General features: G+C 33.9%; 3 protein-coding genes across 3 annotated transcripts; all 3 read left to right on the top strand.

The window, feature by feature from the left end:
• Nucleotides 1–982: 982 nt before the first annotated feature.
• LOC132545479 (alpha-(1,3)-fucosyltransferase C-like) lies at nt 983–2,038 on the top strand. Its single transcript, XM_060209162.1, has one exon. The coding sequence runs from the start codon at nt 983–985 to the stop codon at nt 2,036–2,038; it is 1,056 nt and encodes a 351-aa protein (XP_060065145.1).
• A 31,549-nt stretch (nt 2,039–33,587) lies between these two features.
• LOC132545478 (mucin-2-like) lies at nt 33,588–49,724 on the top strand. Its single transcript, XM_060209160.1, has 9 exons — nt 33,588–37,589; nt 40,896–42,246; nt 42,501–42,698; nt 42,905–43,111; nt 43,509–43,673; nt 44,556–44,917; nt 45,237–45,327; nt 48,586–48,665; nt 49,695–49,724. Exons 1-9 carry the CDS (start codon nt 33,588–33,590, stop codon nt 49,722–49,724), a joined length of 6,486 nt encoding a protein of 2,161 aa, XP_060065143.1.
• Nucleotides 49,725–56,300: 6,576 nt separating this feature from the next.
• Nucleotides 56,301–68,430, top strand: LOC132545535 (electron transfer flavoprotein-ubiquinone oxidoreductase, mitochondrial-like). The gene is made up of 14 exons (XM_060209220.1): nt 56,301–56,343; nt 58,412–58,531; nt 59,170–59,322; nt 59,907–59,983; nt 60,432–60,513; nt 60,692–60,810; nt 61,294–61,371; nt 61,593–61,805; nt 62,558–62,629; nt 62,984–63,127; nt 63,583–63,757; nt 63,991–64,173; nt 65,168–65,389; nt 66,064–68,430. The coding sequence occupies exons 1-14, from the start codon at nt 56,301–56,303 to the stop codon at nt 66,225–66,227; spliced, it is 1,845 nt and encodes a 614-aa protein (XP_060065203.1). The 3' UTR covers nt 66,228–68,430.
• Nucleotides 68,431–72,089: the final 3,659 nt, after the last annotated feature.

Raw genomic sequence — 72,089 nt, 5'->3', positions numbered from 1 at the left:
ATATCTAAGTAATTAATACGGTGATGAGATATACATGTACGTATGATTTACACGAGTCGGAATCTGGATGGTATAAACAGTTAAGTAAAATTTGCCACTGGCGTGTTGCTTAATCAAATTCGAAGACAAGCAGATATTAGAAATAAATTAATAGCTGTAGAAACACTTCAACTGTGACACAAGATCATGGCTTATGTAAATAAATATGATTAAGCTAGCATGAGGTATAGATAACTCAAACAATACCAAAACCAAAAGTCTGTTAACATCCTTCAAGGCTTTGATTTCCCTCATTTTTTACAGGTTTTTTTTTAAAAAATATTTTTGTGTTTATTCCAAATCGCTTTCAGCCTTAGGAATATATTTTTGTGACTTTTGAAGTGTGTATTTGTTTTTCTATTTGAATTTTTTTTTAATGAAGTCAGGAAAGTATCAGTGATGCTACTCTAATGTTCTTTTTCGAGATATACCAAATCCTAAAACATTAACAACGAATCCTTAGCAGCATTACGTTTTCAACTAAACGGTTAAAATATCATATATGTAAAACTATTATAATGATAATTTTATTATGCAAGATAGAAATAAATAATTTTTTAAAAAGTTTAAAAAAATCGCTTTACATAATTTCAAAAGGGATTTCTTGCAAATGCAGATTTCGTTAATCTCGACCATAAACATTTTGTATACAAAACATATCTAAAAATTGATTTATATTCACATCAAGATTCGTAGACCTACAAACGAAGATAAGAATGAATATATTAATAACATTTTCAATAAGATTTAACACTTTTTTCATTGTAGAATGAAGCAGACGTTTCAAAGGCTCGTATTGTTTAGTGTCACTCTCTCGGTTGTCGTTATCATCGTATTGTGGTCTGAGAATAAAGCTTCAAGTACAGTTGTATATAAATTAAAACCAGGTTTCATTCTGCAAACAACAAACAATACAACTGTTGTACATCGGAAGAAACCAGCAATGAAAACAACAAAAAACATCTATTTCTACAATCCACAGTTTTTTCATGTTTTCAATGACTGGATATTGGATACTTGGGGCACATCAAAGAAATTTGAAGCGTGTAAGGTACCCAATTGTATTGTTTCAAAAGGAAATGTTCCAATGGAGGAAATTGACGCAATAATTTTTAAACCAAGAGATATGGGTTACTGTCCACCAATCAAACCTCCAAGTCAGGTGTGGATATTTGCTGAATTTGAGACACCAAACTATTATTTTCAAACTAAGTGTTTTCATGTTCTTAAAAATAAAGTGAATTGGACAATGACATATCGGCGAGATGCAGATTTTCCTATTGCACATGGTTATTTCAGGAAAAACCGCCGTCCGAAACATACTCAGAAGGATTTAAACGATATTTTTGCAAAGAAAAGTAAAACAGCGGTAGTTTTTATAAGTCATTGTCCAACTGTTAGCAAACGATTACAGTTTATAAAAATATTACAATCACACGGTATACAAGTAGATGTTTTCGGTTCCTGTGGAACTAAGCTTATAAAGTGTGACAATGAAGGGAGGTATCAAGCTAGTTTTAACGTATCTGGTAAACTGAAGCCTGATTGCTTCGGTACCTTTCTTTTACAATATAAGTTTTTTCTTTCGTTAGAAAATTCCCTTTGTAAAGATTACACGACAGAAAAATCTCTCCACCGTGTGATGCAACATCCAATTATACCAGTGATTCGGGACGGAGGAAACGCCTCTATGTTCCATCCTCCTCATTCCTATCTAAACACGAACGACTATGAATCAGTAAAGGAGCTAGCCGAGCACATGAAGATGTTGGCTGGTAATAGGGAAGCGTATTTACAATATTTTAGATGGAAACAACACTATCATACAGAGGACATGTACCAAGATTGGAATTCGGCATTCTGTAGCATATGTGAAAGACTCCACAATCCTGAAAGCTACAAGAGAGTTTATCGTGATATCGCAGCTTGGCACATATCACCAGCTGGAAAACATGTGTGTCATGCCCCTACTGATCTCAACTCATTTAAAGGTGTCTGACAGTTTTCTGGTGGTATGGTCAACAGGAAAGGATGTTGGAGATTACAATGCACGATGTGAACATTCTGAGACAATACAAATCGCTGTTTCATGGTTAGTAAAGTTCAGCAATACTTTCTTTCTTGTGATTTATTTCTAAATATTTAATATTTAATTGTTTTGTTTGATGGCAGACGTGTTGCTCTTCGAGTCTTAAACCAGTTAAATAAAGAATACATAGTCAGTGTCTTAAAATATCAGCTGTATCTTGGCGAGCAAAAACAAAAGTGGCAAGTGTTAGGCGAGCCACTTTTGTCTTTTGTGTCCCGAGCCAAAATACAGCTTATATTTTAAGAAACTGACCGTGTCTTCTATTAATCCTACAACATTAATTAAAATTTGACTATTGAAACTTAAACAGTGTTGTTGTGTCTTGTGTATTTACGTTACGCTGAATTTTGCCTGATGACGGGACACACATTACCAGCTCCAGGGTCCATATATATGCATACTTATTACAACCTATAGTAAATAGGAATATTTTCATCATCATTTTACACTCATGCAGTGTGATACAAGCATAATCAGCATATTGTATATATTATTAAGACCACTTCCGTTTAAATTGGCTCTTATATATCTTATTATCATCAAAAGTACTGTTGTAGAGTTAAGCGAAGATGAATTTGTTATTCGACTGTATTTACCATGTGGGTACATATTACAGGAGTGAAACAGAGAGGCTTCAATCGTGGACATCCATATGATACATACATGTACCACAAAAACGCCATAATAATGCCCCAGTAAGACACTCACGTGCACAAGGTGTATATTTCATATCACTGCAAACGCTATTTCAATGTTATAGTACTCTATAGTTCTGGTAACGCACAACTCACTTAAACTTTCGTGCACACATAGTGCATACATTGCACATCATGTACACACACGCACGATAAGTATCGTACTAACAACCTTGCGATAGGATTGCATATTTTGTGTGGTTTGGTAAATGGCTGGCTAATACTGCAGATTGAAAATTCGTAAAGTTATAACTAAATAGCAATCATATAGACATTAATATTGATCGGTGATCATAACATTATCATTTTTTATTCGACAGTTTTCAAAATAACACTGGACCTGCATTAATTATTCTTATCTTATATAGTTTAACAATTCAAAAAGTGACAAGTTGTGGTGCCTCCGGCAAAAAAAAAATAAGTTTACCTGTATACGGGTATGTGTGGGTCCGTACCGGCTGGGTTCCCCGTGTTACAAAAACAGCACTTATCCGAGCATATATTTTTTGTTTACAAACTGAATGAAAATGAGAGTAATACAAAAAAGTAATGAAAATAGAATTTCCTTTCTGGCGGTATGAGATTTGAAATGCTTCGTTGCTGTGACATAAAGAGACGTCTATTTAATTTTTACATATACAATCTATATATGATGTGTGTCTGTACGCAAAGGCTGGTCACATGTGTCTCTTTGTAAGCAAAACATTTAAAACTAGAAATTGTTGCTAACAATTTTGCGGACTTTTCACTTCTTTGGCGACAATCTTGGATATCGGACAGACTCCCCGAAAAACAGCACTAGTTTAAGTTTATCTCAGCTTCATTTACGGCAAACCTAAACAGAAATCCACAAGCTGACCTGAGCAGTTCAAAAACATCCATTTTTCAAAATGGCGGTCATGCCAGCCATCTTGGATATCGGACCAACTTAGAAAATAACAACTCTTACTCAGGACAAAAATGGTAGTCCTTCATCCCAGTTACAAGCCTAATATCAGTTCCCCATGCTTTTTGTTTGATGATTTCATATACATTTGACACCTGTGACCTTGAATGGTAGTCAGGGTTATTCATAATTGCAAGCCTTATAAAACAACACCTATAGATCAGTATATACTAAATACTAGTGCTCTACACCTTGTGGAAGTTGAGAAGAATATTGTTTAAAACTAGTACCCTATATTGTACATTTCAACAATGATTTGAACTTTGACCCCTTTCGGAAACCCGAAGTTCACATTTTTCCTGATAACAATATCTGAGAAAGTTTCCTTGTTTGTTAAAGTCTACAACATATCCAAAGATGAACTTTGTATCTTGAAACTTTAAGGAGATATAATTACATAATAACGAAGAAATACACTTTAAAAAGTTTTAAACATATTTGACCCATGTGACCTTGAATGTCGGTCAAGGTTATTCATATTTGCAAGCCTTATAATGTAACATCTGATGATCAATATATCCCCAATATTAGTTCTCTAGACCTTGTGAAACTTGACAAGAAGATTGTTGAACAATGGTACCCTATTTTATATATTTGAACTTTGACCCCTTTCGGAAACCCGAAGTTGATATTTTTCCTGATAACGATATATGAGAAAGTTTCTTCGTTTGTTAATATCTATAACATATCTATTTTAAAACGTTAAGGAAGTATAACTACATCAAAATAAATTAAACATTTTTTAAGGTTCTAATATATTTGACCCCTGTGACCTTGAACATGAATCAAGGTCGTTCATATTCACAAATTTTATTTTCCACTACTTGAGTATGATATTGACCAAATATAATGACCTTAGGCCTTTTGGTTTTTGAGAAGAAGATTTTAAAATTTTATGTCACAAAATTGAACCCTTGAACTTTGTTCCCCACCGAAAACCGGAAGTTGAATTTTGATGGAAGTTTTTCTTATATCAGTTGATAGAGAATATCCACAGAATATTTATGTCCAAACTTGAAGACTTTGCACAACTTAACAATTGAGAAATTACCATTTAACGATATTTTACATCATTGACCTTTGTGACCTTGAAAGTGAATCAAGGTCATTTGTATAATCAATCTTTGTTACCAGTTACATATCCTTCTTGTATATGAAATATCAAGCCTCTAGGCCATCCAGAACTTGAGAAGTTTTTCAAATATTGGTACCCTAAATAGCGCTTTCCAAATTTGTGCCTTACCGAAAACCGGAGGGTGAAGTTTTAGGGAAGTTTTTCTCATGACAATCAATAGGAAGCGTCCACAAAAGGTTTATAATCAATTTTCATCATTGTGTGCCTTCTAGAAAGTGAGAAACTGTCATTTAACGATTCTTAGTTAATTGACCTCTGTGACCTTGAAAGTGGGTCAAGGTCATTTATATTATCAAACTTTGTTGCCAGTTACATATGCTTCATATATGTGAAATAGAGAGCCTTTAGGCCTTTCAGAACTTGAGAAGAAGTTTTTTCAAAGATTAGTACCCTTAATAGCACTTTTCAACTTTGACCCCCTACCGCAAACCGGAAGTTGAATTTTGAGGTACGTTTCTCTTATATCAGTCGACAGGAAATGTCCACAGAATATTTATGTCCAAAGTTGAAGACTTTGGGCAGCTTAACAATGGAGAAATTACCATTTAACTATTTTTACATAATTGACCCCTGTGACCTTGAAAGTGGGTCAAGGTCATTTCTATTAACAAACTTGATAGATAATTAAACAGACATCTTACACATGAAATATCAAGACTCAAGGCTTTGCAGAACTTGAGAAGAAGTTTGTTAAATTTTGTAACTCAAAATAGCACTTTTGAACTTTGACCCCTACCGAAAACCGGAAATTGACCTTTGATCCCAGTTTTTTTAGTGTGAAAAGTGTTTACTTGTTAATTTACATTATATGATTAAAACTGAGGTCACTAGCTTAAACAGTTCTTGAGTTACGTTATTTTAGGTAAAATCAGAAATGACGTCATGGCGGCCATTTTGTATTTCCGAAGAATTTGTAAATGTCACTAAATGGTAGAAGACATCTGGGGAAATCTTCTCAGTGACAATTTGATAAAATATAGCCCATTAATATTGATCTAGAACGAGATTTTCCTATTTGTAGGCATTTAAAAAAAATTTGAAAAATTTCAAAATGGCGTACAGCGGAAACGGTAAACGTTTTAGAAGAACTGAAAACACTAAATTTATCGGAAGAACGTTCTACATCGATCTGAAGAAGAAAATATCAAGGAAATTCAAAATTGCAAAAGAAAAAAAAATTGTCATATTTTGAAAACTTTACCCCACAGCGAGCTTTTTTATTTGATATATTTTGTATTAATATGGCATGAAAAAAAGTAAGATATGGAAATTCTCTACAAATAATATAATTGCACAAACTCTCCACAATGAATGGTTTTTAAGTTACAGCAATTTTAATGTTTTTAGTTTATGACGTCATGGCGGCCATATTGGATGTTTGACCTATTTGAAAATGTTCCTGTAACACCTTCAAACCTTCATTAAAAACATACTAACAAAACCATCAACCTTTCTTTCACTCATCTAAAGATAGAGACTCCACAAAATACGGAAGAAGAATAAGAAGAACAAGAATAAGAAACTTAACAAAAACAATAGGTCTTTTCACCTTTGGGTGAAAAGCCCTAATTACGAGTGTATCTAAGTATTCAGTGTGTAATTGATATGTCTGCAAATTTTCAACCTAAATATTAATGGCTTAATAAGGAAATATAATTAGTTGTACACATTTAGGATATAAATGAACCTTACCCACAATTCTATGTAAGTTATTTCTGAATATTGTAAATCACGAGAGATACTTTTCTACCGTTATAATAATAATGATAATAATAATTAAATAATAATGATAATAAGTAAATAATGGACACAGGCAAAACAAATGCCTCTATATCCATATCTACAATTATATGATGATCAGGAGATGTTTCCTAAGATTCTCAGTTATTACATATATATAGCCAATAAAAAGCTAAAAAGCATAAACAATTTACTATTTTGAAGTTGAAATGACATTAAAAGTTTCCTCTATATATATTGTTTCTGGGAAGGCGAACAATTTTACTACTCCAAGGTGGTCCACGCCGACGTGTGCCAGGCTGGCAGTTCTAGCCGTAACCAGCGGGAGATGACACGGAGGTCATTTTTTTCCAACAGTGGGAAGAGTGTGACAGGGTGTGGATTACTTGAATTATTGCTTTTATTGAATGGTTGTTAAAGTTATGTTTTATACCATTGTATTTGCTGACATGGGTCAGATTATGTATATTTTTTATTGTTAAATGTATTGTAATATCTGATATGATTCAGATATAAGTATAATTTAATTAATTCATATATTGAGCAATGTAGATAGTAAATATATTATTTTAGAAAATCAGGAGACATGTTTCCTTAATGGTTTGGTTAGGTATATAGTGAAAAGTGTTCAGGTAAGAAATTTCCATATATATGGTAATGGTACAGACTGACCTGTGACTGACCTGTCCACTGACCCGGGGTAGGTAATTTTTGATTGGGTAGAACACAAGAAAGGTTAGGCAGGATTTTTACCGGGAAGTTTGGATTTGTCGGGCAGTACAGGTTTGGTTTTTGGAGGTAACGGCTGGTTTTAATATCTCAGAAAGATTTGAATAACTCTACACCAGTATTATTGAACAGATTAATAGGAATGGAAGTAATTCAAAACTGTACTCCGTGTACCTCTGCATCATATGTAAGGGTACTTTTTGTCATTTTTTGACACTATTACATTGGATCCCAGTTTAGAAGCCGATTTCTTGCTACTTCTTGCACTTCCGGTTTTGCCTTTAGTCATTTTATCTGTTATTTCGCGTATATTTTCGTATCCACGAATTCACACTTAATCTTGGATGGTCTTCTGATCACTTCCATACTATATGTATCGATAATTACCTCCTTAACGGCAAATTATGGACGAAATTTACCCCTTTGGCTATAGAGCATCCTCAAGTGCGACTGTATCCATGACGTGACGTCACATGATTCTATTTATGGACGAATCGACGACCCCGAGAGATCAATACGCTTAATTACATATAAACCAAGTCCTTATTGCTTAAACATATCAAGTTCCTAATCAATGTTAGACAGATGTTGTATCTAATGATAATTGTATGATATTCCGATATTCGCGATAACTGCGCTAGTAAGAGATTACAAATTAACATAATATTTTTTCCGTTTACCCTGATATCACTAAAGAGTTATAGGAAGATGAAAAAATATTCTGTTTTGTTTAAGTTTTTTTTTACAATCTTATTACATTTATTGATCATCTAAACAAATGTTTATGTGAAGAGTTAACTAGTGAATAAGGTTTTAGAGCAGACAATATAATGGGACTACGTATATGAATTTTTCTATGCATGAATTGTTCCTTTGAATGACCGTTGAACGTTTCGCTATATACGCATTCATGCTCAAACGTTAGGGTTGACTGTGCTTCTATCTTGATGGATCCCGATATACAGTGAACTTAACATATAAATGACCTTGCTACCGTTAAGATGTGGAAAGTCCTTTAAAAAATAGGACCTTTCGTACCGTGAAGTTAATTGCGGACTTCTTTGTATTGGTATATCGGACATTTCTCTGTCGTTGTGTACAGGTGACAATGTGATAACAAAATACACCATGATTGTCACGGGTACTTTGAACGAGTTCCAGAGCCACAAAACATATTTATGTATTATATATGGAATGTTGTTCAGTCACTGTGATGGCAACCGTTCATTTGCCAGTCTGTGTCACAGGTGATAAATATTTTATGATAAATTGATATCTATCTCTTCTTTAAAAGTGTTCGGTAAGGGATTGGTCGTTACCTATGATAAGGTATTGTTCGATACTTTCCATGGAAATGACAGTTTTACTATAAAAGCAGCTGGAATGTGACATTCTAAAAGCTATCGAACATCAGTAAATAGTGTATCGTGGTTGTTATTATGTGGATTAAAAGATTCATTCAGAACGGTTTTTGTGTGGTTTGTTTATTAAAAGTAAAATAAAAATATCAAAAGACTATTATATTACCTTTTTTACCACATGACTTATCAGGACTATCGGGCTAATGAAAAGTGTCATACTAAAATGGTCATATTATAAAATATTTCATTGTCATCAAATGTAATAAACAAGAATTCCACCTAAAATTTTCACCAGATTGTTGTTGCTGACCGCATGTAAACATGAATGTTTTTTATTATACGTCACCGTTTCAAGATAACCAAGACATAAGGCAGATTAAGCTCGCTCACTTAATTTGCATATATGCATATATATACATACCTTGGTTTTTAGGCTTAACGTACTCAGTACGTATATAGCCTATTGCGACGGCCTTTTAGACAAAATTTACCGATCCTGGCCTTCTCATTGACTGAAATATCAAAAAGAGTTAGAGCCCTCTCGCGGCAATTTTCTGCGTAAATAATGCCGCGATCTTTCAAATCGCTATTTTAAAAGCATCCACAATTAGTTTATTTTTTCATAACAATACGATTACTGTATATTTCAAAGAAGCACAGTGTGGTTGAACTATTGATAAAGTTTGAACAATATATTTTACTGAATTTTTCTAACGGACCTCCCCGACCTCTGCTGCTGAAGAAGATCGAGCTGACGTGATTCATATCGCCTGCTGTGAATATTCCTAGAAAACAACCATATTTACCTTAAGTAAGCAAAAAAATGGTTTCTTGTATCTTCAAAGTTTATTGTAACTGCATGACTTGATTTACAGTGTATTTATTGTATGGCGGGGCTTATGAATCCTTCTCGACGTGACGTAAACGTACAGAACACTGTACGTGCGAGTTGGCGCCATGGTAAGAAGCTAGTCTGGGGGCTTAGTTTGAATTATCAACTAACAGCACTTGTAAACAAACAAAACGTACAAACAGAACATCAATTTTGCTTTAATCCTTGTCCTTGCAAGCTCGTCTTAATATATAACATCAATTTACCTCATTAGACGTCACCCAATTGGATTGTCCGTCCCACGCGCACACCCGCCGATATGACACTTTTTCAGGGATTTCACACCCACTGCCATGCCACTTTTTCAAGTTTTTGAAGATAAAAGGTTTGCGCTTCGTAGGCAAGGTACATTTGGTGCTCATGATTTATGAATAATATATTTTTAATACTGTACTGATCATGATATTGACTTTGTTATAACTTATATTTTTTGTCTTTTAGTTTTATTTGATGAAGGTTGATTGTGCTGATTTCTCCAGGTTTGTTAATGTGTATCAAATTCATTGAAATGAAATTTTCCTTCAAACAAAGCGCGTATGGAAAAAATAGAACGAAATATTTCCATAATATATTTATACATTTTGCGTGTCATAGTGACATTATCTAATGGATTGGAGATCAGCAATAGTAGTAGCTACAGTGAAAATATTGTAAATTTTGTATATATATGAAAATCTGGTTTAATCTCATAGAACTCTGAAGAAAGATAGGCATGTGAATAAATTTAATGTAATTACTTACACTTTTATCTATCTGAAATGCTGTGTACACCTTATCTCCTTTCCTCAACTACAAATATAATTATAATAAGTAAGGACTATTACTTTGCAATACATTTAAAATAAAGAAGTAGGTATAAAGTCCTTTCGATTTGTCTAAATCCTCATATTGATAGGATAGTAATCGCAACATCTTGGGTATTTCTCAAAGGTTTTATTTAGTCAACTTCATCATTGAGCTATTTATCATTTGGCTTGTTGGCGATAAATATATGGTTGTGTGTATTTTATTTGTTCACATTATTGTCGTCAAATTTGAAATAAGAATTAAAGAAGATATAAAATCGCATAAAATTAAGAAAACAAACCTCTGGTTCTCTTATTTTGATAATTTTTGCATTCCAAAGTGTAGGAGTACGGGGAAAGTAATATAGTTTAGCGGTTATTTGTGAACATTTTTCAATACGTTTAGCCTCTCAGTACTTTCTGTACTTTGATTTAATATACTATGAACGTACAGCAGGAAGAGAACGGGTGCATTCTTAAAATTAACGGGGCCTGGCACATTTTCACCGGTCAATTATTACAGCTGACACCGTTCCGTATGCATAGATATAATAAAAATAATCATTATGTTATTGTTTCGAGATTCTCACGAGAATCACAAAACTAATCACCTGTTTAACCCAAGATGGCGGATATGCAAATTAAGTAAGTGAGTTTAATCTGCCGTATGGCACAGTTTATACATCGTTATAGGCGTCTTTACAGTGTATGTCAGGACCAGGAAAGGTATCGGTTATCTCTATGTAATTATACTTATACAGTGTGGTGATAAAGTCTATGAAATAGAAGTTAATTTCACATTTAAAGTTTTGTTCCAAAATAACAGTAGATGTAAGATACTAGTAAGAAACAGTCCGGTCAGTTCTGGCAAGACAGTCCTGGTAAGGTCAAGGTCAGTGTTAGAGTAGGGGAAGGTAACAAAACAAAACATGCACTGGTTTTATTAGACCGGCCTAATGATATCAATCTAACACTAGTTTCGATGATCATAACGAGTTTTTGCCTACAAGTAGTACTTATCTGAGTTATGCCAAATTGCAAAGGTAGAACACAGTTTTAGTCAAACCACCAATTCCTTCAAGTTATGCCTGGTGCTATAGATCCTTAATCGTTTAACATTCCCTGAAAAACCGTTTCGTTGGCATTTGTGTTTCATGCGTTTTGGATAGTTTAAGTCCTGATTCGTCGATTGTTTTTCGTTTGTGATTGCGTTTGAAATAGTTTTCTGTTTGCGTTTAAGTCCGTTTACGTTTAGTATCGTTTTCCGTTTGCCTCCTTTTGCGTTTGTGTACAGTTTCCGGAATATCGGAATGAATACGCATGCGTAAGATCAACTAAATATTGCACTGTTAGGTATATAACAGGGTTTGGTATGAAATGTATATTTCGTGTCACACGACACAAATTAAAGGTCAAATTGGTCAATTTATATAAAACGGAATGTAATTAAATTGATGTAATGTATTTTGAATGTCGTGATGTGGCTCAAATCATCGTCAGATCAGGCATGTGCGTAATTGGTTTCAATGTTACTGACAATACCCTCCAAAACTGACGAACAAACATGTAAGAAATGTGGTTAATCCGAACAGGTCAAATTCATCATGACATGACACAGTGCAACATCATCTACTCTACTAGAGATACATTTATGACAGATGTATTGGACTAATATGTAACGTTATTTTTACTGGCCCTGACAATGTATCCAATGAAGGGGTTATCCAAATTTTATTTAAACGAAAGATGAAAACATTTAGGACATTGGTGGCATTGAAATAATGTCTAGGTGTTCTCTCGGCTGAGGACAGGACTTGCATTCAAAGGAAACTCCGTGACATGAACACGCACATGGTATTGATTCACGTCACACCATAAACAAGGTAATGAAATAACTTTAAAAACGTTTCATTAGTTGAGACAGATGATAAAAGTTTATTACTTGTCATGAAATACCACGATATGCTCCATCTATCAAAGTCACTGTACACATGTTCTTTAAATTGTTATTAGAGGTTCCTGATCTAGAATTCTGGAATAATTAAATATTCTTTTTTAATAGAATATGAAAGTAATATATTTTGATGTAAAAGTAATGCAGGTTACATTGGTTAATTATATTGTAATAACAAAACGTGTCTCATAGGTCATTATTTGGGGGAAGTTAGATCTATTGACATTGTATGTCATTGTATGTTTTTACAGTGAATTGATATGGCAAACTCTCGTGAAATAATTCATAATCATTACTCATTGCAAATTTTCAAATTATGAAGAAGTGAGTTCAGTTATTATTTGGGTTTTTACAGTGAATTGATATGGGAAACTTTCATGAAATAATTCATAATCATTACTCATTGCAAATTTTCAAATTGTGAAGAAGTGAGTTCAGTTATTATTTGGGTACAAGGCTACATTTTCGTAAAATGTAAAAGATACGTAATTGAACAAACACATATCAGGTTCTTTAAGAAAACAATGTTTGGCAATTCCAACTTCGAGATTACAAAGGGAAACAAGAATTATTTGATATATGTAACATTATCTTGAAGAGCAGAGTTGAAGACTAAAACCGTTAGAGAATGCGGATCAGATATAGCGTTATGTTTTAATTAATAAACTTAGCTCATCATTATACATGTATATCTGTTGTAAATATTCATTGCTATACAACCTTTGTACTAACGAGGAAGAAACAATTCGTTTATCTAGTGTATCTACCTGTAACTACCTATCGCAAGTTGTTGATCGAATAGCCACCAAGACCACCCGTCACATTTGTGTTGTCAGTCAAATTAAGAAATGACTTGGCTTTCACCTTCGTTACGTATCACAAATTTCATTACTCACTGATCCTCGTTATCAAGTTCAAGTGTATTTGAGGAAATCCCTTTGTTCCATTGATGTCAGGTTACAAATTAAATTCTTTTAGATTTGGGACAGCTATTACAGCTCCAGGGATTCTCTAACCTTTAAATCATGAAATGGGCAGGTTGAAGTCTAATGCTTAAAAATATATCAGGATTTATGATAACAAGTACATTAAGTACATATCACCAAGGTTTACAAAGGTTATTGCTAGATGGCTATACTTATGTCAAATATCTGGTTTTTGGATCATGGTTGATACGTTTAAAGGACAGAAATGGTTGGATTTCGTTATTTTTCTCAGGCATGCCTTTGATTTCGGGCAAATATTGCAATACTTAAAATAAGACTCTTCACAAAATTTTAACACTTTTTGAGAGAAATTGATCAAGATTATCAGCTTCAAACTAACGCTAGTCGACACTCGCCGTGTGTCTACCACCCACCTATGTTTTTAATCGGAGCCAATGTAGGGTTCGTAACTGATTTTTTGTGACTATTATAGTTTTACATGTATCTATTTTGACCTTACCATACTCTCGCGTTAGGTGTTACTATCATCACATTTAGTGGCGGTGTCTGACCCTTGCCCCCAAGTTTTCTCCAATCTTAGTCTCAAGCATTTGGCAGAACGTTTACGAAAACTTTAATTTCTATCCTTGCGCTGTGGAATGTTATGGTGAATGAAAAACTGAATGACATTTTTATGATAATTCATATTAGGAATTGTCAATTTTTAGGTAAATCTATTATCGGTATCATGGGCATAGCCATTTCAGGAAAGCAACATCCCTGCATCCCCAACCTATGGCGTTTACATAACAGAGATGATTCAATACTCAAGGGGGTTGTTGAAATGTTGGTATTTTCTCATTGTCTTCGGTCCCTAAAGCTAAAGAGTCTTGTTTGGAGGCATGACTTTTAATGATGAAACGTTATCGTAGTTTATTTTATTAATTATATATTATAATTATATAGATATCTTCATTAACAATTAATCACAAAATAATTGTAGTTAAACATTTGGTTAATGTTTTGGTAGATGTGAGTTGAGCATTTATTAGTACATGGCCTGAAATAATTACTGTAGCCAACGCTTATTGATACGCAAACAGTTTTGTAGATTTAAATCAGCTATGTAGGAACGTGAGAGTTACTTCCCTTGAGTTGAAATGTTTTCGATAGATTTAGAAATGTTCGCAAAATTTATCGACTCTTTTAATCAATGCTTGTATAGTCATCCATAGGTATAATATGCGGACATATGTGTCGATTTGAATATTTTTTTTATATTGTCGGTGTAAATAAGATGTGTAGGAATGAAAATTTGATTTTATGTACACCAGTCATATATCAAATCATAAATCCGTCTATTTCAAGAGAAAATTAGCAGACCAGAATAAGTATAGTTTGTTTTGGTGTTCAGTTCTAGATGAATTTGTATTTGAAAGTTGTACATTTAGATCAGGGATGATAACCCTACACCTACTAATGTAGTCAATGTCTCGCCTCTAGTAGTTCAATTACAACACAACGTACAAGCAACTCCACAATCGAGGTATAAAAGTACTTCACACGTACAAAAAAGTACTCTTCGGAAACAAAGTTTTATTACTATATTGAAATTAAAGTTGTAAATTAGTATGGATATATTAGTCAGTTTTATGGCACATTTACCACAACACGGCAACTGGAATCAGGAACAACAACTGTTAATGTAGAACAAGATCTGATACCGGAATTTTATCCTTAGTCTTTATTAGTATCAGTAGTGTATTAAGGTTTGAAAATGAAGTGGTGCTTTCATAGAACTGAAAACTTATTAGTATCAATAGTGTATTAAGGTTTGAAAATGAAGTGGTGCTTTCATAGAACTGAAAACCTATTAGTATCAATAGTGTATTAAGGTTTGAAAATGAAGTGGTGCTTTCATAGAACTGAAAACTTATTAGTATCAATAGTGTATTAAGGTTTGAAAATGAAGTGGTGCTTCCATAGAACTGAAAACTTATTAGTATCAGTAGTGTGTTAGGGTTTGAAGTAGTGTATTAGGGTGGTGCTTTCATAGAACTGAAAACTTATTAGTATCAGTAGTGTATTAAGGTTTGAAGTGGTGCTTTCATAGAACTGAAAACTTATTAGTATCAATAGTGTATTAAGGTTTGAAGTGGTGCTGTCATAGAACTGAAAACTTATTAGTATCAGTAGTGTATTAAGGTTTGAAGTGGTGCTTTCATAGAACTGAAAACTTATTAGTATCAATAGTGTATTAAGGTTTGAAAATGTGGTGCTTTCATAGAACTGAAAACTTATTAGTATCAATAGTGTATTAAGGTTTGAAGTGGTGCTTTCATAGAACTGAAAACTTATTAGTATCAATAGTGTATTAAGGTTTGAAAATGAAGTGGTGCTTTCATAGAACTGAAAACTTATTAGTATCAGTAGTGTATTAGGGTTTGAAAATGAAGTGGTGCTTTCATAGAACTGAAAACTTATTAGTATCAATAGTGTATTAAGGTTTGAAGTGGTGCTTTCATAGAACTGAAAACTTATTAGTATCAATAGTGTATTAAGGTTTGAAGTGGTGCTTTAATAGAACTGAAAACTTAGGTACACACTCTGCTTGCTTGTCAAAGTATTTATGTGTTACCTGATGAAAATAACTCATTGTGAATTAACAGTGGTAAATTACAGTTGTACATTGTAAAAGAATAAAAAATAATGTAAGTCGGAGATACAGATAAGATATACATACACATATGTATATAAGCATGTGCATATATTCAATAACCCCAGTGAAATGTTTCAATATCAAGAATTCCTTTTCATAACTATTAAGAAATGATAAAAAATCTTCACTGATAAATGTAATGTGTTTATATCGTACATCTAAATTAAGGGTGACGCGGTGATAGTTGACAACATCATGTTCTTCACTTCTTGACTGGAGTTTTCCATCTAGAGTACTGCAATCAGCCACTTCTATTCCAAAGTACTGGTGATGTTTGAAGATTATAAAAGTGGAATCTGTTGTAGAACAAACCTTTTGTGTTACTTGTCACAAAGCCCCAACAAATAAAATCATTATCTTAACGACAGTTATAGAAATGTGATTTTATTGGGTCTTCAAGTTTGATAGAGCGTATTCGAACTTTTGATGAGTGGGATTTTACGAAAGTTTCCTTCACATGAAACATCATCAAACATCTATTGCAATGGACACAAAGAACATGCTCAAATTGCATGTGATTTATCAGGATTTTCATGTGCAGACAGAGTAAGGCTTCAGAGTAGGACATGCCTTCTTTTCATACATGAAATCACATATCTCCGATACTCGTAAAATTGATTAGTGATTCCATATCACTTTAACTGGTCAGGACTTGCATGGCGAGTGTTGCTTATGAAACAGATTAAGCTTACCATTCCGAAACACCTTATCTTTCTTATTCTTATAGTACTCTTTACAGGTCCCTGTAATTTTATAGTTTGTTAAAATTATCGGTGATCTCTCAGAGTCGAGCTGTTTTCAAAAAGCATTTATAAGATTACACAAAAGACATACGAATTAATCGCACACTTCAATTTAAATTTAGAACCATCTATCGAAGTCCCAAATGATTCTTTAGATTGTATCTCAGAGCTGTTTCGTCCGTTTAGGACTCATTACTGATTACAAAGGCCTACATTGTTGCAACCTAGGTGATTGTAGAATATCCGAATTAGTCGATATCATTGTCAGAAACCATATGAGGAGGTTAATGAACCACAAAACGCAATAAATTTCATAATTTTCCAATTTCAAAGAATTTTGAACGGACGTCAGGCCCATGTGGATGTTATGTAACTTTGCACTTTTCGTCTGTAGATCGAATAAATAAATTCTACGTACAAGCTCGAAGACTGTACCAGATATACGAATTCCGATCAACATGGTGTTATAAAATGGCACACCAGTAGGTTGGGATTTAATGTTACGTCAATTTATAAACAGCTATGTTGAAAAGCTTATTTTAAATTAACATATATTTTCTATGGGTAAATACGTCTAAAAATACCACTCACATTCACTATAACTTCTATAGATAGCGAACACTTCTTTCGGTAATATTCTTATAGAGATAATTTTCCTTTTTCTAGCAGTACAAGAGATCACTAACCATGAATAAAATTTTCAACTTTGGATTACATATGAGGATAAATGTTTACCTATAATCTAGAACAAACTGCACATTGGCTATTGCTTTCTTAATGGTTAATATATTTAGGCAGACATAACTACATCTGTAATTATTATGGTCTGTTTGGCTAAATATATATAAGGTAAATTACTGATGTATGCTGATACTAAATCTTACTTGTCATTAAAATCTGTTTATAATCTATGTTTGTTTGAAATTCAAGAAGTGAATATCGATTGATTTAGAATTTTACATATCTTACTGGACTGAGGTTGTAAAACACACTAAGAACGTTGATTCTCAATTACACACACTGGCCACATGCTTAGTAATAATATAAGTCCAATGTTGATGAGCGGCTGTGCCTTTCTCACCTATCACGATTGAAAGTGAGAAGTAATAAACTGCCGAGTCCTAGAAAGAAAAAACAGGAATATCATGCAGTTTGACTCGACTTTATCTAAATATTTCTAAATTTGTATTAAAAACTACTGTTCACTTGTGTGTCATTATTTAGTCTCACAAAATGATTGATAGTTATTTCGAAGCATTTCGTGCAGAGATATTGCCTTGCCGGGAGATCTTAACATAGCGACATTAATGCATATGTTGTGAGAGAGTAAACTATAAAAGGTTTTAAAAGTGTGCCGACAAACACCACATCTGATCTTTTCAGTGACTGCGGTCTACATAACGAAACTCTTAAACTGACCTATGTCGGAAAGATCACATCCACATCAGGAGAAAATGCATTGCGTAGGTATATAGAAGGTAAGTATATAGTTTTATTCATCACGAAAAACGAGGTCAAACATATATATGCACTACCCATTATAATAACAATAGGTAAATTTGTTCCCGGTGCTCAGGTAGATGATAGTGATGAAGAAGTAGAACCACAACTTCGTTTATGTTTGTTCTTGAAAAGAACTGACTGATTCTTTCGCAAATTTCATATGAAAGTTTTCTTTGTATATCATTTTGATGTTTGGACAGAAATTGGAAAACGGACGGCCAGCTTGGATTTAAACTATGAGTTTGTGAATACTTTTTTCTTGGAATTTCTGAATGGATCTCATTATCACTATTTTTAAGAGGGATGTTTGAATTTCATACAATGAAGAGCAAATACAGAGGTTACGTGACGAGGAGACAAGAATGGAAATTCAAACTTCTAAAGACCAAATAAAGACCAGACAACGGTGTTATATGTCAGATCTCACCCAGAATTGTATCAATATTCTTATACAAATTGTAAGAACTGAGGCATATTTAAGACTCGTTTTAAAAAATAAAGATTGATATTTCAATAAATAATTTTGACAGAAAATGTCAGAATGCAGTGTTAGTTCAAATTCAAACAAAATATATAATAATACCAATATAACTGGCTTGGATGTAAAACTTTGCTCTCAATAACAAATTTAAATGCAGTATACAGTTAAATGCTTAATTTGAATACGCCTTAGGGTGTTCCACAGGGTTAACCTATTGAACGGTTGCTTTTGTATTTAAGATCGGTTCAATTTGAATATTCGAAAAGGAAATAATGTACAGGTACAACTCTAGAGATACAGGCATATCAAATGAACCGTCAATTAAACCACGTTTTTTCCTCGTTAAAGAGAAACAAAGGGGGATTAATCAACCGCTTCCTTACGAAACTATTACACACTTACAAGTAACCTTTTCTCCCTAAAAGCAGGAGTCTTAACAATGTGATTAACATTTTCTATTTTTTTAATGGATGCTATAATTCACCGAGGTTAGTAAGCGTCATACCATTGTTGTTTGACAAACTGTTGCACATTTAGTAAAATCCATTATATATAGGACTATATGATATCAAGTGTTGTGATTCTGTAAAAATGTAATATTTATCTGTCCGGATTCTTAACGTCGAACAAAGCAGTAACCGATAACCACATATATATTTGTGTACTCAATGTAATACAAATCACGAAATATCAGGTTTCGTACTGAAGAAATACCAACATTTATTTTTTTAAGAAAAATTATTGTAGAAACGTTTTCCTAGTGACACCTAATTTATTATTAAAATAATTCAAGCGTGGAAATTTGTGGCAGCCTACGGGCTCAGAACTCGTTTCCGAAAATACCGCATAAATCACACTTGTAATTACTTCAGATCCTAAACTTATGCACTTTAGCTAAATTATTTATTAAAATCATTAAATTAATTGTGGATACTTAAAAACAGATTCACTATGTAAGATATCATGATTTGTACACATTCTTCTTATTATACGTGCTGCATGAAGCTGGATTGAATCTAAAACGTTGCATTCTCTCTGGTAATGGTTAGCCCATACAATGTCTGCGTATTCCAGAATAGGACCTATAAATGTAGTGTATATGATCCCGAGAGATTCTCGATCAACTCTAGTTTATTTTAACATTCTGAGTATATGAATTCTTTTATAAGCATTGTAATAAATATAGTTAAAATAATCAGACCGACTACGACGATTGAAATAGAGTCCTAAATTTGTCTGATGCACAATGTTTGTGGTCAGTAATGATGAATGAATAGATACAGACACAACGTCTGGGAGCCAACCTGTCTCGGGAAAAGGAGAGCTTCTGTTTTCATACCCATTTATTTGCTCATAAAGAATTTTTTCTACGATCCTTGTTCAACATGTCTGTCTCCCTCAATCACAACATATAAAGGTATGTTGTCAGCAAATAATGTTCTTTATATACTAGTTCGTGACCAATATCATTAACATACAATAAAAAACAAGATGGCCTTTAAACTGATGCCGGTGGTACTCCTGTCTGTATGGGTTTCCATATAGGTCTATATCGATCTATAATGGTCTTTTTTGTCTCCTATCTGTCAAATAAGATAGATGACAACCAATATAGCATAATATCATTCTAGGTTCTGTACCTTTATCACAAGATATTTAATTATTTCATCTAATATTACTAATATAGGTTATATAGTTTGATGGGATACTCTTCCACGCTTGCTTTCTAGGAATATGGCAGAATTCCACTAGGAACAGATTTGTTAAATATATCGAAAGGCGTCACAAGAGATTCAGAGATTCATTTTATGAATTTTGGTGATACAGAATCGGGGTCCGCAAGTTCAGAAAGTGAAGCTGGTCAATAATGTCACCAATTCCCAGGCAGGATAGGATTTATCTATTTTATTAAGTAATTTTTGCGGATTCGATAAATATTTTACTTTTGCTCCTCGGATTAAAGAAATAACTTCATTTTAAATGGTTTTTTGTTTGGTCCAGGAGGCTGAAGTATCATTAAGTTTAGTTTTAGAGTGTTAAGGGTTTCTTTGTCGTATTCGAATATAATTTCATAAATCATCGAAACATTGTCTTAATTTCTGACTAGCAAGTGATATATCCCGATCAGACTTAATAGAGTTAGAGAAGGAAGAATGTGCTTCAGACATTTAGCCTCTAGGATATATGAAACATTATGAAAGCGAATACTTTAATTATCAGGTGGAAGTGGATTAGGTTGAATATTGTAAAAAAGACACAAAAGTAAATATCAATTTTTTTTAAAGAATTTAGAGTTAGATACAGTAGAGCCAAACGATGTATTAAACTACATCATACATCTGTTTCGTCCTTCTAGGACTCCTCAGTGATGCTACATCATACATCTGTTTCGTCCTTCTAGGACTCCTCAGTGATGCTACATCATACATCTGTTTCGTCCTTCTAGGACTCCTCAGTGATGCTACATCATACATCTGTTTCGTCCTTCTAGGACTCCTCAGTGATGCTATATCATACATCTGTTTCGTCCTTCTAGGACTCCTCAGTGATGCTACATCATACATCTGTTTCGTCCTTCTAGGACTCCTCAGTGATGCTAAGGGCCTAAATTTTGAAGCCTAAAAGGCGACTGAAGAAAGTCCAAAATTGAAGAAAAGACAAAATCTAGAATCTCAATATCAGGTGATTTTAAAACACCGTTCAGTACAGGTGTATATCATGAATTGTGTCACTATTTGAATGAAGTGAAACGTGGCACATATCAATAAAACTATTATAACTAAACTATTTTGATTATTCATAGGGGATAAGTTAAGTGATCCAGCACCAATATTATTATGGAGTAAGGAATCAGACACTCCATTGTCAAAAACGAAATACTAATTGAACATAATGCATCGAACAATCATCAACGGCGCCTACAAAACGTGTGATGAAATTGATTATATTGTCCAAATGTGACATTGCACTTGTATGCCTTGTGATGTTGTAATATATGTGCACGTGTCAGGTAACTTATTGAGGAAAAGATGGATATATTTTTTCCCTGCAGCAAAGTTGGAATGCACCGGGAGAACATAAGTGAAATATGTGTGACGCCATATTTATAAATCGACGCCATATTTGTCTGTAGGTATACCAGTCAGTTCACAACCGCCTGTAGTTTTAATACCGGCGCGGCACCTTTACATAAGGTTGTTTCCTTTCAATACACAAACAAAATTATAACGTCGTACTCAACTTGTGCAACCAATATATTCATTTCAGCAAATATTTTCGAATAGAAAAATGTATTGAACTCTGTCATTCGGTATGCAGATGCAAACTTTGTACTCTATACGATAAAATAAGGATGTTGTCACGGTTGATTTCTACGGAAAATACTGCATGTGTTGTAGCTGGTATGTAGAACTCAACGATTCAGTACCTGTGACTACTCTTAGCCGTCTTCGATTTAATTTAAAACTTCTATGCAATGAGTATTTAAATTCGTGCTATAGATTTACACTAAAATAAAAAGCCATTCAAAGAATTTCTTCGATAAAAACATTTATGACAAAATTCTTTATGTGATGATTTTTATCTATCGACAAAAATCTATTTATTGATATTCTTTCAACGATCCAATGGACAACGAGTATTTTGTATCAGTTAGTAAAATTTTGATATTTATATGTAAAACAAATTTTACTAAATATTGAGATAAATGTATCCTGAAAAAGTTTTGGTGGCGACCATTGTATAATTTTTGTTGCTTGATTTTAAATCTGTTGATTCTTAATCTTGATTCTTTTATGTCCGCTGACGAAAATAAAAACCGTCTCCTGAATGATGAAAATTTATAGCTCCGTGACATCAATGGCTTCTCTTTAATTGCTTGTTTTATATTCTAGTTTTAATCTTTTGTTTTTATACCACAAAATGCTTCAATTAAATCTTCAATTCAAGAAAAAAAATTTATCAAAGATCACGGAAAGATAGACTTAGTTATTGAGGATTACCAACAAGGTGTGTGGCAAAACCATGGCATCATGATTGATGCTGAAGCATATCATTAAAATGCATTTCATAACAATTAATCATTTTGATGTCAGATAACCTTTAAACACGTGACAAAAACATTAAGTACTAATAAAAAAGTACATATCTTTTTTTCAAATTAAGATTTTCTCTTAAACAACAAGACAACATACTAGACGCACCATTTACTTACTCGACATTAGAGATTAGTACGAAACCCGACACGAAATCGCCCTCTCGCACCATCATTTCATTGCCTTTATACTAGTACAGACTACGTTATACTGAAAATTATTAATTACTTATTTAGGTTATATAAATATGTGATGCTGATTTTTAAAACTGATATTGAAGCGAGAATGTTTTGTAGATTTTTTAAATCGTAATTATGGAAACAAACCAGAATGACTTTACATTGTTACCATTAACAATGTGTGTAAAATTGCAGACCTATCAACATGATGGACAGAGTGTCACTATCAGATATAGTAATGACATAATGTCCTTTAAAAGCTAGACTCACTCCTCTACCGATATTATTATATATATATAAAAAAATGATTTTCTATTTTTCTCGGGTAGCAAAAGTTCTGACTAAACCTGTAATACCACCATTTTTAATTAAATCGCTACCAATCTAGCGTAATAAATAATTTTAAAAAAATCATTCGAAACGACTCAGTGCTAATTCATAATTATGCGGGAAGTCCTGCCCTCTGACGCATGCGCAAAGAACTGTAAATAAAAAGAAAGCGGGGAAGAAAACATGTTTTGACAGCCTCTGAGGCGAAAAGAAGGAAAATGGCTGGTTCATACTCTGTATCGCTCTCTGTTTGGCTCTCTTGTGTAGTATCACTCTAAAATCATATTCATAAATATTATCATCATCGAATATTCTCTTTAGATAGATCCATTTCGCGATGTTCTTATTGTTCGTTACCGTATCGTAGCTAACATTTTTTTGCAATTAATCGTAGTTTTTCTCGTAATCTGCATGTTTTTGTGTCATATCTAAGCAATGAAAGATGTGATCAATACATAAATGATTTCCATACAGAATATATAGAGTATTGATTACATTTTTCGGTAAAACCTCTTTTCAAGCGATGTCACATGGACGTACTACTCACCTCTTCCTTCAATTTTATTTTTGGTTCTAACCGCGTCTGAACGTATCACGTGACTTTTCCTCGTCAATATTCATATCTTGATGTTGATTAATAAGGCTAATTCCGGCACCGATATCTCCAGTACCCTTTCATTTTTCAAGTTCGAAACTTTATACAAGTTTTTATTAATATATTATCTATTAGTATAGAAACAATATTTCCAGTCAATAAAATATGAAAAATATCTATAACAGAGTGGGTCTGGCTCTTTAAATAACATGAAATCCATTAACCATGTCCATTGTCTGTACCCTCTAAAATGGAAATCATTGAGAAGGCAGACTCTACTGCATCAGTCGGTTACCTCGATCTTTTTCCTACAATGTGTGATAAGCGTTGCGATTTAAATTTCTCTATTGCGAATGTTCCATTTAAGAAGAATAGTAACATTCCCGCCTTCACAATCTATGGCATTTGCGTGCTGCTGCAGTAGATTCAATATTCAAGGGCTTGTTTCCAATATTACAATTGTCGTGCAAGATTTCAACAATTGACAAATAGATACACAGCATAGGGTTTCTAGAGATGCAGGTTGATGAAGATTACGGCAGTTATAATATTTCATTAGGGAAGATTATATTTCCTTGGAAGATTGAGATTGGGCAGGTTTGATGCTGATTTATATAGTTGTTTACCTTATTTTCATTTGGAAACGTGATGTAACTTACTTGAATGAACCATTATTATTGTCGGGCGTTGTCGATGAAGCAGGAGTCTTCATGTACATGTTTCGTTTGTAAATAATTTTATCACAGTTTTGTCGAATCTCACTTTAAATCGGTATTTTCTTTGCTGTTATTAAAAAATCTAATATCATTGTATAATATAACCCACATCCAATGAAATACGTTCCTCTTGTGACTCTATTAGATTATTAAACAAACTTTTGCCTTTAGTTATAAAGTTATAACTTTGTGGATAAGAATTTAATATAACAATGCTAGCACTACATTCAGAGCAACAGCATTGTTTTTGTGGAAATTTCTGAAAATTTCCAATTGATGTAGACAATGGTCTTCTCTTTTGCTCATATTTATTTGTGAAAATTATTGATATTCCTAATGTTAAATGCCCATAACTGCAGAAGAAATCAAGTAGGCTATAACCAAATAAGCATATGAACTTCAACTACATACAAAGTAACAGATAAATATCTGCTTTACCAATATTATATTAAGAAATCTTTGTAACAATTCAAGGGGGAAATCAGGATTGTAATGTTGAATAAGATGACTTTAACATGATCCCACATGTTTAAGAGATTGAAATCAGACCTCCACAGTGTTCCAAAATGTTTATAGGGCAGTAAGCAGTGATGTGGACATGTTTTCAATTATCTCTCTAAACTATGAGTGAATATACATCGTAGATTCATATGTTTAGATGAAACGTGGAAGTGGAATGCTTCTTCCATCTTCCTAGATAAAATATATACATGATCCTGGCGAGAGCGAGCTTGTGAAACCAAAGCTATGCACGATAACAAAAGCATAGTATATAATTGAAAATAGACGGTCTTTTTATTCATAAAAAGGAGACGGTTACTGCATTTTGCATAATCAAATTTTTATTTCGAAATATGAAAAATATACATGTAACATTTGGTCTCAGGTGGGACCAAAATACTGCTTTATACTTTGTGCTAATAAATTCGGTAAAACTATAAGTAGTAGACATATGTTAAGGCGTACATTGAAAGTCGTAATACAAACGTGTACTATCTGCTACTAAGGCCATCTTCCGAAACCACTGTTTGTCCCTCACGTATGATGTATAAAGTATACACAGTGAAGGTCGGTATTCATTGAAAATGCTGGGTCTGTTCAGTAACAACTGTATAACAGACTGAAGTCATTTGCAAAATAATGATTAATTCGGTATTTTTGTTTTTATAACATTCAAATCAAAGAAGATACAATAATTCCATATGACCGGTGGCTAATAAAAGGCAAAATTATAATTTTGCATGACCATGACCAAAGACTGAAAATTGTACAAAAGACACGCAAGTGAATAATAGAAATTTACAATTATATTATAGAGCAAAATAATTACTTAGACTTCATCATACAGTTGTTTCGTCCTTCAAGGGCTCGTCAGTGATGATAAGGGCCTAAATTTTGAAACCTAGGAGGTAACTGTGGAAGATATATCATGATCAAAAGGAATGTCAAAATCTAAACAATTATAAACGATGTTTGAGGTGGGAACTAAAATGATGTACTGCATAAACATGTCAAACGAAAGGAGATTTTTGTTACATCACCATTACATTTTGACGTAACATTGAATTAACATGTATATTACTTTGTATTAAATATGAAATCTTTCAACGATGATATTGCATTTCTCATCAACAACTAGACATACATACTACTAGAAGTTATCTCCCTTCAATGTATACATAGCTTAACCTAAATATTATCTCCCTTAGATAGAAAACTGTCTGCTGAATTTCATTCTGTATGTAGATATTGTTTTACCTAGTCCGGATTATTTTACTCAAAAACACTGTGCATTTGGACACATACCAAATCTATTATTCATAAACTTGTAACTAATAAAAGATGCCCTCGTCCCGTTCTTGTCCTTATCATCATGATTACGCGGTATACATATGCATATGTTATCTGGGAGTCATAATCGCATTAGAAAGACAAATGTGTTTTTAACGCAACGTCTTATACAAATAGCAAGTATAATTTTACACATTAAAGTACATAATTAAAAGAATATAGTTTCTACTCTATAACATAGCATTAGGAAATTAAACTTTTGAATTATACCCATACGTACCCTTGAAATATCCAAGTACTATCTCTAATGTATAAATTTACCTCATGTGTTCAATATATTGGATTTGCAATATAATGACATATAGGAAATTTATCAAATTTGGGGCTAGAACACCTCCTTATCTGTATTTTGCTTCTTCCCTTCGTCTACTAGGTTTCAATAAAATGTCCACCCTTATGATCCTAGAGGGACGAAACAGCTGTATGATGCAGTCTACTGTCTGACTGTGATGTAACTAATCATAAATATGAATTTCTATTGCTAATCATTCAGGGGTCTAAAGTAAAATTTTACAAAAAAAAAAAAAGTTCTTGATGACGATTTCGTCCAAAAGTTAAACAAAGATCAATGTTCGTTATGAAACACTACAATTACTGGATACTTCATAAATGCATTGATTTAGCTATCTCAAGTTAAAATGATTGAAATGAGTAACACGTACAAATTTCATTTTAGATCAGCACTTTTCTATCTGAATTATATATTTCTTATATCTCTGGTCGAAAGGAAATTCATTTATTTTACGAATTCTTCCATTTGAATAATGTTAATGCGCTGCGCAGATATTAATTAACCAAATTGAATCAAATTAGTGTTTATTGCCTTGATGCTTGTTAACTATATTTGATTAACTGTATATTAATGTGTTCGTCGCGTGACATGTCATATCTCTAATTGGCATGTCACCATTTCTATCGGTCCCTAAATCAAAATGATAATTACTATAAATATGTTGCTGGCGTTAGTTTTGTCTGAGATCGTTAAAATGTCTATGATTAATTAGTGCAGTCCTTATATTTGAATAAACTGGGCGGCTCCGTGTTTCTTTATTGAAAAGTCTACTGAATCTTGTTATGATTATATGTGGTATAGCTTAAACCATAAACTTTTTGTCAATGCCTTTTCTTTTCTGAAAATAATATTTCAATAAAACCTTCACTTGTGAAAGAAATGAATCATGTATAATCTAGCACACAATATCTCCGTGGTATGGCATTAGCGTTTACGTTTGATATTTACCTGTATACACCAATATGCAGCAGTGGATACGATGTCAAATGTTCAATCAAAATAGACACATTGCAATTTTAAGTGACAGGTCGTACATATTAATTTCCTCTATGCTAATTAAATTTAACGTGGATAACTTCATTTGACTTCATAATTAGAGACAACCTTTTTGCAAAAAACTAAAGACATATTATGAAGGACATGTTTTTGTTTAGATAATAGATAAATGTGGACGAGAATGAGGAGAGATTGTACAAAAGACTCGCAATTAAATAGCGCCTTTATATTTCGTTTATATAGAATATAACCAAACAATGAATTAAACATCACCACACAGCTGTTTCATTCTTCTAGGACTCTGCAGTAAAGCTTAATGTTAAAACCTAGGAGGTGAATGAGGTAAAATGATGAAAACTAAGGAAATGTCAAAATCTAAATGAGGAAGTGTTCTAATGATTTTTTTGCTCTTGCATCTTTTATGGTATTTCTCTTTCAGACAATAACCGCTAATAATGATTTAATATTAGCAAAATGAATAAAAAGAGGATCCTGCACTATAAAAGATTTGGTTGGAGGTCGATCGGACTACCTGTGGCTAGATTAACAAACTTAAACACACACTGCTGATTAATCAAAAGAAAACTGTCGTGTACTTGTAAAGGAATGATATTTGCAAGTTTACGGAGGAAGACTATTACAAAAGGTAGGTGCTCACATTAAGCGCTTAAAATCACTGGGTTGTATATACATTCTGCCCAAACTAAAAAATTCTCGAAATCTGTATTACAACTGGTGTTCAGTTCATAAATACTCGCAAAGTTGAGCAAACTGTTGAATTTCGCAATGAGGCGGTACTGGCTGTGAGTTCTGACTTATATCGAATTATCTTAACAATCTAATGTATATTTCAATTGTCAGAAAGACACTCCAATAACATTCGCTTTTAAGCAATACATTATCTTCGTTCATTCACCTGTGAGCATTTCAGCTATAGATTGGCTTCAATTAATGACTGCTTTAGGGTGGAAATACCAAAATACCAGAAATTATGTTGTTTTCTTGAAATTCCTCTCAAATTCTTTTGTTTTTATGTGAAGTTACATTTCATGAACTCGAATACCCCGCTTAACTCATAGAGTATTATCTGGATAGAATTTTTTTCTGATACATTTACAGGCCAAATCACACTTAAAAATTGTATTGCATGCTTTTCTTGATAACACAACATGATATTTTAATATATTATCAATTTTGTAGGATAGGTCTTGCTTTTCCTTGAAATTGACAGGTGCCGGTAAGCTATTTTTGTTTACGTAAATTTACCATATTACAAACTCTCTTTGTATATCATGAAACTGGACGTCTTTCTTTGGTGAAGCTGATGTTGTCGTTCTCTTGTTGTATGGACTCGATCTGAACATCATCCGGTGATAAGTTGAACATAAACTCTTCACATTCTTCCACTGGCAACAACTTGTCCTCAGCATTATGTCCTTCGTATATGACGCATATTCATTAATAACTACTTTCTCGTTACTGTCAAGAGTCTGACTTTTGATGATTTGGAAACGGAGACCAGTATAAAAGCAACATGCATCACATTATGTATGGTGACTAATGTTGAAACAATACAAGTATATCTACATTTAGGAATAATCTATCGTCAGAATGGATTTGCTAATTTTGGAACCGATCCGTAACGTTTTCTGTCAGAGTTGCTATATATTTCTGAGGCCAAATCCGCAACGTCAACAAACATGTTATTGCAATGTCTCCCTTTCAATTAAAATATTAGACTGCTTAAACAATTCGATATGAGCAAAAACTCATGACGATTTCCACCTCAAGGACAAATTCAACAGCTTTGCGAATGACTCACAATTATTCATAAATTTAACAGCAACAAACAATGTAATATAAATTTTCAGTATTTCTGAGTTCTGGCATCGTACTTTTCTATGCCATCAAGTACAATGTATCTATTAAGTGTATAATATTCCAATACTTTATCTTTGTCATCTACTGTCTAATAGCGGCACTCTTTAGTTACATCAGCTGTAGATCTTTAAAAAAATTACATGCATTTCAAAACTAAAATGAGATATACCAAAACAATTGAAGATATACAAAAACAGCATGTGTCTCATTTAAATTTTCACACAACATGTTTATTTTCTTCAATGAAAAGTCCTCAAATACCACAAATAATTAATAGTATGACTTTTCACGTATAGTTCCTATTTGAAATCCCAGTAGTGAGTTTAAAATAACAACAATAGATTAAGATTTCAAGTAGTCTTACATTTGTCCAAAAGAAAATAGATTTTCTTAGCGTATGCTTCATCGTGATGATTAATATCATATCCGAACATGTTCAATGTTCCATAGATCGACCTTCGTGACACCAATTGATAAAAATTGACGATCGTTTCGTATATCTGTCTATATAGGTATCATATAAACGTTAACAAATAAATCATGCAGCTTCCTTTAATACATAGTAATTAGAAAGTAAGGCCTGTTTAGCATTTCGCTTTTAAATACTTGATCATACATCATATTTATTCATATTTATAAGGGGTTTATTCGGCTTGTTATATAAGGCCTGCAGCATGAGAGCAATGGGGACGTGATTGATCATTAGACTACATATATTTCCTTTAGGAAGAAAAACATCTGTACATTTGCATTAAAGCTATCTTAAAACATGGGTAAAATGCTGGAAGTACGCACATCAATATCAAAGTTTTTTTTTGTTTTAGAAATGATATCTTAAATTACTTTGTTATGTAACTTTGATGAAAATGTTCTGCGTTTTTTGTGAATTTTGGGGTTAGTACCCTTTGATCGTTATAACGCAGTAATTGTCTATAACAGAATCCCTAATCAAGAGAATGATTAATGCATGAGCTGTATTATAAAGCATAAATTTAGGAAGATATACGTGTTAGATATGTATATGTGAACTTGCTTGTTCCTTTGAACTATTTGATTTTTGAAAGGCAGGCCAATTTTTCATATTATAGAAGTGAAATTTAAATATATTTGGGAAGGTTCAGCAGACATAATATAATTTATCTATTCCAATAATATTGATAGATGACATATACGTTAAATATCATTGTTCTGAAAATTAAATGTAGATATCAACTTACTAAACTCGTGTAATAAATTACAAAGGAAATGAAATTAAATACTTTATCAGACAAACTTTTTTGCCGTCTCGGCCGCACGTATTTCACATACTAGATGAGAGTGAGACTTCATCAAGACATGACTTATTTATAACGTCATAATAATGTAATTACACGTGTGTCTGAGGATATTAATGACATGACCGTTACGCCAGATTTTCACTTATTTAATCCTGAAATAAAGTAGATGTTAAATCTAGATGTAAGTATATTAAAAGAATCATGACTGTAAACAACACTACAATGTTGAGGTTCTTGAAACAAAGGTAGCAGTACTGTATATCTCCAAACAGTTATCATTTCCGCCATCGAACGCGATACCATCACAATGCCTTTGCTAAATTGCAGCAATTAAAATCGAATGCTGTTCACTTTATGAAATCCTCTTTTACAAGAATTTTGATTTTTTTTTATGATACAGTTGACGTTCCATTATGAAACCAATTATGGAAAACACAATAACTTTGTCATAGTGGAAACCTACTCCATCTTAACGATGTTTGTGACAGCAAAACTTATTCATAAGTACAGTTAGCGTTAATTCTAATGCTAATGTAGACTGGCTACACGAAGATTTATACCGTAACGTCGTAATCACGACTCCGCGACACGATTTAAATAAGTATCTCACTTTGGTCTAGGTAGGATTTACTAACTTGATATTTGTATTATCATGAATGTATTATTGTATATATACATAATAATAACTGTGATTGGACGTAGATATGTTGTAAACGACATGTTTATCGCCCCTTCCTCTTGATGTCCCTATAAATAACTAAACACATTCTTAACCTTTATTAGGTTGTATGGTATAAAACTAAACGATATTCTTTAGATTGAGGAAAAATTATAAAATGTCTCCCTTAATGTTAATCCGGGGTTCCATTTGAAGTATCATTATTTACATAGTTTTTTTTATAATAGTATATGAATGATTGCTGGAATTTGCAAACATTAAGCGGGGATCGTTATGAAACAGTTACACTAGGTTACGGTAATTAGTAATTAGTTTCAGCACGTGTATTTATTTTTGCTGTGAATGGATGGTAAGCGGGCTACGAGGTGCGTCATGTACAGCTAGGCTTACGGACATTAATCTCCATATAACAATCTGGAGACAGTATGCCTTAATGACGGATAACACTGCGCTATCCACTATCCAGTGTGACCATCGCCAATATACCGTGTCAGGTCACCGATACCGTACGGTCAGTGTGTGGCCTTATTAAGTATGTAAGCAGAGGACACAGGATGTACAAAACAGTCCCGGCAACCTGAAAGGTAAGAGTTTATCTCATTATCCTTTATCAATTAGCCATTTAACAATATGGCCATTGTTATATTATTTCTGTCAGTTTTAATTTTTATGGACACTCCTGCATATGCTTTTCATAAGAAAGTTTATTTCATCTATCCATTTTACATGTTTGTGAAAATATATTAGGTCTTCAAGGAAATATGTGAAATAAATGAAATCATAATCAAGAAGTTTTAATCAATGATTGTTTTTAAGTAAGGTTCTCATAAACATACCAAAAGTACCAGAATGGTTTATGACATGTTTAAGTCTCCGAAAAGTAATTTATTAGGGAAACAAGTACCTATCAAAGGCACATTGTACTTATGATTTCAGTCATAAAATACATTGGAAAGATGACCTTTTACTCCCCGTTTTAAGCATACACTAACTGAACAGTTCGTTGTATATACAATAACGTCGTCGTTGGTACTGTATATATTGTGTGAAGACGAAACGCAGACTTTATATATAACATGTGCTATACATATTTATTCACAAGGTGTATATCCTTGCCAAACTTTTATGTAACTTGACATTTAGCCCCTTCTGTAATTAAGCGTAGCTGCATGTTTTCAGAGATTAAGTTGCACGTTAGATATAACACTTTTATTCAAAATATATAACGACGTTACCAATATTATGGTACAAATAAGGACATAAATTTACTTTTACAAGACAAATCTGGATTCCAACACATCTAATTCACAACGTTCCCGGTAGTCGTTATATTATGGATGCATAACAGACTATACGCCTCAAAATACCAGAATATTCATACTTCCGTATAACTGAAAACAGGATATTTACTACAAAGAATTAGATTAAAGTAGAGTTTAAGAATACAAAAATAAGACATATCTTCAGGCGTTCGTGAATATCGATACCAGTATGCCAGGAAACATAATTCCATGTTTGTTTTTCTTCATTGTTTTCCTAATTATTGCCATTTATATATTTAATTTCAAATGTTACACAAGGAATTCAACAAATACAAACAGATACACAACATAGTTTATGTTAAATGATGTTATTGATATTGTTTTTACTAATGGAGATATTATTGTGTACGACTAAAGAATGTTTTTAAAGAACATGCTAACATTTTTCATTGTCAAATTTCAGAAACAAAATGGATTACTTCTCGACGATTTATGCAATACTAGTGATAACATTGTGTTATTCAAACAATATAACTGCTCAAAGGAGAAGTTCTTTACCACAAACCAATTTTAGAAGACTTCGAAATGCAGGTTTCTTTAGAAACTCTACCTCAGAGGGACAAAAAGACAAAACGAAAAGTATGGTAATCAGTGATTCCGCAAATGCATTTAATTTTCGTCAAAATTTAGAACGGGAGATGGAACAGAGAATAATACGCAAGTTCCTTGAACGCCAAACTGGAAATACTTTTCGAAATCGTCCAGGAGAAGCAGTGCCTCGATCCGTCTTGCAAATATCCCCATCGTTTAGTATGCCTGTATTACCTAAAATTGAAATTCCGAAAAAAGACAATTTAACAGTTAAGGAATATCTACCCACTACCACGCCAGAACCACAGTACAGAGTAGAATCTGCCGTAGTATCTAAACCATTTGAGGTACCTGGTTGGATGCAGTTATCAAATGGAAAGAGACCGGGTCAGTGGCAAAGAAACATGAATCGTCAGGGATTTGATAACAATGCCAGACAAGGACCAGTATATAGGAGTGATGAATATATCTATATGATAAATGGACACCCAGCAAGACAGCAAGACAATACCCGGGGAAATGAACCTTCAAAAAAGAAGCCTCAACGCAACAATTTGAATGGCAAAACAGGTCGTCAATATTTTCAGCTTAACAGCAATAATGTAAACAAAAGACAACCATCGATAAACAGCCATCCACGAAACAGCAATCACATAAAGCAAAATGGAGGACAGTTTCAAAATATCAATAATAATAAAAACACTGTTCATTCCACGTTTCCTCAAAATTCTAATAAAGTCATCAGCAGACAAAATACAAGAATGTTTCAGCAGACAATAAACAGCAGAAAGGCTGGAGGAATAGCAAACAGTAACGACCTTAATAAACCCAAGAGAAACACTGCTGGGGAACAAGGAGGTCTCAAAACATTCAGTAGTGATGGTGCTTTAACTTTAACCAACGGACAGTGGAGTAATGGGGCAATGTCATCGCCTGATGTCCTTGAAAACATGATGACATTGACTCCTAACGAAAATAGCATTGGAATGAATAGGCAACATACCACAACAAACAAAGAGTACACGCGTTCCTTGCCAAGCACTTTGCCAGTTAGAATACCTCAAGATGGACACCTTTTGCCAAGTGTAATGCCACAACTAAGCCCAACTCGAAGAAGTGAACCACCTCTTCAAAGCGGCCATGCGCGTCATCAAATAATAGTAACAAGTGGGCTTGCTGAGATTCCGCAGAGCCGACAGTTTGTTAATAACCCAGTGCGTATCAATAAAGCACCCCTTCCGTCACCACGTCCTACAGTGATGTCACCAGATAATTTGCAAATTGTGAAGCAGAGCAATCCTCGTCCAACAAGTATCAACGGGGAACAGCCGACCCCAGGATTTAATCGTTCACCTATTCCACCTATCTATATAAGTGATCCAAGACGTCACCCGTTGACTGTGCAAGTAGAGGCCAAAAAGATGCAGGAGAATGGTAAGATCAGTACAAGACGGCATAATGAGCCAATGGCGCATCTACGACATTCGATAGGTATCATGACACCACCTGTAGAACGTATGGAATTGAGGAAAATATCAAGACAAAACATGAAACCAAAGTCTGTCAATGGTCAAAGTAGATTATCAAAACCAACTCAAAGGCAAAGCAATGGTTTAATTTCGAACTCAAGAAGACCCTTGAGACCAGACCAAACCCCAGAACAACACAACAGGCTAAAGCCACCAAGAAGACAACATATGAAACCAAATCAAATCATGCCCGCAAGACCTAGCCCACCTCCTGGTCGACGCATCATACCAACACCAGGATTGAATCCTACCAAACGCCCAATGCCGACAACAAGAAACATCATGGTGGCAGAAATGCAGCATTTGGGAAAACCAAGACAAAGTCCTATTGGATATAAATCAATACCGTTATTACCTGGGGGATTACTTGTAACTTCAAAACGACCATCTATGCCACTCAATGGTAACATTGCCGCGACAGCCTTGCCAGTTAAAGCGTTGAAACAGTCTTGGTCGTCATTGCCACCTACGGGTCCACTTGTTAGAGCGATGTCATCGTCAGTACCAATTAGAAAGAAAATTAATTCAAAAATGCAGTCACTATCTTCAAATAGAGCGTCACCCTTACCTTCTAGAAGACAAAATATGGGCCCATTGGGAAATCCCATACGATCGAAAAGGCCTATTATTGGGGTCAATATGAGACCAGCCGCTAGTAGTTTAGGATTACGTATAGCTCCAAGCCAGCGTCCATTGCTCCAGGACTGGCCACAACCAAGCACAACGAGTTTAATTTTGCCGTCGGTGCAACCTACTAGGAGCGATGCAGAGTCTGTAGACGTTGTGCAAGGGCAAGCTTACTCCAATGGTTACACAAAAACTTCAGACTTAGAAAAGTCGACGGACGTGTCTAGTAATTATGTATCAATGACGTGGTTACGTCCACAGAACCAGGGAATATCGTCCAGACCAGACCAATCTATAATTGATCATGTGTCTATATCAAAATCACGATTTGATGACGATAATGGCTACAAGAAAAGTACAAGACATGAAAATAATTCCGGTAAAGGTGAGAATTCTGGAAAAGTTAAAGCGAAATTTCCACATGCGAGCAAAAATGATATTACAATCCCGATTTCTAAAGGTGCCGTAATAGCTTCCCCATTTAACCCAAAACCAGTTAGGTATGTTATAGGTAGTAAGCCTATATTCACGACAGAAAGTCCTCTCAGAAAGGAAAGCGTCACTAAATTGACTCCTACTCCGAGCAAGGACGTAACATCATTGGAAAATGGAACAATTGCTAATTTCAATATGTTTTTAATCCCGACACGAAATAATGTTGTCACAGAACAGATCCCTGTTAATAACAAGACTATGTCAACAACGGAAGCGGCAACTAATACAGGAAAAGGAAGTACTTCTGAAAAAAACAACGCAACTGAACCAGTAATTACTTCAAAACTATCCGAGGAGCAACCAATGAGAATATTTGATATCAATGCATTCAGCATCATTAGATCAAAATATCTACCAATACAAACCACAGAGACAATGACAACCGCTACGTCCACATCTACTCTTTCCTCAACGGCCTCATCTTCATCTACTCGACGACAAAGCTCCCCAGTATCTGCGAGTAAGCAGAATATTATCGCCAGTACCACATCCGACACACGAACTCCTACAGCTTACAACAGTGTCGCTAAGACTACCATGACGGACACTACCAAGGAAACAACAAATAAAGCAACAGTAACCACTATGTCAGAGCAACCCGTTGTCAGAAAGAACAAAAACGTTATACCGCCAGCTTTACAAGAAATGATGGATGCTCTAAAACAATCTGGATTTCAAGCAGGGGTTCCAATTAACTTGAATCAAATCCCTGCCACTGGAACAGAAACAACTGATTCGCCAAAAAGTTTCGGTATGATCGAGTTAACTGATGGAATGAATAAAGGAAACACAATCGACATGAGTCCCAAAGAAGAGCTTCAAGGTAGTAGAATGACAACGACAGTTGAAACAACAATCCCAACATCCACTACACCACCGATAACCCCATCAGAATCAACAATGACACCAGGTTTAAAAACATTATTGACTACTGCAACTGAAGTGACACCGTCCACGTTGCCATTAGACTCACTTAAAAGCGGACCGCCCTCTAGCAAACGCTATCATGTGCAAGGAAAACAACATGATTTGTATGATTCTCCTCTGGTTCCATATCTAACAACCACATCAATACCTGTACATAAAACAAAATCACCCCTTTTGGTAGACAACAATCTTGTGAAAGAATCCAGCACTATTGAGGTTGTACCTTCTATAAAACCAACAACTGATACATCTCAGGGAAAAACATCAAGTGATCAAACTAAAACAAGTGTATTCTTTGGTTTGTGGTCTACAAAACCGCAAAACTATTCAAGCACTGTAGGGATTAAAACCGTCGAGCCAACCATTTCGTCAACAGCTGAAAGTTATACCATTAACGCCTTGAAATCGTCATCGACTATGAAAATATCCTCACATGAAACACATGGAGTCAGTATCGAAAATCCGATTGATCCTACAGCCTTTTCTACAATAGCGACATATACAAAGAGTACGTCTTCAAAAGATTTAAAGGTATGTTTTAAATACAAAACAAAGCAGATATGTAATCAATCAGATAAACAGTTTTCGTGGAAATGAATTTGAACATATGTAAATTATTTAAGTAGTTTAAGATAGATCTGAATGTTTTGATTGTCCTTATCCGCATCCTAGGCTTCACGATTTAGGTCCTTCGTATTACCGACGAGTCCAAGAAGCAAGAAACAGCTGTGCTGTACAATTTAATCAATCATTTGGCCACTATGCCGTTTACTCTAAATACTCAAGTTGTATTAAAAGGATTGTACAAAGACAAACAAGTTCATGATAACTTGTTTGTCTTTTGAACACACCCTTTTTTCCTTAAAAAATCTTTTTACTTACGACTTAAAATGTTATCCAACATAACTATAAAATAATGTTATAATAATATTAATATAAATGAAAAAATAAGACAACATAATTTCGCTTACTGCCTTACAGATGTTAATAGTCATTATTCATATAGATTACACCCATGATCCATGACTTCCTGAATAAAAGAGTTCTCTCCTTTGATCAGATAAATAAGCCATGTGGAAGTCATTGTAATTGAAAGTTAAATGTAACTTTATGGCGATATATATACGATCGATAATAATTTCACAATATGGAAAACTCTCATCACATAAATATTCCTATCAATCATAATAGCTAAATATAAGAATGAACAGTTGCACCAAATTGCATTTCCGGATTATTATGCGCAAATCATGATTAGTCAAGACTAGGTAAATGTAGCTTGTCTCGGTCTAATATTCCGTTTTACCTGTGAACAAATATGTAACGAGTATATATGGTACAATGTATAACTGGACACGTCACTTCTCGCATAACTGACCAGTTGATGATTTAGCTGTGGTGGACTATATGTCATTACCTGACAAGTAAAGCTGACATATATATATAGATAAGTGTTTTGTTATAGGACGCGTCACATGAAGTAGCGTTTGATGGATTTATTCTCAACTATTCTCGCGAGTTTTCTGCACTATGATTTACAAGCAACATTTCGTCATTTTACCCATTTCGATAAACCTCGTTCTAAAAACATACTATTTCCTGCACCTCTTTGTTGTGTGAACACGTACACATGTTAAATGTTAAGACTAAGCACGCATGTACATATGCAAAAGGGTTTGTCTTAGTGTACACTCGTGTAAATATACGATTTTTCAAAAAAATGTGTTTAATGATATCGGATCATTCGTTTGTTTTTGTTTGGTGTTATTTAAACTGAACAGGAGTTTATATAATCAGAGATTGTTTATTTCTTGATCACGTCTGTCATAGTATTAAATGATACACAATTGTAACTACATATCTAGGCTATATATACAATTGGAATAGAAAAGCACATATAATTGAAAATTTAATAACACAAGTAATGTTGAGCTGATTTGATACCTTAATAATAATGGAACTCACTTTTCACAGATGTGATATTGTACAGTGGTATAAAAATGAACAAAATATCATTACAAATATTAAATCTGAGACAGTAATAAATAAGTTTGTAGCAATAAGTTTCGGGAGATTATAAAGCTTGGGTAGTGATTGGCGAGTGTGGGTGGTTTCCATAATTTATTTGGAATCATTGTGTTGGTGGCACTGTTAATTTTTTCTCTTAGTCAAATATTATTTAGTTACGCTTGGCCTTAATATTGACGATATTTGTTTTATTTACGTTTGATATCCCTTTTAGGCACTATTAGAGACTAAATAACTTAGCATGTATCTGAATTCTGAAGTTAGGTAACAGCAATAAATAATCTGAAGGATAAATGTTTTATAAGAAACTGTGTCTCGAGGTTAGAGAAGGAAATGAAATTATATTATTTTAAGTTGATGTTTAATGTGACAGTTAACCGTAAACTCATAATCAATATGTAGTTTCATGTTGTAATAGTAGCCTAGTACAGTCCCTTATTTTACTAAACAGTTGAGATTGATGCGTTATATAGGAAAAGAGTTTTTCACGGGATTTCACATATGATAAAAAATAGTCGGTTTGATCATAAGACTACTTATGTTAACAAATAGACTAATTAATTTCACACATTATATATGATAAGTAATACACAATTTGTGGTTTATTGGATGTCTGCATTAATACTGCATTAAATAGAGTAATACATTTCACGGATTATATACGAGGACAAATAGACTTGTTTATAAGGTATATTGGGAAATAAACAGACTAATTGTATATCACTGAATATATAAGTTAATAAATGGGACATTACTGTTAACAAGTCATGGGCTAATTGTTTCTTATGGCTATAAATGATGATAATGAATTTCATCACGTGATCGTTGGTAAATCTATGTACACGAACAAATAGTTCACTACAAGAATGTCTTGAACTGTATAAGGTAATAATTTACGTCTCATTTGTTTCCTCTCTATTTCCTTGTACGTGATACAATTTTTGACAGGCAGGTTATTCCAAGGCATGATAGATACATAGGATAAGTGTTAGGTGTCCTGTCAAATCTATTTATCCACAATGTGCCTATGATAGAGTGGGGGTCAGGTTAATACAGGATAAATGACATGTGCGCATTAAAAGCATACCTGAATGTGAAAAACTGAAACGAATGATTTCATCAATCATCTTAGCTAATTATTAATAGGGTAAACGTGTTCGAACAAAGAACATATCGATATTCACTCTCAGGCGAAACGACAAAGTCTTTTGAAGTATGAAAAGCGTAATACTGAACTCCTTTTTCACGTAATAGCAATATAAATATAAGGAAGGTAAAGTATTTATTGTCATAGCCATAATTTAGAGTTTATGTCTATACTAGAATATATGCTGGAAAGCTTTGTATGAAGAGAGAGACCTTTAGGGCCATCACAGTAAATCCCTCCTTCCTCTCTCTGAATATATGTCTAAATATTATTTTCATTGATTATCATATATATATATATATATATATCCCTCTCTCTCTCTCTCTCTCTCTCTCTCTCTCTCTCTCTCTCTCTGAATAAATGTCCAATATCACATATTAATTTCACTGAGTATCAGAATAATGAAGTTTATCGTTTGTGAAACCTTAGACCTTTCACAAGAATTTCGTAACATCATGTGACAGCAAATATTTCCCGACTAGTAAATGCCAAATACCTTTAACATTAAACAAAATAAAAAACATTAATTTCATCAAATTGTCTTTGAAATAACAGCATTTATTTATGTTGACAGATCGGTATTATTTTCTTTATTGTTCTTGTTATTGTTGATACAATAGATTTAAGTATATAAATTTATTCATATGTTTGAATACCTACAGGGTAAAGAAAGTGTTTTGGATGCTGGCTATGATATCATGCCCGTGACAAACCTAATGAGTGAAGATCTGAAAAAGAATATTACCAACTTAAGGAGACAGCTCGGCGATTTCATCGTGCCATCTTCCATAAACCCATATACTGAAACCTCAAAGACAAACGAGGCTTCAGCAAGCATGCCTTCTGACCAAAACCAACAGGAAGGCAGTATAGCTCAAAGCAAAGGATATGGGAGACAAGAGCCAGTCAAGTCAGGAATCACTGCAGGTGTCGGTGTCCATACAGAGCCTTCAACTCCTATAGAACCCGTTCCAGTACAAAGCCCTGCATTAGCAAACAATGATGATTTACTTAACATGTTTGGTGTACGTAACAATAACTCCCCATATCAAGGAATCATAATTGATTCGTCTTTTACAATGACCTTTCCTACAGTTTCTTCTACTCCAGCTCCTCCTCCGAAGGGGACGTATGGTGCATCAGATAATGTCAACGCAGAAAAAAGAGAGCCTTCATCACATTTCGACGTCCAGAAGCAAACACCAGAATCTTCATCAAATTTCGATACCCAAAAGCAGCCGCAGCAACCTACATCTATATTTAATATCGAAAGGCGGACACAGGAATATCAACCTATCTCCGAAGCCCAACCGGAAGCAAAAGAGTTTCCATCTCATTTCCCTGTCCAAACAAAGACACAGAAGCCTCAATCAAATTTAAGTGTTCAGCCACCAGCAAAAATAACTAGATCCAACATTCCAAAGTCGGGAAATTCAATAACAACTTTATTTGAAGTTCCTTATTTTTTCAATCATATGTCAAGTCCATTTTCAAATGAAGACGCAGGTGTAAAACACAGATTTGTACAGCCAAAGACATTGCAAAATGTTGATAAACCATTCGAAACGGCGACAAATGCGCCTGTCTACACAACAGCAGCTCCTAAAACACGGAAAGTTGTCAGTCAACCAAGTGAAAGTAAGGCACAGACATCAATGGTAGATACCAAATATGATTCACCTAGAGGGAACAAACATTCAAAATCGGTTAAGAAAGATATAAATAAATCAAAGCCAAAGAAAACGAACACCATCCTTTTTCAAGCTGCTGGACACGGAATGCCGGGAAATGCAAATTTTATGGAACATTTGCCGTTTTTTGTGGGATCCATGGACTCCAAAATGTTTAATGGCATGCAGGCAAGGGATAACAGAGCTTCTAGTAGTCAAAACCCGCCAAGAAAAAGGTCCCAGAGAACTACTTCGACACCTATGGTTGCATCTTCATCAACAAGAACGACGTCTTTATCAACAACACAACAATCAAAACTGAAGATAGAATACGATTTGAAAGGTACGTTTATTTGCATTCAACAATACATTATTGATCAAGATCAACAATCAGGTCTGATGTAATCTTTTAGTACCAAAACCATATAAACAATTTCCTTAATAGTACAATATCACTTAACCTGATCAAACTACAGACAAATGTAAACTTGCTCTTCAGTAGACGTTAACAGACAAGTCAATATAATTATACAATATTTCTTACCAAAGTTTCATTACGTAATGTGAGTAATCTGAGATGAAATCTGTGTTTTGTAGTGTTGTGCATGCAGTTCCTGAAGTCAACAATCAAAGACCAAACGTTCATTCCACATCCAGGAGACTGCTCCAAAATCATACAGTGTTCATCAAATGAAAATGAAATGCAAGCTGTATCAAGGCACTGTCCATTTGGACTCTTCTGGGATCCTAATACACAACGCTGTGGTGATCCTAGTGATGTTACCTGCTTTGATGGTAATTTATCCCAAGAAGTTGTTTTTGTTATGCAGCTTATAGTATTTCGGTTTATCTACTTCGATCGTTTCAGACACTAAAAGGTTGTCTCAGATTGTTTTGTCTGTATGTTTCAAATCTAAATTTAATAAGAATCATTGTGTTAACTATTTGTCATACCTGTACTTATTAATTGATGTGTATAAACGTGTATGTTTATCTTGAAGATCCGTGTCAGAAGGGATACTTTAACTACAGCAGCCATGGTGGGTGTGGCACTTACAACAAATGTTTCGCCGGAGTATCTGTCCCTACATGCTGTCCAAGTGGACAGCGATTCGCACAGACCAGTTCTGACGCTGGAGAATGTATCTGGGACACAACCTGCTCAGAGCCTTGTGAAACCCTTCAGTCGTCCACACTCAGGAAGACAGGTGTTGTAGGCATATTTGTTTTGTTGCGTTTATTAATCAATTAATTGTACTGGTCACTGTGTTTTAATCTTAGTGTTGTGCTTCATTGTCTTTGGTCAGGAATGACCATTGATGATATTCATTGATACTCTCATTTCACTGTAAGACAGCTTGTCAAGGCACTTGCTACAATAGCATACATGTATTTATGACATAATCAGGCTGTTGTCCAGTGAATTCGCCAATGTAGTAGTTTTCGTATACATGTATGTCACTGGTGTAAATACCTTGAAACCTTTTTCATTGACTGTGCCAGTCAAAATCGATTGTGATATCATAATAGAGTACAACGACGTTACGTCATAAAAGGAAAGAGGTTTTGTCCTCTACATTGATAACTTGCTGGTATATGTTATAGGTGGATGTCCAACTCTAGAAGTAGAGTCGAGGAAAGACGTCTACTGGATTTTACAGCGAGGTTCATTGGTCTTGAAAAAATGTCCTGTCGGGTATATGTACAAACACTCGGAGTGCAAGTGTAAGACTACCACCAGACATAGGCCAACAACGAAATCCACGCCAAGTAAGATCACATAGTAGAACAGCGTAAGGAATGAGACTCGACTTCTTGTACTATATTTTTTGTTTATCGGCAGAGCCGTTTAAAACCGGTTTGGGATTCCATCTGTGTATCAAGGATCCCCTCGAATCGTTTGACTTATACAGTACAGACTGTATTTATCGAGTTTCTCATTGGTTGTTATGAGGTTCATATAAATATGAGTTAAGTTTTAGATTCAACTAGGAATAGAAGCTTTATGCACCTGAAGACTCAGTCATTGTCCTTACATGTTTAAGGCCATGATATACATACTCACGCAATTACGACTACAGTAGCCGTAAGTGTTTTTAAATAAAATTATGCAGTTGCAAAATTCCGGTACAAGGAATTAATATAATAAAACACTTTCGGACATTTTAATGATGGTATAATGAGTTCGTACTATTGCAACATGCATAGTTATCCAAGTAGTATAATAACATGAACAAAACTTTATAAGTATAGCTAGCTAGCTGTCCTCCGTTATCCATTCAGTATAGATTTGTAATTTCAAATACGGTTCCTAACTGCCCTACATGTATCTGTGTTGGGGGTCTTTTTGGACGAACCTAATAATATAATCCATGATTTATTACCACCAATATTAAAACTGCCGTTTATCTTTTTAAGAGTTTTTCATCATAATTTGCTTTTTAACGTTAATTTAAAAAAACGCGAATACTTGAAGTATATGAACATTTTTGAAAGAATATTTGTTCATTCTATATTGTTAAGTTTGTCTGACTATGCTGAGCTACTACATTCCAGTATTACTTTCATTTCCATTGTCATGTTTTCATATAATTAGAAGGGCTTTTTAAAATCTAAATACGACCATGTACCTAATAATATGATTTTGTACAGACTGCAAGCCAGAGTTTAAGCTGACGTTTGACGGTGGGATTATCAAGGATGTGTCAGGTGGAGGGCTCGCTTTCAGCCAGGTGAACGTTGCTGGTACCGGAAACAACACCGCTGTATTCCGGGAAAACGGGTACATCTCTCTGTGGGGCTTCCAAAATAGATACCTTGGTCGCACGTTCTCCATTAGGATGAGGGTACGTGCGGACAAAGGAAGCTGCAGAACAGGTGGAAGGAGCATCGTCAGTAATTGTGGACCAGATGGACCAACCAGCGTGGAAATTGCATGTGACAATAACAAGATTTCATTTAAAGCCAACACAGATAATACCAAAGTCCCTCCTGTTATATTGAGAGATATTAAGGTAAAAACGTGTTTTAGTATGTTGAAATTATTAACATGTTCAATTCTTTTATCTTTACTAAGATTTCTATTTTATGTTTTTTCTCTTAATTAGAAATGAAATATCATAACTTTTACCCCTCCCGACAAATGGTCTTATTTTCCACGTAAATATTTCATTTGCTCTTATTTTTGTCATAGTTTTATTGCGTTAAGATGTCAATATTTTCTTTGCTGTTTCTGTAACGTAATTGTATTCCTCTCAATCACGAGATTTCTAATTTAGGTAGAGGTGTCTTAATACTGTTCCTGAGTTTCTAAGTTGTTAACATTGTTTTCAGGACAATGAGTGGGCTGATATTATATATACTTACAAGGCCAACAAGTTTAGTGGCAGTGTAAATGACCGAAGCCTGTCCAAATCACTCACAGGTAACACCATTCCTTCTACCAACTTGAAAATAACGTAAAAAAGGTGTGCTGCTATTGGCCTCCAACCGTAATTCATATGCAATACAGCTCGCTCAACAAACCAAGGCAACGTAAAACTCGTTACCCAAGAAAAAATATTTTGTCACCAAACCATCGACAACATATACTATCTCGCTACCAAACCATCGACAAGAAACACTATCTCGTCGTCACCAAACCACCGACAAGAAACCCTATCTCATTGTCACCAAAAACCCGACAAGAAACACTCTCTCGCCACCAAACCATCGACAAGAAACACTATTTCTTCGTCACCACACCACCGACAAGAAACACTATTTCTTCGTCACCACACCACCGACAAGAAACACTATTTCTTCGTCACCACACCACCGACAAGAAACACTATCTCATTGTCACCAAGAAACCGACAAGAAACACTCTCTCTTCACCAAACCTCCGACAAGAAACACTATTTCTTCGTCACCACAGCACCGACAAGAAACACTATTTCTTCGTCACCACACCACCGACAAGAAACACTATTTCTTCGTCACCACACCACCGACAAGAAATACTCTCTCTTTGTCACCTAAAAACCGACAAGAAATACTATCTCGTCACCAAACCTCCGACAAAAAAACACTATCTCGTCACCAAACCCCCGACAAGAAACACTATCACTTCGTCACCAAACCATCGATAAGAAACACTATCTCGTCGTCACTAAACCACCGACAAGAAACACTCTCTCGTCACCAAACCTCCGACAAGAAACACTCTCTCGTCAACAAACCTCCGACAAGAAACACCATTTCGTCACCAAACCACCGACAAGAAACACTACCTCTTCGTCACCAGAAAACCGACAAGAAACACTCTCTCTTCGTCATAAAAAATACCGATAAGAAACAACATTTCGTCACCTAACATCCGACAAGAAACACCATTTCGTCACCAAACCTCCGACAAGAAACAATATCCCATCGTCACCAGAAAACCGACAAGAAACACTCTCTCGTTGTCGTCAAACCACCGACAAGAAACACCATTTTCCAAACCTTTGACGAGAAACACTCTTTCGTCATCACCAAACCACCGATTAGAAACACCATTTCGTCACCAAACCTCCGACAAGAAACACTCTCTCGTCAACAAACCTCCGACAAGAAACACTACCTCTTCGTCACCAGAAAACCGACAAGAAACACTCTCTCTTCGTCACAAAAAATACCGACAAGAAACACTATCTCGTCGTCACCAGAATACCGACAAGAAACACTCTCTCGTTGTTGTCAAACCACTGACAAGAAACACCATTTCGTTTCCAAACCTTTGACGAGAAACACTCTCTCGTCACCAAAAAACCGACAAGAAACACCATTTCGTCACCAAACCTCCGACAAGAAACACTACCTCTTCGTCACCACACCACCGACAAGAAACACCATTTCGTCACCAAACCTCCGACAAGAAGCACTCTCTCGTCGTCACCAAACCTCCGACAAGAAGCACTCTCTCGTCGTCACCAAAACACATAAAAGAAACCCTATCCCGCCACCAAATCTCCGACAGCATATACTATCTCGTCACCAAACCACCGACAAACAAGACTATCTCGTCAACAAACCTCCGACAAGAAACACTCTCTCGTCGTCACCAAAACACATACAAGAAACCTTATCTCGTCACAAAACCTCCGACAACATATGCTATCTCGTCACCAAACATCCGACAACATTTGCTATCTCGTCACAAAACCTCCGACAACATATGCTATCTCGTCACAAAACCTCCGACAACATATGCTATCTCGTCACCAAACATCCGACAACATTTGCTATCTCGTCACCAAACCTCCGACAACATATGCTATCTCGTCACCAAACCTCCGACAACATTTGCTATCTCGTCACCAAACCTCCGACAACATATGCTATCTCGCCACCAAACCTCCGACAACATATGCTATCTCGTCACCAAACCACCGACAACATATGCTATCTCGTCACCAAACCTCCGACAACATATGCTATCTCGTCACCAAACATCCGACAACATTTGCTATCTCGTCACCAAACCTCCGACAACATATGCTATCTCGTCACCAAACCTCCGACAACATTTGCTATCTCGTCACCAAACCTCCGACAACATATGCTATCTCGTCACCAAACCTCCGACAACATATGCTATCTCGTCACCAAACCACCGACAACATATGCTATCTCGTCACCGAACCTCCGACAACATATGCTATCTCGTCACCGAACCTCCGACAACATATGCTATCTCGTCACCAAACCACCGGCAAAAAAACACTATCTTATCACCAAACCACCGCCAAGTAGCACTACCTCTTGAACCTGTCTGAAAGGAGCAAGTAAATCGTGCATGTATACTTGCACACATATAATCAGCGATAAGTCTTTTAATGAATAGAAGTCTGACCTGTTTCAGATGAGTATATTACGTCTACATGCGATCCTATGTATACTTGCACACATATAATCAGCGATAAGTCTTTTAATGAATAGAAGTCTGACCTGTTTCAGATGAATATATTACGTCTACATGCGATCCTAATTGGTCAATAACACCTTCAATATGTATTATTGGGCCAGTAGACCACAAGTCACACTGGCCTACACCTCTCTCGTTGGTCGTCTCGTTAGAATATCGAACTATTTATATGTGACCACATATACCATAATAATGCAATACATAGTCTTAAAACATTTCCATGTAACACCACTTCGTTTAAATTGCATTTGTACTGAATAACATTAAAGAAATTGTTTTTCGATAACTAATTGCTATTTTCATAATGGCACAGAGAGTTGACACTTTATTATTTTTTTGATAAAACGATATTCGACGTTGACATGCCGAAACATGCCTTCGGCCACCATTTGTTTGCGATGAACTGAACACGTTGTTAAGAGAATTGTGAGAAACTTGTTTAAGAATTATACGTTTTATAACATCCATAAATCATAAATTTTATGGCAATTTTGAGTGACATTCATACGACTAAGTATATATAGCGTCTAGCTTGTACATATATACAGAGCAAGAAAACAGGTGCTTTAATGGAGTATTACTATATAACGTGATTATTATAAACACGTTAGAGGCATTTAAATTATACACAAATCTGATGAATTTCACATAGATCACTGTTGTCCTTCTTACTTCTTACATGTAATATGTAACTATTTGAATATTCAATAAATTATTATCATTTTATTTTAACAGGAAATCTGGTATCAAGAAATAATCCACTTATCATTGGAAAATGTCCTAAATCGCCAGGGTTTATTGGTGAAATGGATCAGGTAATTATATCTGGTGGTATATAGAGTATCATTGCCTTTATAGTTCCTATAGTCTTATTTCATTATCTCCTGTGTACAAGTATTTTGTTATTTAAGTTGTAATTCTGTTAAAGAAGCTTTAGTATCTGCTTACCACCTGTTACAGTGACGGAATCATATTAAAAAACCCAAAACGAAAATTGTGTGCAAATAAATTATTATTGCTTTATTAATAATCAATAGAGTACCAATTCTTCTCATTTCCAGCTGTTGACTCGCTATACCTTCGGTGTGTTTTTAATTGTTTATTTTATTGTGCATCTGTCTCATGTTGTGTTTGATATGATCTCGCTTCCTTATAACAATTACGTGTCAGTTTTTTATATCTGGTTATATATCAAGGAGTGTTATTTTGATGTCTTCTGATATACCTTTGCCTTTTTATCTTTATGGTTGTTTATAAACTGCTTAATTTTGCTGTTATTGAAAAGTAACTTACTACATACAAATCTTCATAGCCTATGTATGTGATTGCTGGAATCTGTTATTCGGAACTTTAAAATGTATATGTTATCCTAATCACAATTTATAATGCCTATCTCATTCTCTTCTATTTGTCACCTAAGTGCCCGTTTCTCTTTATGGTTTCCCGTAGGCACTGGTTTTCATGTGATCTTTCAGGTTTCAGAAGTTTAACTTAACACTCTAAGACGTTCAGTGACACAAATAATGAATTATTTGTTTCCTATTTCTCAACAAGGATAATTTCAATGATTCCGTTGGTGAACTATATTTTCTCGAGGTGTTGAGTATCTTCGATGCTTGAACTTTGACACAGTTTTCATGAAAGTCTTCACATAAATTGTCTTTGTAGCCAATATGTAAAATTTGTAATTTCAAAGAAGACATTTATCAGTCATCTGTAGTATTTCAGCAGACATTTGACAAGGATTTCTCTCTTGAGATATTTTGTACATTTGATGAGCCTTACGTCATAAGTCTCAATGAATATACGATTTTTCTAATCATTAATACATTGTTATGTTGTAGTTGGAAATCTACACCCAGTGTGCGCGGTGACCTGTACCAGTAATAATATCGCCTCATCAACTTATCATTGTGACGTCATTTGTTTCATTTTTTGTTTATTGACATTAAACATTTATAAAAATTAAGATTTCTTTGTTTTATGATACATGTCATATCTGTCATCTTCTGAAAACCTTCGCTGTATTATGTACTAGTGCCTCGTCTTGTTCCGCCGAGAACACTTCAATGGACCCCTTGCTTGCGCGTCCGTCCATCTTTCCGTCCGTGCATCATTTCTCGTTCCACAGATCCATCACTGATCACGACTTCTAACCGAAAATTTGTGGATACTCTGCTATAAAATTCCAAGTTTCTTGCTAAAAGAGTTGTGTATCTATAGTTTTGTTTTAAAAGAAGAAATATTGAAAAAATCAAAAAGTTTTTCTCGGATTTTTTTGGCTATTTATCGAAAATCATTTTGAGATCGAATGAACATGTTTTTCTCTTTTTTTCTGGACTACAACACCAAAACCGTTTACACATTTTACAAATCTTTTTGCATACATAAGACTATAATACTGTTGTGCATTTTATGCTCCCCGAAGTGAAAGCATACAGTCGCCGTTTTGTCCATCCTGCCGTCCGTTTGTTCGTCATAATTTGTCCGGAGCATATCGCAAACACTTTACCAGATATCAACATTAAACTTCTTGGGTAGATAAATCTCGAAAAGGAGAAGTGCAATGTACAAGAACTATAACTATTTTTCTCATAATTTAGGAGTTATTGAAACTTTGTGTATACATTGGTCATAATAAGATAATGTGTATTATACTAAATCCAGTGCCTGCAACTTCTTGATTACAGAATCATTGGCCTTTGATTAAATTTTGTGTCTAATTAAGTCGTTTTCGGGGAACATACACCAGTCTCATTTATACTCTTGTGTTACTAGCTGCTAATGATTTTATACTGTTAATAATACCATTACCATGGATACAAAAAAGATCTGTAAATTCTAAATAACCACGCACTAATGCACAGATAAAATGACATTCATTTTCCAAAGTAATATGAACTTTGATAGTTTAACCACACAGATACATAACTTAACACTTGTAAAAGCCAAATGTGTTTCACAACATCAACTGTGAAAGGTTACAAGGAAATAATAGAATGAAGGAAGGTGTTAATTAGATAAAAATACATATAAGTACAATGTATATCTGTTTTTATATAGTTCCACAATGATATCTTTTTATTATATTTTTGTGTACTATTATAAATATTTACATTCCCAAGCACCTATTGCTTTGAGTTTTCAAGTTTATTTAACATAACTTCACAAAACAATATATATATACAACATACACAGTAGTTGATTCACGTTTATTTTTAACGCAAGTATACAGTGGTCTGGCTTCACACGCCCCAGACTTAATGTTTACAGAAGTATAAACATCAATTTTGTTGGTAAAGTCAAATAGAGAATACATACCAGAAATGTAATATTAGGCTGTAAGCTAAAATCGCTCAAGCGTTATTATTAAAGGTACACACAAAATGGCAGTCATTTCGATAATTCTAAAATAGAATTGGATATAAGTTCAGTCAGGAAAGTCCTTGAACGTCCACGTAAAACTTGCAGCAGCTTCGAGTTAAGAATGTATTCTGGATGTACATTGCAATAGACCGTGTACAAAAGAATTAATCAGAAGTATGGCCGTAGATGAAAGTAAACTGATTTAATGTCGTTATCTCGATGCTAGGGATATTTTTTCATAAGGATAAAAAAAACATATCCGAGAGTCAATACACAACGTGGGTATTTTACATATCCCTTAATTATTACATGTAGCACTGAATGGATGTGTGTTTTTGTGTCTAAATCTGAATCAAGTGCTCTGAACAAGTATGATTCAAATTTGAATAGTACACATTCACGCGCACACCAGTCCATTATTCCAGCTTTTGTGTTCTCTTAGACGTAACTCCAAAATGTTTGTTAGTATGGAGTTTTTCCACGACTGTATAACTTCCTTACTTTATAGCAGCAATCACTTCTGAATGAAGTAACAATAAAAATGTCAACATGTCAATAAAATCATAGTCCAAACCCACGTCAACAAAAATATGGCAAAACATTAACAAAAGACAGATTTACACGGAGACTCCTGAAGAAGTACAAGGAGAATAAAGCCATGTGTTCCTGAAGGGTAAGCGTCTTTTGCTTCTTAGACGTGCTTGCCATGTAAAAGTTTGGTTAAACCAAGTAAGTAAGGTAATGCTCTCCAAAAGAGAACAAGGTATACAGTGACGGAACCAGCAGGACAATACTATTAGTTTAAGGAGCATTGTTTTTTTTCTCCCGGAAGTATTATATATAGGTAACGTCATCTAAATGTATCCTGTTTCCAATAAGTCTAGGACTTTGTGTTACTGACATCTCGACAGGAAAAAAGACAAACTGCTCACCTTTTAATGTCAATAATACTTTGTTAGATAGACATGTTGGGGTCACTCTTAATTCAAGTCGTCAAATAAAGTTACCTCGATTCTTTTGGAGAATATATGTATATTAAATCTTGTGCCAAGAATTTACAAAACCCATTACCAGTTCTTGAATATGTATGTGGTGATTGTGAGAGTTTTACCTATATCCGTATGTCTATCTATAGACCTAATCAAATGGTAACTATATGTAGAGACAGGACATTACCGACCCTTGAATATGTATGTGGTGATTTAGTGTTATATATATTTATATTATTCTATGTAATCGGATGGTAACTATACGTAGGGACAGAACTACGTATTACCGATCCTTGACATATGCACATGACGATTTGGACAGATGTACTTATCATAATTGATAAGAGCTCGGACTAATAAGACTTATGGACGACTGTAGTTAAAACATAACGGAAAGCTGCTGAATTAATTCTTGCACTACTTGTACATATCCTGCCGTTGAATTTACGAAGTATTGAAAATGTAACATACACTTGACAGTTAAAATAGATCAAAATAGTCTGACCTCTATATAATTGTAATCACACACATATAGGTATATAGTTATTGAAATGTCTTACATGTCCCGGAATCTATCGCAAACCATAATAACATACCAAAATATGGATAAAAGGAAAACAAACTTGAGGTAGAAGGGAAGAAAAAAAACCGGAAGGTGAACATGCATGACTTATTTACGGAGATCATTCAGATAGTGAAACAACATGGGATAATTATCACAGATAATCAGACAAAAAATATGGATAGTGAGGCAATTCACGAGAATGTTAAACATCTTTTCTTTTTCTATTGAAGTGTGTAATCTTCAGGAGCTACATTTCCTTGATTTAAAAATAGCACTTTCAAATAAACCATTCCTCGAAAGATACAAGCAGAAAATGCTTAGAGCTAAAACTGCCTTGTTCATGAAAATGATTATTAGTATTTTGCGTCTTAAAACTATTTCTTTCGTCTTCAGAATGTTAAATTTGCTTTTGTTTTTACAACTTTTTTGTTTAAATCCCAGAACAGATTTTTCCTTGTATCCATTATTCCTTCTCTGATACCGGTACGAAAGCTGTCCAACTAACCAAAATTCATAATTTTGCTGATACAATACTCTTGGAATATTCTGTGTTCAAATAGCAGTAATAACCATTTTAAAGTTAGCTGATTTTTAATCCATACACCACGAATCGCCTAAGGAAAATAATCCATTTGTCCATTGAAATGGAAGGTGACAAACTGATACATATCAGTACTGAGTTAGGAGATCCTTGGTACAGAAGTACTTATACAGGTCCAGGTAAATTACCCACAAAACAAGATTTTTTTCCTGAATCTTGGTCACAATCATGTATAATATCGGATTTAGAAAATGCTGTGCTAATAATACAGTATGTTTAGGAGTTCGTGGAAATTTTTTGAAAAATCATATTTCCTTTATACGAAACTGACAAATCGTGCGCGAAATTCAATGGCCAATTAAGTCAGTCAGACTCTATTAGTCCCGGATTCTTCCTGGAAAATATTAGTATCGCCTGTACTATTTTCTCTGTATGTAAATGATAGAAAATATGGATATAGAGGCAATTTATGCCTGTTTCCATTATAACAATAGTGTCTAGCTATCTAATTTATGATAATGTGTACTTAATATTCTGTCCATTGTAGATAGATATTTTACACGTGCTTAACAGTAACAAGTGAACCGTGATGATCACGGAACCGGGACGGAATATAAATAGTCCCTAGTCAAATTGTTTCTGTTAGTCTAATGTTTTTTAGAACAGTTGAACTGGTACATTTACTGCATAATGAAAACCTCTCATAATAAAAAAGTGCGGGTAATAAATAACTTGTTACCACAGTCCACTGCACATCCATTTTACCTTACCTGGGTTATCAAGGGAGATAATCAATAATGTGGTGGTAATTATTAAATCAATAATACAAATGAAAGTATGGGCGCCGCTTAAGTATTTATTTTTTTAATTATCTATTTGCGGATAACCCAAAAGAATTATGCTAGACTGCCTTCAGGAATATATCAGAATCTGAACCTGGAAGTCAACGTCGACAAAGCAAAAATCGTGTGTATAGATAAGGCGGGAAAAAAAAGATACCGTGAACGTTAGAAATATGAGAATGTGGATATAGAAGTTGTTGACAGGTTTAGATATTTAGACATGGGATTAATTACGACGAAAAGCTCTACAAAGTACAAAAGCATTTTGCAGAACAAGGCAAAGAACGCATCGTCTTTAAGAAAATCACAGTTTGAATGTAGAAGTGTAGAAAACGCACTGTACAATTTCTGATTAACATGGTAAAAGCAACATATGCTATACTGCAGAAATATACGGATTCCATATAGCCCCGACATATCATTTCTGTAAAAGGTAAAAGGTTCCAAAATTAACTTTTAATGATTTTTTTACTGTGAACTGGGTCGATTACTATTAAGTGTTACAAGAAAATTGAGAATGTTTAGATGTTGATTGAAGTCGAAAAAATAAGGTACTTTCATGTTGAAAACATGTTATGATGAATGAGCTACATTACATGATTACATATTTGACTCTAACCTCTGAAAGGACATTGCTTTTTAATATATAGAGCAGAGATCGACTGATATTTTACCAAATAAAGTGGTTCATCTAAAGGTCTGCTATATAAACATAACAGCCATACTTTATACTTTTATCTATGTTAACATCAGCAAAAGCTATATATAGAACATCATGTCATAAATTAAATGTAGACGTTGGAACACATATTGATAATAATATTCTACTGAGAAATAGAAACAGTTGCTATATTGGAGACATTAAAGACGAATTTCACTTTATTTTAATATCATGATATAAGGTGAGATAGAGATATACATTACTATTACAAAAGTCACAGTCAATTTTTAAACTGATACAGCTGCTCAATGTTAGAGAGATGTCAAATTTATGTAAATATAAATTTATCAACCATGACGTAACTGATAACCGTGTATAAAGTGTGTATTGTAAATGTATAACAGTGACAAGGTTATTTTGGGTCTTCACTTCAAATCGTGTTAAGTCCTTTTCACAGCTCAAAGTCGACAAGGCACATATCAAGGTTAAGGCGATATATATATATGTAACTTAAAGATGCTTTGTGTAACGATAACATATTTGAAAAGAATAAAATCAACACGAAAAAATGTATTCCGTGGAATACATTTGTCGTATACTTTTCAAATATACATGTAATTGTTATACATATAATACATATATAATATGATTTTCTGAAAAAAATTTTACTAGACAAGAAGAAACAATGTTATTCCCAGTTTCACAATGGAAATGTGTTACTTTCAAATAATAATAAGAATATGGATATGTATGCATTTCAAACAATAGGTATATGTTTTTGTGTTAACGTAGTAATCTGTTAGGATCTCTAAACTACGTTATTACTGTATATCTGTACGTATATTTGGTATATAATGAGGTATAGAGTAAGGGACTGACAATGCCACTGTCAGATCTTATTAGTAGTGTTACTTTATTCACTCTCTTTTTCTGTTTGTTCACGGTGGTAAGTATTCTGTAAATGTATATAAACTATTCACTCAATATTTTCTTGTACTATAATCTATAAATGCCTTGTACGCACCCATTAGCAATGTGTATGCCAGTCAATTTATTAAAGATGACTAACATAAGCTACAAGCTTGTTGTCGACTCGCTTTTCACCTAAGTTTATTTCTTGTCTTCTGGTATTTAAATTATGAATAAAATATTGTTTAAACTAAGTCAGTTACCGATTCGCTGACAAGGGAGGAGTCACGGAGCCGGAAAAACATGTCAACCCCTGTACAAGATGTACTTGACAGGAATGTGACACTCTGCAGGTCTGGAGTGCTTGGTGGACAGTTAAAGGGAGACCACTGCTCAATTACAATTTTATTTACGACAACAATATTTTGAATGCAGGTCATTTAAAAAAAAAGCTTTCTCGAATCACAATCTATACTATATGTTTTGCCTTATATAAGTATCCCACTAAATATGATATTGAACATCGAAAATATTTCCTTACGTCTTTAGACTACTTTACGGCAATTAGTTACACAACATGGCGGCTCTTTTGAGAAAGGTGTCTGTCTGCAGTCGAAATGGTTTGTAATTCAGCTAAGTATATTAACTCTTATATGCATTCTTCAATGAAATGCTCATTTGAAAAGCTATGCGATGCTTCCTAAATATCATAATTGCGTTCTGTGATGTGAATTGAAACATTGGCGATGTAATTAACGTTACTCGTATTCCTTATGCAAGGTCCAAAGTACAGCTGTCATTTTATGATTTACATTGATATTGACTCAACACCTTGGAATCAGATCAGTACGAACGCAATAAGAAAAGTCTCACTGCTTTGACAAAATTATGACTATGTCTGCATTTTTGCAAAACGTATATGATAGTAATCAACATTGACATACGAAGTATGCGTGTACAGTTATATATGGACAGTATACACGTATATTAGGAACGTTGCATTTTTGTTATTTTGCTATAATTAACTTCAGTTTCAACAATTTTTTTAATACAACTGCATTATAAAATTGGTTTAGACAACAGGTATAACCTGGTCTCCATTTCCCAGACAGTATTTATCCATACTCGCTCAAGTCACTGTTGCATAATTGAAGTTTTGTAATATAGTATACACGTATATTAGGAACCTTGCATTTTTGTTATTTTGCTATAATTAACTTCAGTTTCAACAATTTTTTTAATACAACTGCATTATAAAATTGGTTTTGACAACAGGTATAACCTGGTCTCCATTTCCCAGACAGTATTTATCCATACTCGCTCAAGTCACTGTTGCATAATTGAAATTTTGTAATATAGTAAGCAACAGTGTCATATTAAAATCTAAAAAAAAAAACAGAAGATAACTGTAACTTTTGCAACTTATTCAATTGATTCAAGAGATATTTTTGTCAGATTTTTGGAATTTTGACCTTTTATTGGATTGATACAAGAAGTTCTTACAAGCTTTATATAACAGTATACAGTTGGACAGACACTTGAAAAACCAAGAACTGAGTCTAACTACAGAGCTGAAATCCCTTAATTATTGAAATAATTGAACTAACAATGTATTGCAAGAGATAACACATAATACTTTATATGTAGTATTGAGTATTGGTATAGAGCACTTCACAAGTTCATGAGTCCTGAACAGGAAACAAACCTTTCTTATCTTATACAAGTAAATTTGCAGTTAATGTTGAAGTTAAGCTGATGAGCAAATGTCAAAAACCATGCGTGTATCACAGGTCCAAGTGAGAAATTGTGAACTGGGTAAAGCCATGTCTCAGATGCACTGACTGGATAGATTGGTATAAAACAGATATTTTTGACAAAATGCTTGGTTTTGATAGCTATCTGTATATTTGATTGGTGTTTCTATGGTAGGCATTTATGTCTTTAATGATTTATTTAGTCATAAACCCAAAAGTTATGACTCCAAATTTCAAATGGTTAATAGGGTTGCAGGCTCTGGTTCAAATGACACCAAAAATTAGTTCTATTCATGAAAATGCGTGATGTCTGTCGTAGGGACCAGAGGAATCTTGGATTGGGCTATATATACTATGTAATTCTGCTGTAATCTAGGCCTGTAGAGTACATGATAATGTGAATATCATTGATTTGTTGCTTCATCTGCTGCAGCTCTAGATCTGTTACAAAGTATATAGTCATAATTCTGCTTTTGTTTCCATTTTGGTAAGCATGTAAAGTTGGTTAGACACCTTTAGGTGTTATGAAACCTCAGGCAAACACTTGTCATTCATGAATATATAGTAATATATTGTATGCAGGCATTGCATTGAAAACTGAATATCTGAATCACATCTATATAGCAAGTGGTTGGGTAATATATAAACTAATGATAAAAGGTGAGGTTGGTTCCTAAGCTGTGAGATAAAGTAAGTTATCATCAGGTGATAAATCTATGTGCGAGTCCCGAGTCCTGTGTCATGAGTTCTTTGCCAATAGATGGGAATCATAGAATTTCTGAAAATACAGAGTTTTACATTGTGGGACTCATTATTTTTATCAAAAAAGTAATAAAAAGATAAAAAAAATGAAATTGGTTGCAACTTGTGACATTTCAATAATTGAAGCTCTTTGTATAGACTTAACACCCTGTCTTTTTTACTACTTTCATAGGTAAAGGCCTGTGGTCATATCTTCGACAAAGGCACTATTGTGCAAATGCAGCTAAATCCACTCCAAAGATAACAACACATTACACAGTTCATCCCAGAGACAAGGACCCAAGATGGGCAGGTAAAATTAAGCATTATTATCTTCAGCTTAGAAGTTTGAAACCTTAGTGATATCTGTGATTAAACAACTTCACTGAAACTAACTTAAGACAATTGTTTTGAATAATCAGTATTGAATTTAGGAATAGACGTTCTGCTATATATACATATATTTGTCTCCAGTCTATAAAGCCAGCAGTTACTAATGTTAATTTGATAATGACATCACAGTAGGATTTTAGTCGGGTGCTTGTTTAGTTGAAAATAGGCAGTTTACCTTGGTTATATTATAAGCAGATGTTGATTAGTGTAAAGTTAGATATTCCTCCAAACTTTTATACTGAATTTTTTTTTCTGAATTCCTGCTACCATTTACTGACCATAACTAAAAAGTGAAAAAAAGAAAGCACAAAAAGTTAATTGTTAAGAAAACAGGAATGTGCTGCTTAGTTGTCAGTGTAGTGTGAAAAAAATGTTACAGTCTTTCAACACATTGTCACCTGTGCCCCATGCACACTCAACTACAAAACAAATTTACATGTTCCTGTTGTGACCTGGTACCTGGTACATGACATTTTATAGCATTGTATGATCCAAAGTAGATATATTCTATCTTGGTTAATATAAATACATTGTAAGGTGTTTGGTATAATCATGCAGAGGTCGACATGGAGCGTTATGGAGACGAGACAGATGTTCTCATAGTGGGAGGAGGACCAGCTGGTCTATCTGCAGCTTGTCGCCTCAAACAGATGGCCAATGATCAGGGCAAGGAGTTGCGGGTCTGTCTTGTGGAGAAGGCAGCTGAAATAGGTACTAATGGCTGAGGAGAACCAAAACTTTTACAGGTTTTATCATATCAGTAGTCTAGATTTTGATTTAAATTCAGTTGTTATTTTAAGAAAAGATATCTGAATTATGAATTTTGTTTAATGTATGTGTACTGTAATTCCTTATAAGAATTGCCTTGCCCTTAGGAAGTTACCATCCTTTTGAATATATAATATTTTGCTAGCTGGTAACAGTTAAATACCAAATCTCCTACTGTATATTTGTGACTTATGATATCTGTGACAGGTTACTTACAGAAGTTATAAAACTTTTTTTCAAATGCTATAATGACTTTTTCTGCATATTTGTTCATTTAAAAATGATAATATTATCTCATGTTTAAAGAAGAAACTTCTCAAAGTAATGTATGGTTACAAAAGGTAAACATTTTATATGACAGTTGACAAGGAGAAGTGATAAGCACATTAAGGTCATTAATTGCAGTAATACTTTCAAGTACCTAAAGCTGCTGCCTGTATGTTTTGATATCTGTATAACGTAAAAAAAAAAAAGATTATCAGTGACTGATATTTACTGTGTTAGTAATACTGAAATATCATTTACAGGGGGACACACATTATCTGGAGCATGTATTGAACCTAAAGCCCTTGAAGAACTTTTTCCTGACTGGAAGGAACGAGGGGTAAGTACCTGAATTCTAGAAATATGTGCTGAAACAATGCACATCTGATGTAGGTTTTGAGAACATATGAATATTGCTAAAAACACTACATCGAATGTTAATTTATATAAATATTTTTTCTCTTTAGAGAACTAAGTATTTTAAATATAGCATTGTAATGTAGCAAAAGTGAAACAAACAGGCATGCTTACAGGCATAAAATAAATTTAGCTTCATATCTTGAAAAGAAATGGAATATACTCAAGAGATTTTGTGATAACAAGTTTCAACTGTGTATCAAGCTTCTCAATAAACTCCATCCACTTGCTTTTTGTAAGGTAACCTGTCAGCTGACAATATCTCTCACAGAAATTATGATATTGAAAACAAATCCTAGAACACTGAATCCATTTTAAATGTACTTGCCCTAACACATTATTATTACCATTTTTGACCTGTGATTTTCCAGGCTCCACTTCACACTGAAGTAAAGGAAGACAGGTTTTCATTTCTAACCAAAACTGGAAGAATACCCATTCCAATTTTACCTTGTAAGTACAGAACCTGGTAGTAGGTAATTCATGGTGACAGACTTCAATATCCAGTATCAGTAATGATTTGCATGTTGTAATTGATTTGAATACATGAAATTAATTTCATTGTTTTTCTTTTATCATGCACAGTAACAACATGCAGCACACTGATGAACTGTTTTAAAATTAATTGCAGTTTTCCCAATGAACAACCATGGTAACTACATTGTACGACTTGGTAATGTAGTAAGGTGGCTTGGCGAGCAGGCAGAGGCCTTAGGTGTGGAGCTGTACCCTGGCTATGCTGCTAGTGAGGTACTTGAATCTAATTCATGTCTATACTGTGGTAGATCTGTCCCATAAGTCTAATAAAGCTGTCGTAGATCTGCCCACGGTCAGTTTACAGATCAGTTCCAAAAGATATAGGACAGTCTGTCAAAAGGCTATGTAGGTTTTTGTCAAACTGGTTTATAAGTCTATTGAATATTTAAAGATAAATTTTCAATATTCTGTCAAACATTTCTCTAGTTTACATATCTATCTGTGATATCTGCTTTTGTCATTGATTGTTTTTTCCTTATTGATTTGTCAATTGGTACTACATGTGCAGTAATTTCAGCAATGACTGGTATTTGTTGAATATTCTAATCTTCTATCAGATGATGCAAACAAGCTATAAATGGATTATAAATTCCTAAACTGCTTGAAGTTAGTGAAATGATTTCTCAAAGAAAGTATTAAAGGAATCGTTTTTGCAAGTTTTGACCAGATCCATGCACCTTAATTATACTATTGCAGGTTTTATTCCATGAAGATGGCAGTGTTAAAGGTATCGCAACTAATGATGTTGGAATTTACAAAGATGGCTCTCCAAAGGTGTGTTGCTAGATTTGTTTTTAAGATATAAAATTTGAAAGCCATTATCAAGAATTTTCTATCTAAATCGTAATTTGACAGACTAGGAAAGCAAAACATGTGCACTGAAATATATTGAAGCCTTCTTTTTATGATTTATGTGCTGTATATTATCAGGTGAACATGAATGTATCTTAACTTATTTTGTCAGTGCCTTGATTGTAAAATAAATTTGTATCCAGGATACTTTTGAGAGGGGGATGGAACTTCACGCCAAAGTAACCATATTTGGAGAGGGTTGTCATGGACATTTAGCCAAACAACTGTACAAGACATTCAACTTAAGGAATGATTGTGAGCCCCAGACATATGGCATAGGACTGAAAGAGCTATGGGAGATAGATCCCTCTAAGCATGTTCCTGGCCGTGTGGAGCACACAGTCGGCTGGCCATTTGTAAGCATATACTGAATGGTTATTTTGATAAAACATTTATCCCCTGACTAACTTGAGATTTTCCAAACAAGGACCACTGAGAGAAGTGATTTTATGAAATATAATTAAAACTGTACCAGCTGTGTTTGTGCACCTTTTATTTATGGAGACTGCCTAAGAAACAGGTATTTTAAGAATATTACATGTTATCTGGTAAAGCTTTTTGTTTGCTGTCAAATTATGAATTATGAGATATAAACCAGAAAAGTGTGATCTGGAGAAATTTATCATCAATTAACAACCAAAAACCATTATTAAAAGTAAACTCCATTTCACTTACATGATATATTTGAAATGAATTTACCATCAGTTTGTCTTAATATGTAGTTTTATAGATTTCTGACATAAGTCAACATTATCCTGTTTTTATTACCACTGGGCAGGCAGAGTCCACTAAAAACTTTCACTGTTGAATGTCCTTTTATGCCATTGTGCATTCTAAAATTTTGCCTAGGCCTTAATACCAAATAAACAATATCTTATTTGTATTTCACTAAATTCCATTGAAAAGATGCATCTTAATTGGTGATCAGTTGTTTTTCATTTCAAAGTTTTTACTCACAAGTTTCAAGCTATTGCAGTATGGAGTCAAATGTCAAATAATTATTATTCTTGTCTCGGTCACAAATTTTGATAGCTGAAGATTTTATAAAACTTTTGAGGAGAATTATATAGTATTGTCATATACTGTGTCACATACGGTTTTGTTACAGGACAAGAATACCTATGGTGGAACATTTCTGTATCATCTAGATGAGGGTCCAATGGTTGTCGTAGGCATGGTGGTAAGTTTTAACTACCACAGGGAATGGTGTAGCTTTTTCTATTTATCTACAGTCAATGTATCGTTTTGTTGGGGGAATTTTAGATTTTTGACCAATGTTGTACACTTACCAGTTCTTATAGGGTTGTTGGAGTGTCACATGCTGAAATAGTCTTCTTTGTTACTAGAAGTTTGTATCAATATAAACTTATAACAAGACGAATATTAATTTAAATCAACCTGTCTGGTACATATATTTATATGAAATTGTTTTGAGAATGGATACATGAAAACTTGTTTGGAGAATGTGTACTTCAATGTCAACTCAAGCCATGGAAAAGTGTACAGATACATGAATGTATTTCTTAATTTACAGGTTGGTCTTGACTATACTAATCCGTTCATCAACCCATTCCGAGAGTTTCAGCGTTTCAAACATCATCCTGTTGTGGAACCAACATTTAGGGGAGGTAACCGTGTAGCATACGGAGCCCGAGCTCTTAATGAAGGAGGACTTCAGGTTAGCAAATTTTCTTTTGTCTGCTTTCAATTGATATAGGGATATTAGGCATAACATTTAGTAAGTAATGAATAGGAGCAAAAGATATTTTGTTTGTTTTATAACATTGCCAAAACTTTTGTTTGCTTATGAAAATGATCATTTATTTGTTTCTGTTTCCCTATATGGGCCAAGGAAACTTATTCAAAAGTTGGAATTTGGATAGATACATCATACTTAATTTGTTATCATTGCACAGCTTTTCATTTGTCATTTTCTGTTTCAGAATATTTCAAAGCTAACATTTTCTGTTTCATTACACATATATTTAAAATTTACATTTTCTGTTAATCTGTTTTCCACATTTTTCATCATATTCCAAAACTGACATTTAGTCACAATTTCTGTTTCAGTGTATTCCGAAGCTGACATTTTATGACTCTCTTGTTATCCAAAGCTGATTCTGTCTGTTTCAGTGTATTCCAAAGCTGACATTTCCTGGAGGTTGTTTGATAGGCTGTAGTTCAGGATTTATGAATGTGCCGAAAATCAAGGGAACCCACAATGCCATGAAGAGTGGATTAGTAGCTGCTGAGTCAGTGTTTGATACACTGTTTAATGAAGAGTTAATGTCTAATTCTCCTACAACAAGTAAGTTTTATATTCTGTCCATTATAATTGTTAGACAGAGGGAAATATTATCTGAACCTTGAATTGTGTCAGCCTTTTTGATGCTTTGTGTCAGTGTTTCCATTCTTATTTTTTAGACATAGCTACTCTTGAGTAGTCTTGTTATTTAGATCAATAACAGAAATATTTAATCCAAGGTTTACAGACACTGTAAAAGCCTACTCTGAACAATTTGACATGTTTGATATTTGTAGGTCCTGAACCTAGTTTATATGAGGAAAGACTTAGGAAAAGCTGGGTTTGGGATGAAATGAAAGCTGTTAGAAATGTGCGACCTTCTTTCCACTCTGCTTTGGGTTTGTATGGAGGTTTGGCATATACAGGACTCTTTTACTGTTTCCTCAGAGGAAAAGAGCCATGGACCTTAAAACATGGAGGTAAGTTGTTGAATTAGCTAAATATATATATATCTTCCTTAAAAACAATAACAAGAAAGTACCCCCAACATGTGAACATAATCATAATTCAAACTCAAATTTGATAAAACTAGGGCAAAATTTGAACAGAAGAAAGATTAAATCTGAGATTTCTGAAAAAGAACAAGGGGAATAAGACCAGATGTTCCAGAAGAGTAATGATCTTATGCTTCACTGATGACACTTGCCATGTAAATCTTGGTCAATCCAAGTAAAAAATGGCATTATCAAATTTGGACAAGTTATGCAACAGGCACAGATCCAGGATTGTGTGTTAGAGAAGGTGCACATTTTTGTTAATTGAAAACTTGTTTGCATTGTTTCCAACTGGGCTGTGTGCCGGGTGTGCCCTTCTCTGAATCCACCTACATACAACAATGGAACCAATAGGCAAACCAACAAGCATGAAACACATCTAGCTTCATATTGCACCAAGAAATAGAATATTTCTCAATGAGGTCATTATGATGATTCTTTAACTTCCCAATAATTTTCATCAACCTGCATCTCTTGTTATGAGGCTGTCTGTCGGTTGATGACATCCTGCACGAAAATCATAATATTGGGAACAGGCCCTTCAAGGAAGTATTGAACTCTGACTTGATAGTATAAATGTCATCAGGATTATGCAGAAATATAAGTAATTGTTCAGTGAAAGATTAGTACACTTGTATAGTTCAGTAATATAATATCAAAATAAGGAATCAGGTGATAGATTAAATCAATGTGTGTAATGATACATTTAAACCTGATTTGTATTTACCATCTCACAAAATCAAAATCCTTATTTGACTGTCAGCTGATAAAAATGAAGGACTATGAAAGATTTGATTTTAAATTACATATACATAATTATTTTGTTTGCTGAATGGTAAGGATTATTAATTATTGATTATGATTATTAATCAATAATTTTCTGTGCAAAAGCATTTGTAATTAATATTGTGTGTGACAGGTGCTGACAATACCAGACTGAAGCCTGCTGCTGAATGTACACCTATTGAGTATCCAAAGCCAGATGGGAAAATCAGTTTTGACCTACTATCCTCAGTGGCCCTGACAGGCACAAACCATGATCATGACCAGCCTGCCCATCTTACACTTATGGATGACTCGGTGCCTGTCAATCACAATCTCGCTATATATGATGGTCCTGAACAAAGATTTTGTCCTGCTGGTCAGTATTAATTTTCACTGTTTCATGATTAATTTCACAAATATCTATGAAATTAATATATGTGCTAGAAGGATAAAAACACTAAAAATCTGTTAAAATTTTGTAGAAAATTTGATTATTATATACAATCCAGGTGAGCATTTAGACAGATATAGTTTTAACTAATTTCAGGACAAAGAAGGAAAAGATTGATTTATTGATACGGTTTGCACTTTTGGTACCTACTGATGTACATTAGGGCTATTCCATTAAATCATCTACTAGACCCCAGAGGTCGAAATAAGTCAGTTCTATATATGGTTCAATTTCCTGCCTGTTATTTCTAAGCAAACTATCAATTCAGTTATATATGTAGTATCCCTTAAAAAAATCTTGAGTCTGGGATAGGATAGATGTGTGATAATAGGAAGGAGTAATAAAAAACACCTTCACTGATGGGGTTGGAACTAGCTACACTCTGGTCTCTAGTGGGACACTCTACCACTTGACTAAAGGGAAATTCCAATACACCAAAGCTAGTGAGGTGACCTGTACTCTCAACAGATGTACGTTTAAAAGGAATGACCTTGCATAGTTAAAGCCAGTCATCCTACATGTAATCTATAACTTTTCATGCACCAGACATTTCTGATAAAGTACATTTATATAAATAAAACATTCTGTTTGATTTTCAGGAGTATATGAATATGTTGATACAGAAGATGGATCAGGAAAACGACTTCAGATCAATGCACAGAACTGTATACACTGTAAAACCTGTGATATCAAGGACCCTAGTCAGAACATTAACTGGGTGTGTCCTCAGGGGGGAGAGGGGCCAGCATACAATGGCATGTAGGACTGGGAAATGGTAGGGAAGGATGGGTAGGGAGATAGCTACAATCAATACTGCATGTAGCATGGAGACTTGAAAGAAAAAAGACATGATTTATTGTGTGAAACACAAGTTGAATGAAACATATATGGCGAGTGAAAGTATTATTTTACAAAGTTAGTGATTATTACTGTTTGTGTATATAAGGCCTACGTATATATGATTATTTATATGGATGATGAAGTGAGCAATGTTTAATTTTCAGATTTTCTAGTAATAAGTCCAACGGACATCACAAATTTATTGCAACGGAATTTATGAGGATTAAAGATGGTCATTTGCATACATGATGTATTTTGAATGTTTGCATGATTTGTTAGATTTGAATCAGTTGGGTCAAAATAACTCATTTCTCTCCATCTCAAGAATTTCTGTCCGCCGTTTTACTTCTATGCATATCATAATACATTTTGTGTAGATAATCTAAACAAGTCTTTGGATGGATGGACATTTAACAAAATAACTCAGAATTTTTGTGTAGACTCTGAATGCAATACAAAAATAACTATTCATGGTTTGTTTCAGTATTACACAATGTACATGTCCCTGTGTTTAATAGGGACAATGCAATTTTGAAATTGTGAAATTTTATTTTGACATTTTCTATATTTATTGTGTGAACTGAAGTTTTCTGCAGTGTTGATTTCAAATTGTGAATTTTGTGAATTTGTGATTAAGAAGATTATTCTGTATCCTGTGTACAGATGTAACTTTGTATTTTGAGAAACTGAAAATGCATACAAGTTGTCTAAAAGGGATAGACTGGAGAATATTAAAGTGTTTTGTATTCTTTATATGTCAAAAAGCTCTTTTATTTACCTGTGTAAATAACAATATATTTCTTTTAAAAAAGTCTGTGATTAAATGAATTAGATCCTGATGAATGCAGATATTACCTGTTTATTTTGTGAGATTAAGATCTGACAAACACTGTGTAAATATATATTGTACTATGAAATAGAAAAAATGTTCCTTTTCTTTGAACGATTGAAATTTTCCCTTTCTGAATGAATAGAAACTAATGGGAGAGGATGGGGTATACTCACAGAATGGAATGGAACAGAAAGGGGTTCTCATTCTGAATTGATAGATAAAAAATTGGAGAGGTTTGAGTACTCTTTCAGAATAGAATGGGAAAGGTTTGAGTTCAAGTTACACTTTCAGAGGTTGGAGTACTCTTTCAGAATATAATGGTAGAGGTTGTGGTATTCTTTCAGGATATACCGCGAGAGGCTGTGTTACTGAATACAATAGAATGTATATTGAAGAACTAGTTTTTTTATTCTTTCTATTAAGTCAGTTAATCATTGATTCCTTTTTGATAAAAACAGAAATGGAAGCATCTGTTAGTCTTCCTACTTTCAGGACAAAATATGCTTTGAATATATTTTACCAGTCTTTGGACAACTGTTTTTTATTGTTTGTAGAAGTAAATTATCAAATGAAAAGTTTGATCAAAACCATTTAGTGGTATAGATTGGTATGAAAATGATTTGAACTTGGATCGTTTGCAGACTTTGAACAAATCTGTCATAAACTTGAAAGCCAAAGGCAGCTTTCTTGAGATTAGCTCGATACACCCGTTTCCCACTATATTGGGTAAAATATATATATCTTACAACAATCCCTCTGTCTTGTATAATTTCTATGGTATAGATTTAATTCATCTTCAATTTTTATTCATTTTTGCCCAAACATAGCCATGACATCCTTCCTCAAACTATGATTGTGTTTCTTTTAGCCTTCTGAACTGAAGGGCTCAAATTATCAATTATACGGTCTGTTGATGCAATTAATGTGTTTCCTTTTTTAGAAAGTAATTGTTAGACAAGGATATATTTCAGGTTTCATTTGCCTTAACGTAAGCTGTCAATCTACCTGTTAATTTAAATATTTTCACAGTTATACTTGACAGTCATAAGGTATACATATATGTCAGGTTCATTCAGCAACAGATTTTTACATTTGGTTTGTCACAGAAACAAATTGTATATGGCCTTATATTATGATTGCTTCCTGATGACCTGTGGATAGACACTAATTGCATGTCATCTGTAAAGGTCTGAGTGTAATTTTAGGAAAGACGACATATTGGGTTGGAAATATCATAAGTAGTTTATTATGTGTAATTTGAAATATTTCAAATTAAATAAACTTGTTAATAACAGGGATTGGAATTAATTTTTTTTACCTCCCAGTAACAATTGAATATCCAAGGCATTTTCTATAAAGGTTGAAAAACAACTTTTTCCCAAGGGGATTCCCATCTACTGTTCTGCATGACAACATAAAAAGTGGTCACTATAGTCCAAACTGAAGGTGGCTTTTTGGTTTTCACGGTCCCTAATGCTCTTCAAGTTCAAACTTCACTAACTGCTTTCTAATACAGAAAGTTTTTCTTTCTGGTCTTCAAGTGAAAGTCATTTACTACCAACATAATATTCTTCTCTTTGGCTTTGCCCATTAATTCAAGCTTTATACATTGTGTTTTACAATGTGTTAGCCTTGGATTGTCTTTGAAATATTTAAAAACTTTTTTTACAACAATTGCAAAACAAGCTATCAGCCTATATAAATCACTCTTGTCTTGGGAAGAGTGTAAGGGATTGACGTGGGAAGAAACCGTAGTACAATGTACCCATGGAATTGTGTTCTCTGACAGTTGATCCTTGTTACATCCTCTCGTGGAATCAAACTAAACTTGGGTCACTAGCAACAATACCTGAAAGGGGGGGATTGGGGGGTGTGGGGGGGTTTAATAGAGGTTAAACAGCTATAGTCTGGAATAAGGTTTCTGTTTGTTGATGATACACACTCAAACCAGAATGTGAATCAGTCAGCTGTAGAACCAGAAACCTTTTACATCCTGCATCATAAACCACACTAGAAATAACAATTTCCTCAGTGTACAATGAGGTAGTTAACTTTTAATTACAAGTAAAACACTCAAACAAAATATAAGAATCACTTTTTACTGAATCAATGACCAAAAAATACAAGTTCATCTTAACAATTTTATACAAGATTGATATATATTGAATATGTACAATGACTCTGGCTACAAAGTTAATCAACTACAAACTTTACAAACTGTCATTTTAACTTTTAGTTGACAAAAATAATGACAATGGGCTGTTGGACAAGGAAGTTAACCTTAGTACATTCACAAATATTAATAACACCACAACTTATTGAAATTTCCTCCCTCATACACATTTTAAGACCAGTCTGATTCTGATCAGTATTTCATTATTCTTTACCAAATATCCTCTTTGATACATTTGCAGGTGGTAACCTGAAAACCCATCAAAATGGAATACCGACACAGTACTCTTCAAACAGATACAATGACGTAATCACAGAAAACATTGAGAGCATATGAATTTATAAACCTGTTGATTCTTTAGATGGTATCAGTTCCAAAGTATTTAAACCATTTGAAAACGTTAAAGCTCTGTAATAGTCAGATAGCAGGTGGGTAAGAAATGCACATTGTCACCGAAAAAATAATACATTATTTTTATACAAAACTATCTATCGGTGATCAGTCCTTGGGATCTTTTCACACCATTAAAATGTATGATATTCTTTGTTGTATATTGTAAATTGAAGACATTGCTGTTATGTTCTAGTTATTTGTTCAACAATTAATATTATGTGTTTTAAATGTAAATCAATATCTACATACAAAAGTTAGATTATTATTACTATGTATCTGTTTAGTGTTTATCATATACACAGCAATCATCAGTGATTTCAGAATTTGGGAGGAGGCAATAGCGTATATGCTTGCCATCAACCATAGTTTCTTAAATGGGGTTGAAAACAGGAGGCATTATAAGCATTTTCTAAATATTCAAGGCAAGATGCACTGTTAAACAAAACGTGTAATAGCTTGGCAATAAGTAATACTGGTAAAGCATGTGAAACATTTCAAATTTCCATATAGTTTACACCTCCCTGTGAATCATAGGACTAACAAAGTAATCATCCATACCATATATTACAGATGTACTAAATCTACACAAGACTACAATGTACACAGGTGTTTTTAAATATAAATTATTTTCTACAGACAAAATATTCTCGTAGCATAGCATTTTAACAATCTATACCGGTATTTGCCTGTTGCCCTTGTTGTCCATTTTGATAGGATAATGAAATAAATGTTGGTATTATACTCGAGATAGAAATAAAAGTGTGATCAACCGATCCTCATAAACTGCCTAGTTAATGATTTTTAATTAATTTGGACTTTTGAATATCAACTCTTCTTGCCAAAAAAACGCACAATTTTTTTAAAAATCGGCATACATTTCATAATTGCACAAGAATTTTGTTACCTCTCAGATATAGTATACTGTATGCATGGTAAGTTACCTTAAAGAAGAGGTGAAGACAACTTAACAAAGGGTCAATGGAACATGACATACATTGTGGCTTTGGCAAAAGTATTTCTCACCATGCTGATAGGCAAAGGGCAATCTTATCAACAAGGAATGTACATCAAGTTATGTACATACAATTTGTGATACACTGCTTATCCATTGTACACACAGTCTGAAATATTTACACAATCCGATGGTTTATTATGCCAGTGTCTTACGCCTTTTAACAAAAACAGGATTTCAATTTAACATCAAATTAAAACACTCCATGTTTTGTCCCTTTTGTATGGTACAAAGTATATAATCTGGAAGAAAGAATTTAGCATGTATGCGAATCAAACAGGATATACACATACCAACATTTGTAAAAATAAGGACCTGAAAGTGTTCACCAATATCTGAATTATAGCACCCTAAAGATAAAATATATCATGGTTAAATCAAATTATTTTTACAATAAATCACTTTAAACTCCACTAAAATTCACATCAGGTTTTACATTTCATGCTTTTTCGAACTTAAAAATTAAAACTTGAATTCATAACTCACAATGTCATGAACACAGTGTAACAAAACTTACAGGGAAAAATAAATAAAAAAATACATTTTTGTACATGGTCCCACACGTTTTAGGAAGAGAAATGTTATTCTTTGATAAAATATGTACTGAATGCATTTTCTCAGCTAACCTAAACATCAAATTAATCATTTACCATTTGAAACTACTACGGCATAATGACAAAGCATTATTCATCATAATTCATAATACTTCTTTACTTTGTATAACTGGTAAATCTTAATCATTTTGATTTTTCTGTCTTGAAAATTGCAATTGTTATCAAACATACACCTCTTATTAAGTTTATCACAACAGCAAAGAATGAAATTCACAAACTGATTATAAAAGAATATAACATAGAGATATGAAAAGAAATGATGTACACGTATCTTCCATTCCTATCATTTCAAAATTGGAGTAAGATTTTTTCAACCACTCTATGACAATGTTTGAACATACCTTCTTAGAACAACAACAGGATAAATGAGTTTTCAAATTTTTTAAAATGACTTCTGATTCAAGTTATGGACGTATTATGTGGCCACTCTAGACAATTAAACAGTAGAAAACATGGCATGATAGGCACAGTGATAAGGGACATATGATGCATCTTTCAACAATACATGTAAATATGGTATGTACATTTGTCTACACTATAATACAGTTTACAATAATTTATAGTACCAAACTGTACGATGAGTTACTTCCCTTACATGCATGTTTCAGGATACAATTATAGGCCCTGTAATATGATACTCATGGCATGTTGTTAGTTACAATATTAATCTACTTGAACATGTACAAAATATAAATGTAGTCATTCAAATGCATACACGTATCAAGATTCTATGCTTATGGGAAGTGATGGATTCAAATTTA

The sequence above is a fragment of the Ylistrum balloti genome, unplaced genomic scaffold (assembly GCF_031769215.1).
Source record: "Ylistrum balloti isolate Yb309-2 unplaced genomic scaffold, AGI_CSIRO_Ybal_v1 Utg369850, whole genome shotgun sequence".
NCBI lineage: Eukaryota > Metazoa > Mollusca > Bivalvia > Pectinida > Pectinidae > Ylistrum > Ylistrum balloti.
The sequence above is the reverse complement of the archived record's forward strand: the minus strand, read 5'-3'. Positions and strand labels throughout refer to the sequence as shown.

Bases quoted from the DNA above. Each gene is read 5' to 3' on its own strand.
- LOC132545479 (XM_060209162.1), top strand. From the start codon at position 983: ATGAAAACAACAAAAAACATCTATTTCTACAATCCACAGTTTTTTCAT.
- LOC132545478 (XM_060209160.1), top strand. From the start codon at position 33,588: ATGGAACAGAGAATAATACGCAAGTTCCTTGAACGCCAAACTGGAAAT. The intron at 42,699-42,904 runs GTAATTTATCCC...TTTATCTTGAAG, and splicing joins TGATGTTACCTGCTTTGATG to ATCCGTGTCAGAAGGGATAC. The intron at 44,918-45,236 runs GTAAAAACGTGT...CATTGTTTTCAG, and splicing joins TTATATTGAGAGATATTAAG to GACAATGAGTGGGCTGATAT.
- LOC132545535 (XM_060209220.1), top strand. From the start codon at position 56,301: ATGGCGGCTCTTTTGAGAAAGGTGTCTGTCTGCAGTCGAAATG. The intron at 56,344-58,411 runs GTTTGTAATTCA...CTACTTTCATAG, and splicing joins GTCTGTCTGCAGTCGAAATG to GTAAAGGCCTGTGGTCATAT. The intron at 63,758-63,990 runs GTAAGTTTTATA...TGATATTTGTAG, and splicing joins GTCTAATTCTCCTACAACAA to GTCCTGAACCTAGTTTATAT.